Source organism: Xenopus tropicalis, chromosome 7 (genome assembly GCF_000004195.4).
Source record: "Xenopus tropicalis strain Nigerian chromosome 7, UCB_Xtro_10.0, whole genome shotgun sequence".
Classification (NCBI taxonomy): Eukaryota; Metazoa; Chordata; class Amphibia; order Anura; family Pipidae; genus Xenopus; species Xenopus tropicalis.
Window position 1 is genome coordinate 131,743,988 of NC_030683.2, and position 61,697 is coordinate 131,805,684.

Here is a 61,697-nt window from a genome sequence, read left to right on the forward strand (position 1 = left end):
AGCTCACTGGGGCAGGGACTGATGGGAATGGGATAGGGACCTTAGATTGTAAGCTCACTGGGGCAGGGACCGATGGGAATGGGATAGGGACCTTAGATTGTAAGCTCACTGGGGCAGGGACTGATGGGAATGGGATAGGGACCTTAGATTGTAAGCTCACTGGGGCAGGGGCTGATGGGAATGTGATAGGGACCTTAGATTGTAAGCTCACTGGGGCAGGGACTGATGGGAATGGGATAGGGACCTTAGATTGTAAGCTCACTGGGGCAGGGACTGATGGGAATGGGATAGGGGCTCACTGGGTAACTATACTACTTTTAAACTACTCCCAGCTGCTTGGTTTCTCACAGGCTTCTGGGAGTTGTAGTTCAGCAGCAGTGAGTGGGGCTGGCTGAAGTACCCCAGTGGCTGCAGAGGGAAGGGAGGCTCAGTGCTGCCTCAGGTCAGTTTGGGGCAGTTACTGAACTTTCTCTCACCTTCGCTTGTTACCCCAGGATTTGCCCCTATGACATTTGTATTTCCTGCCCATCTGCCTCTGTCCCTACTTACCCCCTGCTGCTCAGCATTGACTCAGCAATTTGCCACTGACCCTTAACCCCCTTCAGTTAACAGTGGGGCAGTTTCTCTGCCCCTTGCGGCCCCCATACACCTGACCTTTAGGGCCCACAGGTAAGTCCCAGCCATTCAATTATTTTATTAGGCTATCCCCTGGCAACTGCCCCCTCCCCCTGGCAACCACCCCATTCCTATGCTGAGTGGCAGCAGCTCCATGCTAATAGGCTCAGAGGCTTAGGGATAGGTGGCCGGGGATTACTGAGCTCTGGCCGTTGCCGCCGCTGCTCCTCGCCTGGTTACCAGCAACGGGGACAAAAGGTGTTTGCTTTGCCCTGAAGGGGTGGGGGCCCCGGAGCCTTGGCTGTCACTCACTCACTGCAGTCTCGCCGAGAGGAGCACTTGGGACACAGGCAGACTGACCCCCCCACCTACCTATTCACCCCGAGGAGCCAGCAGGGATCCCACAGGCAGGTGAGTGGGGCCCCAAAAAGTTTCATAAAGGGGAAATAATCCAAACTGCAGGGAGCACTTACTGTACATTTCTAGGTGAACTTGCCCTTTAATGTCCATCACATTACTCCATGCATACCTACCTGCACTCCAGCACACCTACCTGCTGTCCTGCACACCTACCTGCCCTCCTGCACACCTACCTGCCGTCCTGCACACCTGCCTGCACTCCTGCACACCTACCTGCACTCCTGCACACCTGCCTGCTCTCCTGCACACCTACCTGCACACCTGCCTGCCCTCCTGCACACCTGCCTGCCCTCCTGCACACCTACCTGCCCTCCTGCCTGCACTCCTGCCTGCACTCCTGCACACCTGCCTGCCCTCCTGCACACCTACCTGCCCTCCTGCCTGCACTCCTGCACACCTGCCTGCCCTCCTGCACACCTACCTGCCCTCCTGCCTGCACTCCTGCACACCTGCCTGCCCTCCTGCACACCTACCTGCCCTCCTGCCTGCACTCCTGCACACCTACCTGCACTCCTACCTGCCCTCCTGCACACCAACCTGCACTCCTGCACACCTACCTGCCCTCCTGCACACCTACCTGCCCTCCTGCCTGCACTCCAGCACACCTACCTGAACACCTACCTGCCGTCCTGCACACCTACCTGCCCTCCTGCACACCTACCTGCCCTCAGGGTTCTGGGGGGGTCAGCTTGACCCAAGATCTGGTTCTGAAGTCTGTGGCCTATAGTGAATACTGGGCTGCCCTGCAGGGGATTATGGGAAGTATTATTAACCCATAAGGTGCCATTCTGCTGGCATTGGGTCTCTGCAGGCTGTTATACCGACCCGGGGCAGGAACAGGGGGTATCGGGCAGATAATTCTAATCTCTAACAGCGACGCACTGTGATTGGTTACTGACCCCACGGGTGGGCACCCATGAGTCCTTACCATACAGCCCAGTCTGATTGGTCCCCTGGCACTGAAGGTGTCTTGGGGGGGAGAAACTAAACCTGCTTAATCAGTATTGGGCCCCCCATGCAAGGGCCACACAGTCGCCGGGCCCCTATAGGGCAGGAGATTTACCCCAAGTGGGGCATGGAAATACATAGGGCAGCACTGCCAGCAAAATGTCTCTTGATAAAATATGGGGGGGGCAAGGGGGTAGGTTTTGTCCATAGAATGGAAAGTTTGGGGACCAGTAGGAATTTATTGGGGTTCAGGCTCAATCCTAACCCTAATACACTGGCTGTACCATTGCGACCTTGGAAGGAAATGTGGGCCCCCCAGGTCTTTGGAAATTCATTGTCCCATGAACAATTGGTCTCTATGGCGACGTCTCGGAATAATGGTATCTATACACATTGTAGGGAGCAACCGGCATTAGAGGGTTCAGGGGCCCCGGGGGCCGTCACAAAAGCTGCAATGAAACAATCGTCCCTACATCTCCGTGGGATCCTCCCCACATAGGGGCCATTGGATTCTTCCACTAGGTTTTCCGCATTCTGGTGGAAGAGTCCAATGACCATGGGGGGGGGGCTTAGGTGCCCTAGGGCAAGTGCCTGGCACAATGCATGGTTTCCATGGGGCAGTCTCATAGCAAAACTAGTGGGGGGGGGGGGGGGGGCAATTGGCCAGTAAAAATGATGCTTGATGTCAATGTTAATAGGGCAAAAACATAAACTTCCCCGAGCCCCATTTATCCCCCATTGACTTATTACCCCAGAGCCCATTTTAGCTGCTCTACTGGGACTGGGGGGGCATGAACCCCCGACTGGTTAATCCAGGTCTGATCCCCAACAGTGCAGGCCTCACTAGGGAGGGGGTCCCCCTGCTTTTGGCCACGTGATACAGGTACCCCATATTTCCCCCCCCCCCCCCCCCCCCCCCCGAGAAGCTGAAAGTCTCCCTAGGTCTCACCTTGTCCAAAACTGCCCCTCCCTGTTCCCTCCAGACAAACAGTCACACAGGGGGGGCAATTTATTTCCAGTTTTGCCCTTAGGACGTCCCTGTTACAATACTGTACCTGCATCAGGTGTATTGTCATTGCCATGGCGACGTGTAGTTTGTTAGAGTCGGTACTAACTGCTCCTTTATCTGATCAGTGTCCCGCCCCCTCCCCATGGATATCCTGAGTATCACTCGTGTGATAATGTACCCCCTACTGTAAATGATAAGGATATTAGCAGTCACTGAGGGGTTCTGTGCCCCCCATATAAAGGCACAAGGCTGCAGGCTGAGTTATACAGGGAACTCTGAGTATCACTCATGTATTATAAGGGATAATGTACCCCCTACTGTAAATGATAAGGATATTAGCAGTCACTGAGGGGTTCTGTGCCCCCCATATAAAGGCACAAGGCTGCAGGCTGAGTTATACAGGGAACTCTGAGTATCACTCATGTATTATAAGGGATAATGTACCCCCTACTGTAAATGATAAGGATATTAGCAGTCACTGAGGGGTTCTGTGCCCCCCATATAAAGGCACAAGGCTGCAGGCTGAGTTATACAGGGAACTCTGAGTATCACTCATGTATTATAAGGGATAATGTACCCCCTACTGTAAATGATAAGGATATTAGCAGTCACTGAGGGGTTCTGTGCCCCCCATATAAAGGCACAAGGCTGCAGGCTGAGTTATACAGGGAACTCTGAGTATCACTCATGTATTATAAGGGATAATGTACCCCCTACTGTAAATGATAAGGATATTAGCAGTCACTGAGGGGTTCTGTGCCCCCCATATAAAGGCACAAGGCTGCAGGCTGAGTTATACAGGGAACTCTGAGTATCACTCATGTATTATAAGGGATAATGTACCCCCTACTGTAAATGATAAGGATATTAGCAGTCACTGAGGGGTTCTGTGCCCCCCATATAAAGGCACAAGGCTGCAGGCTGAGTTATACAGGGAACTCTGAGTATCACTCATGTATTATAAGGGATAATGTACCCCCTACTGTAAATGATAAGGATATTAGCAGTACCCCAGCCGCTCTAATCCCCCCATTACTCGCCCCCCCCCCCCAAGATTTCCCTCTCCCACCAAATGGTACGGCCCGGCTTGGGCAGCGGATTTCCTGTCACATTTACACCCTCCGGCCGCTGGGGCCGAGTTTACCCGATCCCGGGGATTGCGCTCCTCCCAGGCCGCACCCCCGGCTCCTTCCCCCTCCCCAGGCCGCCGGATCCCCGGGTTCAGAGCGCCTTTCGCGCCGGAGATGGGAGGCCTTGGGCCGGGAGTGTGAGAGCGGGAAAGTCCGGTCATGGGGGAAGCGGAGCCCCCGGGTAGGTGCGGTTATATGGGGGGGGGGGGTATTTGTCTCTGTTATTCATGTGTGGGTATTGGGAGGGGCCTAGTGTCTGTTTTATTGCCCCCCCCCCCAGTCCTGTAATCTGTATTATATATATCTGTACCCCCCCCTTATATACAGGGAATGGGCCCCTTAGTTTAACTACCCCCCAAATATAAAGTACCTTATAGCATTGGTGTAACCCCCCCAGCACCCCCCATATACTGTATATACTGCCCCCCCATATACTGTATATACTGCCCCCATATACTGTATATACTGCCCCCCCATATACTGTATATACTGCCCCCCCCATATACTGTATATACTGCCCCCCCCATATACTGTATATACTGCCCCCCATATACTGTATATACTGCCCCCCCATATACTGTATATACTGCCCCCCCATATACTGTATATACTGCCCCCCATATACTGTATATACTGCCCCCCATATACTGTATATACTGCCCCCCATATACTGTATATACTGCCCCCCCCATATACTGTATATACTGCCCCCCCATATACTGTATATACTGCCCCCCCCATATACTGTATATACTGCCCCCCCATATACTGTATATACTGCCCCCCATATACTGTATATACTGCCCCCATATACTGTATATACTGCCCCCCATATACTGTATATACTGCCCCCCCATATACTGTATATACTGCCCCCCCATATACTGTATATACTGCCCCCATATACTGTATATACTGCCCCCCCATATACTGTATATACTGCCCCCCCATATACTGTATATACTGCCCCCCATATACTGTATATACTGCCCCCCCATATACTGTATATACTGCCCCCCCATATACTGTATATACTGCCCCCCATATACTGTATATACTGCCCCCCCATATACTGTATATACTGCCCCCCCATATACTGTATATACTGCCCCCCATATACTGTATATACTGCCCCCCCATATACTGTATATACTGCCCCCCCATATACTGTATATACTGCCCCCATATACTGTATATACTGCCCCCCATATACTGTATATACTGCCCCCCATATACTGTATATACTGCCCCCCATATACTGTATATACTGCCCCCCCATATACTGTATATACTGCCCCCCCATATACTGTATATACTGCCCCCCCATATACTGTATATACTGCCCCCCCATATACTGTATATACTGCCCCCCCATATACTGTATATACTGCCCCCCATATACTGTATATACTGCCCCCCATATACTGTATATACTGCCCCCCATATACTGTATATACTGCCCCCCCCATATACTGTATATACTGCCCCCCATATACTGTATATACTGCCCCCCCATATACTGTATATACTGCCCCCCCCATATACTGTATATACTGCCCCCCATATACTGTATATACTGCCCCCCCATATACTGTATATACTGCCCCCCCATATACTGTATATACTGCCCCCCCATATACTGTATATACTGCCCCCCATATACTGTATATACTGCCCCCCCATATACTGTATATACTGCCCCCCCATATACTGTATATACTGCCCCCCCCATATACTGTATATACTGCCCCCCCATATACTGTATATACTGCCCCCCCATATACTGTATATACTGCCCCCCCATATACTGTATATACTGCCCCCCATATACTGTATATACTGCCCCCCCATATACTGTATATACTGCCCCCCCATATACTGTATATACTGCCCCCCATATACTGTATATACTGCCCCCCCATATACTGTATATACTGCCCCCCATATACTGTATATACTGCCCCCCCATATACTGTATATACTGCCCCCCATATACTGTATATACTGCCCCCCCATATACTGTATATACTGCCCCCCATATACTGTATATACTGCCCCCCCATATACTGTATATACTGCCCCCCCATATACTGTATATACTGCCCCCCATATTACTGTATATACTGCCCCCCATATACTGTATATACTGCCCCCCATATACTGTATATACTGCCCCCCCATATACTGTATATACTGCCCCCCCATATACTGTATATACTGCCCCCCATATACTGTATATACTGCCCCCCATATACGTATATACTGCCCCCCCATATACTGTATATACTGCCCCCCCATATACTGTATATACTGCCCCCCATATACTGTATATACTGCCCCCCCCATATACTGTTATATACTGCCCCCCATATACTGTATATGACTGCCCCCCCCATATACTGTATATACTGCCCCCCCCATATACTGTATATACTGCCCCCATATACTGTATATACTGCCCCCCATATACTGTATATACTGCCCCCCATATTACTGTATATACTGCCCCCCCATATACTGTATATATGCCCCCCATATACTGTATATTACTGCCCCCCATATACTGTATATACTGCCCCCCATACTGTATATACTGCCCCCATATATGTATTACTGCCCCCCATATACTGTATATACTGCCCCCCCATATACTGTATATACTGCCCCCCATATACTGTATATACTGCCCCCCCATATACTGTATATACTGCCCCCCATATACTGTATATACTGCCCCCCCCATATACTGTATATACTGCCCCCCCATATACTGTATATACTGCCCCCCCATATACTGTATATAACTTGCCCCCCCATATTACTGTATATACTGCCCCCCCATATACTGTATATACTGCCCCCCATATACTGTATATACTGCCCCCATATACTGTATATACTGCCCCCCATATACTGTATATACTGCCCCCCCATATACTGTATATACTGCCCCCCCATATACTGTATATACTGCCCCCCCATATACTGTATATACTGCCCCCCATATACTGTATATACTGCCCCCCATATACTGTATATACTGCCCCCATATACTGTATATACTGCCCCCCATATACTGTATATACTGCCCCCATATACTGTATATACTGCCCCCCCATATACTGTATATACTGCCCCCCATATACTGTATATACTGCCCCCCCATATACTGTATATACTGCCCCCCCATATACTGTATATACTGCCCCCATATACTGTATATACTGCCCCCATATACTGTATATACTGCCCCCCATATACTGTATATACTGCCCCCCATATACTGTATATACTGCCCCCCATATACTGTATATACTGCCCCCCCATATACTGTATATACTGCCCCCCCCCATATACTGTATATACTGCCCCCCCATATACTGTATATACTGCCCCCCATATACTGTATATACTGCCCCCCCCATATACTGTATATACTGCCCCCCATATACTGTATATACTGCCCCCCATATACTGTATATACTGCCCCCCATATACTGTATATACTGCCCCCCATATACTGTATATACTGCCCCCCATATACTGTATATACTGCCCCCCAAGCAGATCTGGGGTTCTGTGGGGTAAGTGGTACCTAGTGGGGGTAATACACAGCTCTGCTGTCCAGGCCCCCCATTCTAACATGTCCATCCCCAACATAACTAGCTCTCCTGGGGTTATATATAATAATAATATGGTCCCTCACTGACCACTCTTTGGTTCTGACTCCTTCATTACCAGCCCTTGAGTATAACTGACCTGCTACATTGTATCAGGAGTCAGAACCAGCAGTGCAGGGAAGGGAAAGGGACAGACACAGTGACAGTTACACATAACTATAAACCCAGTGAGAATGAGGGATGAATGGGTATTGGGGAGTTGTATCAGGAGTCAGAACCAGCAGTGCAGGGAAGGGAAAGGGACAGACACAGTGACAGTTACACATAACTATAAACCCAGTGAGAATGAGGAATGAATGGATATTGGGGAGTTGTATCAGGAGTCAGAACCAGCAGTGCAGGGAAGGGAAAGGGACAGACACAGTGACAGTTACACATAACTATAAACCCAGTGAGAATGAGGGATGAATGGATATTGGGGAGTTGTATCAGGAGTCAGAACCAGCAGTGCAGGGAAGGGAAAGGGACAGACACAGTGACAGTTACACATAACTATAAACCCAGTGAGAATGAGGAATGAATGGGTATTGGGGAGTTGTATCAGGAGTCAGAACCAGCAGTGCAGGGAAGGGAAAGGGACAGACACAGTGACAGTTACACATAACTATAAACCCAGTGAGAATGAGGAATGAATGGATATTGGGGAGTTGTATCAGGAGTCAGAACCAGCAGTGCAGAGAAAGGAAAGGGACAGACACAGTGACAGTTACACATAACTATAAACCCAGTGAGAATGAGGGATGAATGGATATTGGGGAGTTGTATCAGGAGTCAGAACCAGCAGTGCAGAGAAAGGAAAGGGACAGACACAGTGACAGTTACACATAACTATAAACCCAGTGAGAATGAGGGATGAATGGATATTGGGGAGTTGTATCAGGAGTCAGAACCAGCAGTGCAGGGAAGGGAAAGGGACAGACACAGTGACAGTTACACATAACTATAAACCCAGTGAGAATGAGGAATGAATGGATATTGGGGAGTTGTATCAGGAGTCAGAACCAGCAGTGCAGGGAAGGGAAAGGGACAGACACAGTGACAGTTACACATAACTATAAACCCAGTGAGAATGAGGAATGAATGGATATTGGGGAGTTGTATCAGGAGTCAGAACCAGCAGTGCAGGGAAGGGAAAGGGACAGACACAGTGACAGTTACACATAACTATAAACCCAGTGAGAATGAGGAATGAATGGATATTGGGGAGTTGTATCAGGAGTCAGAACCAGCAGTGCAGGGAAGGGAAAGGGACAGACACAGTGACAGTTACACATAACTATAAACCCAGTGAGAATGAGGAATGAATGGGTATTGGGGAGTTGTATCAGGAGTCAGAACCAGCAGTGCAGGGAAGGGAAAGGGACAGACACAGTGACAGTTACACATAACTATAAACCCAGTGAGAATGAGGGATGAATGGATATTGGGGAGTTGTATCAGGAGTCAGAACCAGCAGTGCAGGGAAGGGAAAGGGACAGACACAGTGACAGTTACACATAACTATAAACCCAGTGAGAATGAGGAATGAATGGGTATTGGGGAGTTGTATCAGGAGTCAGAACCAGCAGTGCAGGGAAGGGAAAGGGACAGACACAGTGACAGTTACACATAACTATAAACCCAGTGAGAATGAGGGATGAATGGATATTGGGGAGTTGTATCAGGAGTCAGAACCAGCAGTGCAGGGAAGGGAAAGGGACAGACACAGTGACAGTTACACATAACTATAAACCCAGTGAGAATGAGGGATGAATGGATATTGGGGAGTTGTATCAGGAGTCAGAACCAGCAGTGCAGAGAAGGGAAAGGGACAGACACAGTGACAGTTACACATAACTATAAACCCAGTGAGAATGAGGGATGAATGGATATTGGGGAGTTGTATCAGGAGTCAGAACCAGCAGTGCAGGGAAGGGAAAGGGACAGACACAGTGACAGTTACACATAACTATAAACCCAGTGAGAATGAGGGATGAATGGATATTGGGGAGTTGTATCAGGAGTCAGAACCAGCAGTGCAGGGAAGGGAAAGGGACAGACACAGTGACAGTTACACATAACTATAAACCCAGTGAGAATGAGGAATGAATGGGTATTGGGGAGTTGTATCAGGAGTCAGAACCAGCAGTGCAGGGAAGGGAAAGGGACAGACACAGTGACAGTTACACATAACTATAAACCCAGTGAGAATGAGGAATGAATGGATATTGGGGAGTTGTATCAGGAGTCAGAACCAGCAGTGCAGAGAAAGGAAAGGGACAGACACAGTGACAGTTACACATAACTATAAACCCAGTGAGAATGAGGGATGAATGGATATTGGGGAGTTGTATCAGGAGTCAGAACCAGCAGTGCAGAGAAAGGAAAGGGACAGACACAGTGACAGTTACACATAACTATAAACCCAGTGAGAATGAGGGATGAATGGATATTGGGGAGTTGTATCAGGAGTCAGAACCAGCAGTGCAGGGAAGGGAAAGGGACAGACACAGTGACAGTTACACATAACTATAAACCCAGTGAGAATGAGGAATGAATGGATATTGGGGAGTTGTATCAGGAGTCAGAACCAGCAGTGCAGGGAAGGGAAAGGGACAGACACAGTGACAGTTACACATAACTATAAACCCAGTGAGAATGAGGAATGAATGGATATTGGGGAGTTGTATCAGGAGTCAGAACCAGCAGTGCAGGGAAGGGAAAGGGACAGACACAGTGACAGTTACACATAACTATAAACCCAGTGAGAATGAGGAATGAATGGATATTGGGGAGTTGTATCAGGAGTCAGAACCAGCAGTGCAGGGAAGGGAAAGGGACAGACACAGTGACAGTTACACATAACTATAAACCCAGTGAGAATGAGGAATGAATGGGTATTGGGGAGTTGTATCAGGAGTCAGAACCAGCAGTGCAGGGAAGGGAAAGGGACAGACACAGTGACAGTTACACATAACTATAAACCCAGTGAGAATGAGGGATGAATGGATATTGGGGAGTTGTATCAGGAGTCAGAACCAGCAGTGCAGGGAAGGGAAAGGGACAGACACAGTGACAGTTACACATAACTATAAACCCAGTGAGAATGAGGAATGAATGGGTATTGGGGAGTTGTATCAGGAGTCAGAACCAGCAGTGCAGGGAAGGGAAAGGGACAGACACAGTGACAGTTACACATAACTATAAACCCAGTGAGAATGAGGGATGAATGGATATTGGGGAGTTGTATCAGGAGTCAGAACCAGCAGTGCAGGGAAGGGAAAGGGACAGACACAGTGACAGTTACACATAACTATAAACCCAGTGAGAATGAGGGATGAATGGATATTGGGGAGTTGTATCAGGAGTCAGAACCAGCAGTGCAGGGAAGGGAAAGGGACAGACACAGTGACAGTTACACATAACTATAAACCCAGTGAGAATGAGGGATGAATGGATATTGGGGAGTTGTATCAGGAGTCAGAACCAGCAGTGCAGGGAAGGGAAAGGGACAGACACAGTGACAGTTACACATAACTATAAACCCAGTGAGAATGAGGAATGAATGGATATTGGGGAGTTGTATCAGGAGTCAGAACCAGCAGTGCAGGGAAGGGAAAGGGACAGACACAGTGACAGTTACACATAACTATAAACCCAGTGAGAATGAGGAATGAATGGATATTGGGGAGTTGTATCAGGAGTCAGAACCAGCAGTGCAGGGAAGGGAAAGGGACAGACACAGTGACAGTTACACATAACTATAAACCCAGTGAGAATGAGGAATGAATGGATATTGGGGAGTTGTATCAGGAGTCAGAACCAGCAGTGCAGGGAAGGGAAAGGGACAGACACAGTGACAGTTACACATAACTATAAACCCAGTGAGAATGAGGAATGAATGGATATTGGGGAGTTGTATCAGGAGTCAGAACCAGCAGTGCAGGGAAGGGAAAGGGACAGACACAGTGACAGTTACACATAACTATAAACCCAGTGAGAATGAGGAATGAATGGATATTGGGGAGTTGTATCAGGAGTCAGAACCAGCAGTGCAGGGAAGGGAAAGGGACAGACACAGTGACAGTTACACATAACTATAAACCCAGTGAGAATGAGGAATGAATGGATATTGGGGAGTTGTATCAGGAGTCAGAACCAGCAGTGCAGGGAAGGGAAAGGGACAGGGACAGACACAGTGACAGTTACACATAACTATAAACCCAGTGAGAATGAGGAATGAATGGATATTGGGGAGTTGTATCAGGAGTCAGAACCAGCAGTGCAGGGAAGGGAAAGGGACAGACACAGTGACAGTTACACATAACTATAAACCCAGTGAGAATGAGGGATGAATGGATATTGGGGAGTTGTATCAGGAGTCAGAACCAGCAGTGCAGGGAAGGGAAAGGGACAGACACAGTGACAGTTACACATAACTATAAACCCAGTGAGAATGAGGAATGAATGGATATTGGGGAGTTGTATCAGGAGTCAGAACCAGCAGTGCAGGGAAGGGAAAGGGACAGACACAGTGACAGTTACACATAACTATAAACCCAGTGAGAATGAGGGATGAATGGATATTGGGGAGTTGTATCAGGAGTCAGAACCAGCAGTGCAGAGAAGGGAAAGGGACAGACACAGTGACAGTTACACATAACTATAAACCCAGTGAGAATGAGGGATGAATGGATATTGGGGAGTTGTATCAGGAGTCAGAACCAGCAGTGCAGGGAAGGGAAAGGGACAGACACAGTGACAGTTACACATAACTATAAACCCAGTGAGAATGAGGAATGAATGGATATTGGGGAGTTGTATCAGGAGTCAGAACCAGCAGTGCAGGGAAGGGAAAGGGACAGACACAGTGACAGTTACACATAACTATAAACCCAGTGAGAATGAGGAATGAATGGATATTGGGGAGTTGTATCAGGAGTCAGAACCAGCAGTGCAGGGAAGGGAAAGGGACAGACACAGTGACAGTTACACATAACTATAAACCCAGTGAGAATGAGGAATGAATGGATATTGGGGAGTTGTATCAGGAGTCAGAACCAGCAGTGCAGGGAAGGGAAAGGGACAGACACAGTGACAGTTACACATAACTATAAACCCAGTGAGAATGAGGGATGAATGGATATTGGGGAGTTGTATCAGGAGTCAGAACCAGCAGTGCAGGGAAGGGAAAGGGACAGACACAGTGACAGTTACACATAACTATAAACCCAGTGAGAATGAGGGATGAATGGATATTGGGGAGTTGTATCAGGAGTCAGAACCAGCAGTGCAGGGAAGGGAAAGGGACAGACACAGTGACAGTTACACATAACTATAAACCCAGTGAGAATGAGGAATGAATGGATATTGGGGAGTTGTATCAGGAGTCAGAACCAGCAGTGCAGGGAAGGGAAAGGGACAGACACAGTGACAGTTACACATAACTATAAACCCAGTGAGAATGAGGAATGAATGGATATTGGGGAGTTGTATCAGGAGTCAGAACCAGCAGTGCAGGGAAGGGAAAGGGACAGACACAGTGACAGTTACACATAACTATAAACCCAGTGAGAATGAGGGATGAATGGATATTGGGGAGTTGTATCAGGAGTCAGAACCAGCAGTGCAGGGAAGGGAAAGGGACAGACACAGTGACAGTTACACATAACTATAAACCCAGTGAGAATGAGGGATGAATGGATATTGGGGAGTTGTATCAGGAGTCAGAACCAGCAGTGCAGAGAAGGGAAAGGGACAGACACAGTGACAGTTACACATAACTATAAACCCAGTGAGAATGAGGGATGAATGGATATTGGGGAGTTGTATCAGGAGTCAGAACCAGCAGTGCAGGGAAGGGAAAGGGACAGACACAGTGACAGTTACACATAACTATAAACCCAGTGAGAATGAGGAATGAATGGATATTGGGGAGTTGTATCAGGAGTCAGAACCAGCAGTGCAGGGAAGGGAATGAGGAATGAATGGATGTTGGATATTTGGTAAAAAACAGTTTACGGGTTAAGTTTGCCTTTAATGTTAGAAGCAAGAGATTTATGTATTTTGGGAATATAAGGGTTAATTCTGGTCACATGACACCTGTATTATAGGGGGCTGGGGTGTAAAGTCCTGAAAGTTTTAGTGTTTCTATGGTTACGGTGAGAGGGACTGGCCTAAGCTGCTTGCCCCCTGCTGTGAGAGTTTAGTTCTACTGGGTCCTAGTGCCCTTTGTTTGTCACTCATTGGAAACAGGCAGTGCAGCTCCAGCAGTAACAGTGGTACCAGCACCAAATGCTGCCTGCTCATTGGCCGAGTGCAGGGCGCCCTATAGGGCTTCTAGCCATTAAGCAACCCCCCAAGAAACATTTGGTTATGCCCCCCACAGCCCCCAGAGACATTTACTGATGTTTGCCTGCACACACACACATATATATATATATATATATATATAAAGAGATCTGCAGAGTTTCATCACTAATAAACAGATGCTTGGACTACACTTCCCATCATCCTCTGCTATTGGGGAGCCTTGTGTGCCATTTTACCTACCTATAATTGCCCCCCAGATTTGGTGATGGGGTGGGTGCCCCTAGGTTGTTGCCGTGACTCCCAGCTTTGAGCAGGGCCGGGCCGTCCCCGGACAGAATCCTGTGCTGGGGGGCTATGTACTGGAGTGACCAGTTGGCCCAGACCCTTACGGTGCCCATACACAGGTTGGCCTACCTGGCCAATGTCTGGCTGAAAATGTCTTAGTCCCCCCCGGCGGGGTCTCGGTAACGGAAGAGCAGTGATTGGCTGCTGGGGGCAGGTTGGAAGGAACCCTTGGCACCACAGCTGGTGGTATGGGAAGGCGCCATGCCATAGGGTGGCACGTGCCTCTTGGCATTGGGCTCAGTGTTGGGCCAATAGAAGTCAGTTGAGGGCATTGTGAATTGGAGAGAAACTGCTTTTCAGTGGCAGCAGGGCACCTACTCAGGGGGGCGGCAGGTGAGCATGCTGGGAGTTGTAGTTCTAATCAGGGGCCCCACTGCTCTCCCTCCCTGTGCCCCCCTTTCCCCCCCAGTCATGCCCAGACTGGCCCCAGGCAGTAAATGGAAGGAGCAGGCTGGGACCTGCCCGGGGTTAATATATGCCCAGTGACTGACAGAGATGGATTGCGGGGAGTTGCTGTGTGTGTGGGGAGATTGGCGCTCAGTGTACTGACTATTGTCCCTCGGCTTGGCCCCCCCCCCGGGCAGCATGAATTGGGCCTGCCCAGACCTGCCCCAGCCATTATAATGGGATAGGGAATCTCCTCATCCCATGCTCCCACTGCCCCCGGGGCATAGCAATATTCCTCTGGCACTGCCCCCGGGGCATATCAGTATCCCTCTGGCACTGCCCCCGGGGCATAGCAATATCCCTCTGTCACTGCCCCCGGGGCATAGCAATATCCCTCTGGCACTGCCCCCGGGGCATATCAGTATCCCTCTGTCTCACTGGCACTGGGGCAGATACCCACCTATCATTTGTTCTGCATTTGGCGGTTTAACCCTTTCAATTTCTGCAGCTGTTAACTATTTATATATTCTGTATATACTGTATATGGCTAATGGGAGGGGCCTGTTACTGTATATACTGTATATGGCTAATGGGAGGAGCCTGTTACTGTATATACTGTATATGGCTGATTGGAGGAGCCTGTTACTGTATATACTGTATATATGGCTGAGGGGAGGGGCCTGTTACTGTATATACTGTATATATGGCTAATGGGAGGAGCCTGTTACCGTATATACTGTATATGGCTGATGGGAGGAGCCTGTTACTGTATATACTGTATATGGCTAATGGGAGGAGCCTGTTACTGTATATACTGTATATGGCTGATTGGAGGAGCCTGTTACTGTATATACTGTATATATGGCTGAGGGGAGGGGCCTGTTACTGTATATACTGTATATGGCTAATGGGAGGAGCCTGTTACTGTATATACTGTATATGGCTGAGGGGAGGGGCCTGTTACTGTATATACTGTATATGGCTGATGGGAGGAGCCTGTTACTGTATATACTGTATATGGCTAATGGGAGGAGCCTGTTACTGTATATACTGTATATGGCTGATTGGAGGAGCCTGTTACTGTATATACTGTATATATGGCTGAGGGGAGGGGCCTGTTACTGTATATACTGTATATGGCTAATGGGAGGAGCCTGTTACTGTATATACTGTATATGGCTGAGGGGAGGGGCCTGTTACTGTATATACTGTATATGGCTGATGGGAGGAGCCTGTTACTGTATATACTGTATATGGCTAATGGGAGGAGCCTGTTACTGTATATACTGTATATGGCTGATTGGAGGAGCCTGTTACTGTATATACTGTATATATGGCTGAGGGGAGGGGCCTGTTACTGTATATACTGTATATATGGCTAATGGGAGGAGCCTGTTACTGTATATACTGTATATGGCTGAGGGGAGGGGCCTGTTACTGTATATACTGTATATATGGCTGAGGGGAGGGGCCTGTTACTGTATATACTGTATATATGGCTATGGGGAGGGGCCTGTTACTGTATATACTGTATATATGGCTAATGGGAGGGGCCTGTTACTGTATATACTGTATATATGGCTGATGGGAGGGGCCTGTTACTGTATATACTGTATATATGGCTGATGGGTGGGGCCTGTTACTGTATATAAGGCTGAGGGGAGGGGCCTGTTACTGTATATATGGCTATATGGAGGGGCCTGTTACTGTATATACTGTATATATGGCTGAGGGGAGGGGCCTGTTACTGTATATACTGTATCTATGGCTGAGGGGAGGGGCCTGTTACTGTATCTATGGCTGAGGGGAGGGGCCTGTTACTGTATATACTGTATCTATGGCTGAGGGGAGGGGCCTGTTACTGTATATATGGCTGATGGGAGGGGCCTGTTACTGTATATACTGTATATATGGCTGAGGGGAGGGGCCTGTTACTGTATATACTGTATCTATGGCTGAGGGGAGGGGCCTGTTACTGTATCTATGGCTGAGGGGAGGGGCCTGTTACTGTATATACTGTATCTATGGCTGAGGGGAGGGGCCTGTTACTGTATATACTGTATCTATGGCTGAGGGGAGGGGCCTGTTACTGTATATATGGCTGAGGGGAGGGGCCTGTTACTGTATATACTGTATCTATGGCTGAGGGGAGGGGCCTGTTACTGTATATATGGCTGAGGGGAGGGGCCTGTTACTGTATATACTGTATCTATGGCTGAGGGGAGGGGCCTGTTACTGTATATATGGCTGAGGGGAGGGGCCTGTTACTGTATATACTCTATATATGGCTGGGGGGCTGTATCCTGTTGCTCCATTCAGCAAATACATTTGAATTGATGGTTACCTTGGAGATGATAAATGTTGCCGTTTGGTCTAATTAGTGAATGAAGATAATTACTGAATTAACTGGATCCCAGTGGCTGGTTCTGTAGGGGAATTAGGGGAAGAGCATTAGAGATGAACAGTAATCAGTGGAACACTAGATTGCAAGCTCTTAGGGCACAGTTGTGTTACAGGGGCTCGTTAGGCAGAGCTGCTACAGTTAATTAATGATAACGAGTCTCATACAGGCTAATGATCCCATGTGATGCGGCAGCTCCGTGGCCCCCACAGCCTCACTCCGCACATTGGAGGAGGGTTACAGTTTAACCCCTTCTGTGCCAGCACTGCCTGAGTAGCGGCCTGTTCCCGCCTCCAGCACAGATGGGGGATTATGCAGGTGCTGATGGCGAGAGAATGAAGCCGGCGCTGCCCGAGGAGGGGGCCGGGCTCTATGTCAGGAGGAGAGTGGATCGGGCAAGTAGCCAAGGGCTCGGGGGGGTCAGACTGGGGCAGGGAGAGTGACAGGGATCCGACAGAGCTTCCCAATCCGCTTGTGGCTTTATCTGTGGCCCCCCTGCTGCTGGTGGGGCATTCTGCTGTGCCTTGGGGGGGCCCCGGGGGGCACTGCAGCTTCCCTTGTAACTCCCTGTTACCCATGTTCCCTGGGGCAGAATCAGGCCAGTGTCGTTCCCTATGTTTATTACAGGGGGATGTGACAATACCGTATGGGTGGGATTCCTGTACAGGGGGGCACAGCTGTGAGGTAAAGCCCAGAGGCACCCCCAGCTAGATACCCCGCTGGCCTGATGCAGGGGACCCCTAAACCGACCTCTGGGCTGTAATTGGGAATAAGAAGCTGAGCAATATCATCCATCCCCTTAAATGTGATCCTTGTGTCAGCCGCAAGGAATTGTGGGTAGGAATATGCAGATCAATGCAAATGTCTCTTCTCATTGGCTCTCTCTCCGTGTGTATGTGCTGCAGCTGGAGGCGAGTCTGCTCCTCAGGGGACAGGATCCCGTCACCAATGCAGATGTGGGTACCGGCCTGGCTGGGTGCTGGGGTGGGTATAGGGTGGCACCGGGGGGTACAGGTATTGATCCCCCTTCTCATGGCTGGGGGGTTATATAATACAATCTCATTTGGGTTCAGTAGAGTTGGGACATTGCTGCCCCAGTACAACCAGTGTAGCTGCCGTTGGATAACTGGTCCCAGTACTCAGGGTTGGTGCCGAGCCCATTGGGTTTCCCTGTTACGGTGCTGGCGCTTGTATAGAGTGCGTTGTACTTGGTGTTGGTGCTTCCCTATCAGTCACCTACATTTCTTGCTGTGTAAGTTGGACCAGAACCTGTGCTGGAACTGGATGGGCCCAGAGAGCTGCCGCCTGGAGCCGGTTGGCTGGACAGAAGAGAGGGAGGTGTGTACTTCTCTGTCCTACTGGGTCCATTATCTTAGCTTTGTGTTACACTCATACGGGCTGAAATGTTCATGCGCTGATCCATTTGCCATTGGCCCAGCTACCCCCAGTACTTACCCAGGTACAGAGCTCTGATTCTCTGTACTTCCTGCTCCTGGGCTGCTCTCTTTCCCATGGTCAGGCAGGAACCCCCCCCTGGGTAAGTGAATCCAATCTCCCCCCAGTACTTACCCAGGTACAGAGCTCTGATTCTCTGTACTTCCTGCTCCTGGGCTGCTCTCTTTCCCATGGTCAGACAGGAACCTCCCCCTGGGTAAGTAAATCCAATCTCCCCCCAGTACTTACCCAGGTACAGAGCTCTGATTCTCTGTACTTCCTGCTCCTGGGCTGCTCTCTTTCCAATGGTCAGACAGGAACCTCCCCCTGGGTAAGTAAATCCAATCTCCCCCCAGTACTTACCCAGGTACAGAGCTCTGATTCTCTGTACTTCCTGCTCCTGGGCTGCTCTCTTTCCCATGGTCAGGCAGGAACCCCCCCCTGGGTAAGTGAATCCAATCTCCCCCCAGTACTTACCCAGGTACAGAGCTCTGATTCTCTGTACTTCCTGCTCCTGGGCTGCTCTCTTTCCCATGGTCAGACAGGAACCCCCCCGGGTAAGTGAATCCAATCTCCCCCCAGTACTTACCCAGGTACAGAGCTCTGATTCTCTGTACTTCCTGCTCCTGGGCTGCTCTCTTTCCCATGGTCAGGCAGGAACCCCCCCCCGGGTAAGTGAATCCAATCTCCCCCCAGTACTTACCCAGGTACAGAGCTCTGATTCTCTGTACTTCCTGCTCCTGGGCTGCTCTCTTTCCCATGGTCAGACAGGAACCCCCCCCTGGGTAAGTTAATCCAATCTCCCCCCAGTACTTACCCAGGTACAGAGCTCTGATTCTCTGTACTTCCTGCTCCTGGGCTGCTCTCTTTCCCATGGTCAGACAGGAACCCCCCCTGGGTAAGTGAATCCAATCTCCCCCCAGTACTTACCCAGGTACAGAGCTCTGATTCTCTGTACTTCCTGCTCCTGGGCTGCTCTCTTTCCCATGGTAAGGCAGGAACCTCCCCCTGGGTAAGCGAATCCAATCTCCCCCCAGTACTTACCCAGGTACAGAGCTCTAATTCTCTGTACTTCCTGCTCCTGGGCTGCTCTCTTTCCCATGGTCAGACAGGAACCTCCCCCTGGGTAAGTGAATCCAATCTCCCCCCAGTACTTACCCAGGTACAGAGCTCTGATTCTCTGTACTTCCTGCTCCTGGGCTGCTCTCTTTCCCATGGTCAGGCAGGAACCTCCCCCTGGGTAAGCGAATCCAATCTCCCCCCAGTACTTACCCAGGTACAGAGCTCTAATTCTCTGTACTTCCTGCTCCTGGGCTGCTCTCTTTCCCATGGTCAGGCAGGAACCTCCCCCTGGGTAAGTGAATCCAATCTCCCCCCAGTACTTACCCAGGTACAGAGCTCTGATTCTCTGTACTTCCTGCTCCTGGGCTGCTCTCTTTCCCATGGTCAGGCAGGAACCTCCCCCTGGGTAAGTGAATCCAATCTCCCCCCAGTACTTACCCAGGTACAGAGCTCTGATTCTCTGTACTTCCTGCTCCTGGGCTGCTCTCTTTCCCATGGTCAGGCAGGAACCTCCCCCTGGGTAAGTGAATCCAATCTCCCCCCAGTACTTACCCAGGTACAGAGCTCTGATTCTCTGTACTTCCTGCTCCTGGGCTGCTCTCTTTCCCATGGTCAGACAGGAATGCTGCTTATGAAGTTGTTGCTTTCCTTGTGTAGCTGGAGCAGACCCTGCGGCTGGAGGCCGGGGAGCGGGAGAAGGACTCCCTGGAGACGAGGAGTCTGGCTCAGCAGAACGTGGAGCTCCGGCGGAGGCTGGAGGAGGAACAAGCCGCATACAAGCGCAAGCTCCAGGCCTATCAGGAAGGGCAGCAGCGACAGGCGCAACTAGTGCAGAAATTACAAGCAAAGGTGAGAAACCTGTGAGACCCCAGCTGTAGGTAAACTACATCTCCCAGCATGCTCAGCCAAAGCATTTTGGTTCTCTTCCTGCTACAGGTGATGCAGTACAAGAAGAAGTGTGGGGAGGCGGAGCAACAGCTTCTGGAACGATCCACAGAGTTGGAACAGGAGCGCCTGACAGTAAGAGCTGCAGATGGAGCAGATATAGGGAGGGAAGGGGCGCAAATTAAATCTGGGGCAGTCTGACAGTGATCTACTAGTGATCTACTGCTAACTTGCAGTGTGGCCTTCAGACTGGGATTGAGTTTATTTGGTCACTGACCAATGAAACCAGCCAATGGTATGTAATGGCCCCCCCAACATGTCAGTGCCAGTGCCAGTGAGGCCCCCAACTATGAGCTGAGCAAAATCTCTTATTTATTATTTTGGGCAGATTTATAGATTTACTGTCCTTTTTGAAATATTGATAAGGAAATGTGCTCAGCCAATCTCTTTGCTAGGCTTGTTATTAGGGGTAGGGTGGTTATTAGGGGTAGGATGGTTATTAGGGGTAGGGTGGTTATTAGGGGTAGGGTGGTTATTAGGGGTAGGGTGGTTATTAGGGGTAGGGTGGTTATTAGGGGTAGGGTGGTTATTAGGGGTAGGGTTATTATTAGGGGTAGGGTGGTTATTAGGGGTAGGGTGGTTATTAGGGGTAGGGTGGTTATTAGGGGTAGGGTGGTTATTAGGGGCAGGGTTATTATTAGGGGTAGGGTGGTTATTAGGGGTAGGGTGGTTATTAGGGGTAGGGCAGGGTTATTATTAGGGGTAGGGTGGTATTAGGGGTAGGGTGGTTATTAGGGGTCAGGGTGGGGGTTATTAGGGGTAGGGTGGTTATGGGTAGGGGGTAGGGTAGGGGGTATTAGGGGCAGGGTTATATTAGGGGGTAGGGTGGTTATTAGGGGCAGGGTGGTTATTAGGGGTAGGGTGGTTATTAGGGGCAGGGTTATTATTAGGGGTAGGGTGGTTATTAGGGGTAGGGTGGTTATTAGGGGCAGGGTGGTTATTAGGGATAGGGTGGTTATTAGGGGTAGGGTGGTTATTAGGGTTAGTGTGGTTATTAGGGGCAGGGTTATTATAAAGGGGCAAGGTTATTATTGGGGGTAGGGTTAGTATTAGGGGTAGGGTTAGTATTAGGGGTAGGGTTATTATTGGGGGCAGGGTTATTATTAGGGGTAGGTATATTAGGGGTATGGATATTATTAGGGGTAGGGTGGTTATTAGGGGTAGGTATATTAGGGGTATGGATATTATTAGGGGTATGGATATTATTAGGGGTAGAGTGGTTATTAGGGGTAGGGTTATTATTAGGGGTAGGGTTATTATTAGGGGTAGGGTAGTTATTAGGGGTAGGAATATTAGGGGTAGGGTTATTATTAGGGGCAGGGTTATTATTAGGGGTAGGGTAGTTATTAGGGGTAGGGTAGTTATTAGGGGTAGGAATATTAGGGGCAGGGTTATTATTAGGGACAGGGTTATTATTAGGGGTAGGGTAGTTATTAGGAGTAGGGTTATTATTAGGGACAGGGTTATTATTAGGGGTAGGGTAGTTATTAGGGGTAGAAATATTAGGGGCAGGGTTATTATTAGGGACAGGGTTATTATTAGGGGTAGGGTTATTATTAGGGGTAGGAATATTAGGGGCAGGGTTATTATTAGGGGTAGGGTAGTTATTAGGGGTAGGGTTTATTATTAGGGGCAGGGTTATTATTAGGGGTAGGGTTATTATTAGGGGTAGGAATATTAGGGGCAGGGTTATTATTAGGGGTAGGGTAGTTATTAGGGGTAGGGTTTATTATTAGGGGCAGGGTTATTATTAGGGGTAGGGTAGTTATTAGGGGTAGGAATATTAGGGATAGGGTTATTATTAGGGGTAGGAATATTAGGGGCAGGGTTATTATTAGGGGTAGGGTAGTTATTAGGGGTAGGAATATTAGGGACAGGGTTATTATTAGGGGTAGGGTAGTTATTAGGGGTTGGAATATTAGGGGTAGGGTTATTATTAGGGGTAGGAATATTAGGGGCAGGGTTATTATTAGGGGTAGGAATATTAGGGACAGGGTTATTATTAGGGGTAGGAATATTAGGGGCAGGGTTATTATTAGGGGTAGGGTAGTTATTAGGGGTAGGAATATTAGGGATAGGGTTATTATTAGGGGTAGGAATATTAGGGGCAGGGTTATTATTAGGGGTAGGGTAGTTATTAGGGGTAGGAATATTAGGGACAGGGTTATTATTAGGGGTAGGGTAGTTATTAGGGGTTGGAATATTAGGGGTAGGGTTATTATTAGGGGTAGGAATATTAGGGGCAGGGTTATTATTAGGGGTAGGAATATTAGGGGCAGGGTTATTATTAGGGGTAGGGTAGTTATTAGGGGTAGGAATATTAGGGACAGGGTTATTATTAGGGGTAGGGTAGTTATTAGGGGTAGGAATAGTAGGGGTAGGGTTATTATTAGGGGTAGGAATATTAGGGGCAGGGTTATTATTAGGGGCAGGGTTATTATTAGGGGTAGGGTAGTTATTAGGGGTAGGGTTATTATTAGGGGTAGGAATATTAGGGGCAGGGTTATTATTAGGGGCAGGGTTATTATTAGGGGTAGGGTAGTTATTAGGGGTAGGAATATTAGGGGTAGGGTTATTATTAGGGGTAGGAATATTAGGGGCAGGGTTATTATTAGGGGCAGGGTTATTATTAGGGGTAGGGTGGTTATTAGGGGTAGGAATATTAGGGGTAGGGTTATTATTAGGGGTAGGAATATTAGGGGCAGGGTTATTATTAGGGACAGGGTTATTATTAGGGGTAGGGTAGTTATTAGGGGTAGGAATATTAGGGGTAGGGTTATTATTAGGGGTAGGAATATTAGGGGCAGGGTTATTATTAGGGGCAGGGTTATTATTAGGGGTAGGGTAGTTATTAGGGGCAGGGTTATTATTAGGGGTAGGAATATTAGGGGCAGGGTTATTATTAGGGACAGGGTTATTATTAGGGGTAGGGTAGTTATTAGGGGTAGGAATATTAAGGACAGGGTTATTATTAGGGGTAGGGTAGTTATTAGGGGTAGGAATATTAGGGGTAGGGTTATTATTAGGGGTAGGAATATTAGGGGCAGGGTTATTATTAGGGGTAGGGTAGTTATTAGGGGTAGGAATATTAGGGGTAGGGTTATTATTAGGGGTAGGAATATTAAGGACAGGGTTATTATTATGGGTAGGGTAGTTATTAGGGGTAGGAATATTAGGGGTAGGGTAGTTATTAGGGGCAGGGTTATTATCAGGGGCAGGGTTATTATTAGGGGTAGGAATATTAGGGGTAGGGTTATTATTAGGGGTAGGAATATTAGGGGTAGGGTTATTATTAGGGGCAGGGTTATTATTAGGGGTAGGGTAGTTATTAGGGGTAGGGTTATTATTAGGGGTAGGGTAGTTATTAGGGGTAGGGTTATTATTAGGGGTAGGAATATTAGGGGTAGGGTTATTATTAGGGGTAGGAATATTAGGGGTAGGGTTATTATTAGGGGCAGGGTTATTATTAGGGGTAGGGTAGTTATTAGGGGTAGGGTTATTATTAGGGGTAGGAATATTAGGGGCAGGGTTATTATTAGCGGTAGGGTTAGTATTAGGGGTAGGGTAGTTATTAGGGGTAGGGTTATTATTAGGGGTAGGAATATTAGGGGCAGAGTTATTATTAGCGGTAGGGTTAGTATTAGGGTTAGTGTTGTTATAAGGGGTAGGGGAGCCTAAGGTTGAGCTCTGCGGGGCAGAACCAGTAAATGTCCTGCGGGTGTCGCTACAGAGTCGCCTGGAGCTGACAGATACCCGGTTGCGGCAGGAGGAGGCGGCCAATAACGATCTGGAGGATGCGCTTATCCGATTGGAGGAGGAACAGCAGAGGTGAGTGAGAGGGACTCTCTGTGTCTTCTTTATCCTCATGTGATTGGACCCCTCCCCCCCGTGTAGCCCCCCCCACTTAGTAATGACATTGCCCCATTGGCCGCCATTTCCCTTGTACCATTGCAGAAGTACCAGTCTGGCCCAGGTTAATGCCATGCTAAGGGAGCAGCTCGACCAGGCCAACTCAGCCAATCAGGCCCTGAGCGAGGACCTCCGCAAGCTGACAGCCGATTGGACGAAAGCCCGCGAAGAGTTGGAGCAGCGAGAAAGTGAGTGGCGACGTGAGGAGGAGGTACGTGTGGCCCTTGGCCAGGACTCCATTTTATTTCCTTCCTTTCTTCTTCCTTCCTCCCTTATCTCATTTATCTCTTCATTAATTCCCTTATTTTTTTCATTCTCCCCTTTATTTTCTTACCGCTCCCCCACAGTCCTTTAACAGTTACTTCAGTAACGAGCACAGTCGGCTGCTCTCACTCTGGCGCCAAGTGGTCAGTCTGCGGCGACTCTTCAGCGAAATGAAAAGCATGACAGAGCGGTGAGTAGCCTCCCCCAGTACTTACCCAGGTACTGAGCTCTGATTCTCTGTACTTCCTGCTCCTGGGCTGCTCTCTTTCCCATGGTCAGGCAGGAACCTCCCCCTGGGTAAGTGAATCCAATCTCCCCCCAGTACTTACCCAGGTACAGAGCTCTGATTCTCTGTACTTCCTGCTCCTGGGCTGCTCTCTTTCCCATGGTCAGGCAGGAACCTCCCCCTGGGTAAGTGAATCCAATCTCCCCCCAGTACTTACCCAGGTACAGAGCTCTGACTCCCAGTACTTCCTGCTCCTGGGCTGCTCTCTTTCCCATGGTCAGGCAGGAACCTCCCCCTGGGTAAGTGAATCCAATCTCCCCCCAATACTTACCCAGGTACAGAGCTCTGATTCTCTGTACTTCCTGCTCCTGGGCTGCTCTCTTTCCCATGGTCAGACAGGAACCCCCCCCTGGGTAAGTGAATCCAATCTCCCCCCAGTACTTACCCAGGTACTGAGCTCTGATTCTCTGTACTTCCTGCTCCTGGGCTGCTCTCTTTCCCATGGTCAGGCAGGAACCTCCCCCTGGGTAAGTGAATCCAATCTCCCCCCAGTACTTACCCAGGTACAGAGCTCTGATTCTCTGTACTTCCTGCTCCTGGGCTGCTCTCTTTCCCATGGACAGACAGGAACCCCCCCCTGGGTAAGTGAATCCAATCTCCCCCCAGTACTTACCCAGGTACTGAGCTCTGATTCTCTGTACTTCCCTGCTCCTGGGCTGCTCTCTTTCCCATGGTCAGGCAGGAACCTCCCCCTGGGTAAGTGAATCCAATCTCCCCCCAATACTTACCCAGGTACAGAGCTCTGATTCTCTGTACTTCCTGCTCCTGGGCTGCTCTCTTTCCCATGGTCAGACAGGAACCCCCCCCCTGGGTAAGTGAATCCAATCTCCCCCCAGTACTTACCCAGGTACTGAGCTCTGATTCTCTGTACTTCCTGCTCCTGGGCTGCTCTCTTTCCCATGGTCAGGCAGGAACCTCCCCCTGGGTAAGTGAATCCAATCTCCCCCCAGTACTTACCCAGGTACAGAGCTCTGATTCTCTGTACTTCCTGCTCCTGGGCTGCTCTCTTTCCCATGGTCAGACAGGAACCCCCCCCTGGGTAAGTGAATCCAATCTCCCCCCAGTACTTACCCAGGTACTGAGCTCTGATTCTCTGTACTTCCTGCTCCTGGGCTGCTCTCTTTCCCATGGTCAGGCAGGAACCTCCCCCTGGGTAAGTGAATCCAATCTCCCCCAGTACTTACCCAGGTACAGAGCTCTGATTCTCTGTACTTCCTGCTCCTGGGCTGCTCTCTTTCCCATGGTCAGGCAGGAACCTCCCCTGGGTAAGTGAATCCAATCTCCCCCAGTACTTACCCAGGTACAGAGCTCTGATTCTCTGTACTTCCTGCTCCTGGGCTGCTCTCTTTCCCATGGTCAGGCAGGAACCCCCCCTGGGTAAGTGAATCCAATGTCCCCCCAGTACTTACCCAGGTACAGAGCTCTGATTCTCTGTACTTCCTGCTCCTGGGCTGCTCTCTTTCCCATGGTCAGGCAGGAACCTCCCCCTGGGTAAGTGAATCCAATCTCCCCCCAGTACTTACCCAGGTACAGAGCTCTGATTCTCTGTACTTCCTGCTCCTGGGCTGCTCTCTTTCCCATGGTCAGGCAGGAACCTCCCCTTGGGTAAGTGAATCCAATCTCCCCCCAGTACTTACCCAGGTACTGAGCTCTGATTCTCTGTACTTCCTGCTCCTGGGCTGCTCTCTTTCCCATGGTCAGGCAGGAACCTCCCCCTGGGTAAGTGAATCCAATCTCCCCCCAGTACTTACCCAGGTACAGAGCTCTGATTCTCTGTACTTCCTGCTCCTGGGCTGCTCTCTTTCCCATGGTCAGGCAGGAACCTCCCCCTGGGTAAGTGAATCCAATCTCTCCCCAGTACTTACCCAGGTACTGAGCTCTGATTCTCTGTACTTCCTGCTCCTGGGCTGCTCTCTTTCCCATGGTCAGGCAGGAACCTCCCCCTGGGTAAGTGAATCCAATCTCCCCCCAGTACTTACCCAGGTACAGAGCTCTGATTCTCTGTACTTCTTCTCCTGGGCTGCTCTCTTTCCCATGGTCAGGCAGGAACCTCCCCCTGGGTAAGTGAATCCAATCTCTCCCCAGTACTTACCCAGGTACTGAGCTCTTATTCTCTGTACTTCCTGCTCCTGGGCTGCTCTCTTTCCCATGGTCAGACAGGAACCTCCCCCTGGGTAAGTGAATCCAATCTCCCCCCAGTACTTACCCAGGTACAGAGCTCTGATTCTCTGTACTTCCTGCTCCTGGGCTGCTCTCTTTCCCATGGTCAGGCAGGAACCTCCCCCTGGGTAAGTGAATCCAATCTCCCCCCAGTACTTACCCAGGTACAGAGCTCTGATTCTCTGTACTTCCTGCTCCTGGGCTGCTCTCTTTCCCATGGTCAGGCAGGAACCTCCCCCTGGGTAAGTGAATCCAATCTCTCCCCAGTACTTACCCAGGTACTGAGCTCTTATTCTCTGTACTTCCTGCTCCTGGGCTGCTCTCTTTCCCATGGTCAGACAGGAACCTCCCCCTGGGTAAGTGAATCCAATCTCCCCCCAGTACTTACCCAGGTACAGAACTCTGATTCTCTGTACTTCCTAGGCTGCTCTCTTTCCCATGGTCAGGCAGGAACCTCCCCCCGGGAAAGTGAATCCAATCTCCCCCCAGTACTTACCCAGGTACAGAGCTCTGATTCTCTGTACTTCTTCTCCTGGGCTGCTCTCTTTCCCATGGTCAGGCAGGAACCTCCCCCTGGGTAAGTGAATCCAATCTCTCCCCAGTACTTACCCAGGTACTGAGCTCTTATTCTCTGTACTTCCTGCTCCTGGGCTGCTCTCTTTCCCATGGTCAGACAGGAACCTCCCCCTGGGTAAGTGAATCCAATCTCCCCCCAGTACTTACCCAGGTACAGAGCTCTGATTCTCTGTACTTCCTGCTCCTGGGCTGCTCTCTTTCCCATGGTCAGACAGGAACCTCCCCCTGGGTAAGTGAATCCAATCTCCCCCCAGTACTTACCCAGGTACAGAGCTCTGATTCTCTGTACTTCCTGCTCCTGGGCTGCTCTCTTTCCCATGGTCAGACAGGAACCCCCCCCTGGGTAAGTGAATCCAATCTCCCCCCAGTACTTACCCAGGTACAGAGCTCTGATTCTCTGTACTTCCTGCTCCTGGGCTGCTCTCTTTCCCATGGTCAGACAGGAACCCCCCCCTGGGTAAGTGAATCCAATCTCCCCCCAGTACTTACCCAGGTACAGAGCTCTGATTCTCTGTACTTCCTGCTCCTGGGCTGCTCTCTTTCCCATGGTCAGACAGGAACCTCCCCCTGGGTAAGTGAATCCGATCTCCCCCCAGTACTTACCCAGGTACAGAGCTCTGATTCTCTGTACTTCCTGCTCCTGGGCTGCTCTCTTTCCCATGGTCAGACAGGAACCTCCCCCTGGGTAAGTGAATCCAATCTCCCCCCAGTACTTACCCAGGTACAGAGCTCTGATTCTCTGTACTTCCTGCTCCTGGGCTGCTCTCTTTCCCATGGTCAGACAGGAACCTCCCCCTGGGTAAGTGAATCCAATCTCCCCCAGTACTTACCCAGGTACAGAGCTCTGATTCTCTGTACTACCTGCTCCTGGGCTGCTCTCTTTCCCATGGTCAGACAGGAACACCCCCCTGGGTAAGTGAATCCAATGTCCCCCCAGTACTTACCCAGGTACAGAGCTCTGATTCTCTGTACTTCCTGCTCCTGGGCTGCTCTCTTTCCCATGGTCAGACAGGAACCTCCCCCTGGGTAAGTGAATCCAATCTCCCCCCAGTACTTACCCAGGTACAGAGCTCTGATTCTCTGTACTTCCTGCTCCTGGGCTGCTCTCTTTCCCATGGTCAGGCAGGAACCTCCCCCTGGGTAAGTGAATCCAATCTCCCCCCAGTACTTACCCAGGTACAGAGCTCTGATTCTCTGTACTTCCTGCTCCTGGGCTGCTCTCTTTCCCATGGTCAGGCAGGAACCTCCCCCTGGGTAAGTGAATCCAATCTCCCCCCAGTACTTACCCAGGTACAGAGCTCTGATTCTCTGTACTTCCTGCTCCTGGGCTGCTCTCTTTCCCATGGTCAGACAGGAACCTCCCCCTGGGTAAGTGAATCCAATCTCCCCCCAGTACTTACCCAGGTACAGAGCTCTGATTCTCTGTACTTCCTGCTCCTGGGCTGCTCTCTTTCCCATGGTCAGGCAGGAACCCCCCCCCCCTGGGTAAGTGAATCCAATCTCCCCCCAGTACTTACCCAGGTACAGAGCTCTGATTCTCTGTACTTCCTGCTCCTGGGCTGCTCTCTTTCCCATGGTCAGACAGTGTATCAGGGCTCTATACCTGTAACTGACTCTCATTCCCTCTATCCCAGTGACCTCTCCCAGCTGCATAAGGAGCTGTCTCAGTCCTGCCGGTCCCTACACGCTTCCTGCCTGAATGTGAGTGGCTCCCAGCGCATGGCCGAGAGTACCGGGGTGGTTCAGGCGGAGAGACAAGCGCTGCAACTGGCGCAGCTGGAGGAGCAGCTGAAGGACAAAGTGCGCCAGATGATTCAGTTGCAGGCAGCGTATGATGCAGAGAAGGCGGAGCTAAATGCCAAGTAGGTACCAACTGTGCCCCCACAATGATTCTTCCCCTACCCACGTCTGTGCCTCTAGCGGTTCCAGTGATACCCCCGGTTCTGTCTCACAGGGTCACTGAGCTCAATAAGACTGCGGAGAGACTGCAGGATGAGAGCAGAGAGAGCGAGAGGCAGAGACTGCAGGAGCAGGTAACATGGGAGGCAAAGGGGCAAAGGGGCAGTTAGAGAGTGAGGGTCCGGGAGTGAGTTTGAGTGAAGCTGAGAGCGTTAGAGAGAGAGACAAAGAGACAGACAGAGATTACCATGGAGCTCTCTGGTGCTTTCAGGAGCAGAGCCGCTCGGAGGAACAGGCCGCCCTATTGGGCGAGGAGGTGGATGCGCTGAAGTGTGAGAAGGAGGTGCTGCAGGAGGCACTCCGAGAGCTCACTCAGGTGAGTTTCACAGTTGCCCCAGTGTGGGAGGAGCTATCATTACTGTGGGCATCGGGATTGGCCCCAGAGAAAAGCTCATGGCTCCTCCTTGTTCCCTCCTCAGGCCGTGCTGAGTGACAGTGACAGTGGCCTCCAGCTCTCCGGCAGCGACCGCACCTCCGACCCTACAGAGAGTGAGGGGCTAGGGTTCAGCCTACGGGGGGGGCTCTCCAGCAGCCTGCGCACTTCCTCCCCCCTCCGCCGCTCCTCACCCCACCGCAGCAGCTCCCCCAGGCGCAGCTTGTCCCCCGCCTTCCGAGAATCCGCCGTGTCCGCCGTGCACTCGGCATTGCAAAGGAGACAGCTGCAACTGCAGGTAGGGCTCTCTGTCTGACTAATGGCAGGTATGTGCCAGGTCTCCATCTTGCCCTACTGTCTCCATCTTGCCCTACTGTCTCCATCTTGTCCTACTGTCTCCATCTTGCCCTACTGTCTCCATCTTGTCCTACTGTCCCCATCTTGCCCTACTGTCTCCATCTTGCCCTACTGTCTCCATCTTGCCCTACTGTCCCCATCTTGCCCTACTGTCTCCATCTTGCCCTACTGTCTCCATCTTTCCCTACTGTCTCCATCTTGCCCTACTGTCCCCATCTTGTCCTACTGTCTCCATCTTGTCCTACTGTCTCCATCTTGCCCTACTGTCTCCATCTCGTCCTACTGTCCCCATCTCGCCCTACTGTCCCCATCTTGCCCTACTGTCTCCATCTTGCCCTACTGTCTCCATCTTGCCCTACTGTCCCCATCTTGCCCTACTGTCTCCATCTTGCCCTACTGTCCCCATCTTGCCCTACTGTCTCCATCTTGCCCTACTGTCTCCATCTTGCCCTACTGTCTCCATCTTGTCCTACTGTCTCCATCTTGCCCTACTGTCCCCATCTTGCCCTACTGTCTCCATCTTGCCCTACTGTCTCCATCTTGCCCTACTGTCTCCATCTCGCCCTACTGTCTCCATCTTGCCCTACTGTCTCCATCTTGCCCTACTGTCTCCATCTTGCCCTACTGTCTCCATCTTGCCCTACTGTCCCCATCTTGTCCTACTGTCTCCATCTTGTCCTACTGTCTCCATCTTGCCCTACTGTCTCCATCTCGTCCTACTGTCCCCATCTCGCCCTACTGTCCCCATCTTGCCCTACTGTCTCCATCTTGCCCTACTGTCTCCATCTTGCCCTACTGTCCCCATCTTGCCCTACTGTCTCCATCTTGCCCTACTGTCCCTATCTTGCCCTACTGTCTCCATCTTGCCCTACTGTCTCCATCTTGCCCTACTGTCTCCATCTTGTCTCCTACTACTTTACTTCAGCCATGTTCCCTGCTAATTTATGACCCTCTGTGCAGCTGTTCTATAAATACCCCCTCTATGTGGTGCGGAGGGCAGTTTGCGTGGCACTTGAGCCTTTTCCCATGATGCCATGGTGCTGATTCTGTGGGTTTGCACTACAGGAGCTGAGAGGACGGCTGGACGCCGGGCAGGAGACAGTCGGTTCCCTACGGAAGCAGCTGAGCGATAATGAGAATGAGCGCAGGGCCCTCGAGCAGAAGATCCAGCAGCTCCAGCAGGAGCGAGATGTTATGGGCGGAGCCAAGGAGGATGCAGAGCGTGATGTCACCCGACTGCGCAATCACATAGAGCAACTCAACGGGTAATTACTGGCTATGTTAGCGCAACGTGTCCCTATGTTCTGTGTGCAACTGTCACTGGGCCACATGTTGGGATATTTGCCCCCAGAGGCGGGCAGATATAGGAATATTGCCCCAGAGAAGGTCAAATGTAGCGGTATGTGCCCCAGAAGAAGTCAGATGTAGGGGTATGTGCCCCAGAAGAAGTCAGATGTAGCGGTATTTGCCCCAGAAGAAGTCAGATGTAGGGGTATTTGCCCCAGAAGAAGTCAGATGTAGGGGTATTTGCCCCACTGGAGGTCAGATGTAGGGATATTTGCCCCACAGTAGGTCAGATGTAGGGGTATGTGCCCCAGAAGAGGTCAGATCTAGGGATATTTGCCCCACAGGAGGTCAGATGTAGGGATATTTGCCTGCAGGAGGCCAGATGTAGGGGTATTTGCCCCGCAGGAGGTCAGATGTAGGGATATTTGCCCCACAGGAGGTCAGATGTAGGGGTATATGCCCCAGAAGAGGTCAGATGTAGGGATATTTGCCCCACAGGACATCTTGATTTAGGGGTATTTGCCCCACAGGAGGTCAGATGTAGGGATATTTGTCCTGCAGGAGGCCAGATGTAGGGGTATTTGCCCCACAGGTGGTCAGATGTAAGGATATTTGCCCCACAGGAGGTCAGATGTAGGGGTATATGCCCCAGAAGAGGTCAGATGTAGGGATATTTGCCCCACAGGACATCTTGATTTAGGGGTATTTGCCCCACAGGAGGTCAGATGTAGGGGTATTTGCCCCAGAAGAGGGCAGTTCTAGGGTTATTTGCCCCAAGTGTAGAAGAGCATGAGGAGAAACCCAGTGTCATTAGGGCAAATAACAAGAGAGGTTTCTGGGCTAAGCTTTCTGGGCTGACTGAGGGGCAATTGGTGTTGCAGAGAGAAGGGGGCGCTAGAGAAGAGTTTGCAGAACCTGCAGGAAGAGCTGAATGGGCAGCGCCAAGAAAATGAGAAGCTCCAATTGGCCAACAGTGACCTCCAGCGCCAGAGAGACCTCCTGCAGGAGGAGAAGGAAGATGTCTGCCGAGACCGAGAGAGAGCCTTGCAGAATGTGGACAGGGGGTAAATCCTGGGGTACAGGGGTTGGGGCATGTCTCACAGGGGATTGGGGGGGGGGGCTCCTCGGTGCTGGGGGCGGGGCCTAGTGTTTCATTCTGACCCCTTTCCCTGGGCAGGCACAAGGCGCAGGAGCAGCTGGAGGTGAAGCTGTCGGCCCTCAGGAAGGAGCTGGTGGTGGTGAAGGAGTCGCTGCACAAGTGCTCCCTGGAGAGGGAGGTCTCTGAGGCCGAGAGAGTCGATGTCTCCCAGGCTCTGTCCAAGGTGAGCGCCGCCCTGCTGTCCTACAGGCCCCACCCACTTACATTTGTGTCACATAGAATAACTAAATCAGTGCCAGTGGCAAAGCTATAGAGGAGGCAGGCAGTCTCGGGGGGAGGTGCCAGGGAATGGGGGGCGGGGACTGCTGTGCACTGGGCCACTCCAAAGAGTGTTTTGCGGGGGGGGTGGCCCGGTGCAGACTAGTTACACCACTCTATGCCCCATATCCCCAATAACCAATGAGCACGTCCTTCCCATGATGCCCTTGGGTTCAGCTGTGTTTCTATGGCAGGCGGAGACCCGGCTGGCAGAACTGGAGCTGACGCTGAACAGACAGAGGACGGAAGAAGCGTCGCTGCGAGACGCACTGTCTAAAATGAGCGCCCTGAATGAGAGTCTGGCGCAGGACAAGACCGAGCTGAGCCGCATCATTGCCCAGGTACCGTTTGTGCCCCTCGCCCCCTGCACAATGTGCCCCTCGCCCATAGCCCTGCCCCTAAGCACTGTGGGCACCACTGCTCCCCAACTCCCCTTCCTTCCTCTAATGACATCACAAATGGGCAGGGTTAGCACAGTGACATCACCGGGGGGGTGTGATGCAATACAAATATGGATTGGGTGTGATTGGCCACCTACACAGAACCACACCCCCCCAAACCTGCTGGAGGATTTGGTATATTCTTACCTGTGGGCACCTTAGCATTATACAGTACCCAGTGGGTGGAGCCAGCAGAGGTGGGAGGTGCTTCCCCCAAACTGGCAGCAGCCAATGAAATGCACTGCGGTGGGATTGTTTCAGCTGGAGGAGGAGCGGGCCCACCTGCAGGGGCAGAAGCATGAGGTGGAGCAGGAGAAGGCCTCCATCCGGGATGAGCTGGTCCGATTGGAGCAGGAGAAACTGGAGCTGGACACGGAGCGCTTTGGGCTCGACAACTCCCTGCAGGCCATGGAGCAGAACCGCGAGAAGCTGCTGCAGGAGGTGCAAGCTCTGCGCAAGGAGAGGGGGCAACTACAGGAGCAGCTGGGGCAGGTAAGGCAGGGATCGTGGGTATCAGCATGGCATCTCTATGGTGCCCCCAGAACACAGGGTACTGTATGTTGGTAGTGCAGACACAGCTGCCATGGTAGATAGGGAGGGGCCCCCCAGCCATTAGGATATCACAAGCCCAGGTCCCACAGAGTCTAGAGGACGTGGGGGGGGGCTGATCTGAAGAGCTTACTATCGAAAAGAGATGTAGGTCGGTAGTACAATGCCAGGGAGTTACTGCTCCCAGTTAGGGCCTGGCACAGCTCAGGGGGCAGTAGTGTGGGGGCATCAGAGAAACATCTCACCCTTTGCCCCCCCCGCAGGTCTCCCGGCAACGGAACATGCTGAGCGAGGATCTAGTGCAGAGCCGCCGGGATGTGGAACTGCAGAGCGAGTGTCTGCTCCGCGCGTCCCGGGAGAAAGAGGAGCTGATGAAAGACAAGGGCAGTCTGGTGGTGCAGCTCACTGCCTCCGAGAGGGAGAGCCGGGCCCTGGCCGAGGAAATAGCTGTGCTCAGGTAGGTGCCCATTGGGCTGAACCATGCAGTGCCAGTCTGGGGGGGTCTGGTCGCTGGACTTCACTGGTAAAGGGTAAATCCACTTGGGATGAGGGCTGGCACATTTGCATTGGCCTCACTGGGACCCCCCCCCCGGGTAAGCAAATCCAATCTCCCCCCAGTACTTACCCAGGTACAGAGCTCTGATTCTCTGTACTTCCTGCTCCTGGGCTGCTCTCTTTCCCATGGTCAGGCAGGAACCCCCCCCCTGGGTAAGTGAATCCAATCTCCCCCAGTACTTACCCAGGTACAGAGCTCTGATTCTCTGTACTTCCTGCTCCTGGGCTGCTCTCTTTCCCATGGTCAGGCAGGAACCTCCCCTGGGTAAGTGAATCCAATCTCCCCCCAGTACTTACCCAGGTACAGAGCTCTGATTCTCTGTACTTCCTGCTCCTGGGCTGCTCTCTTTCCCATGGTCAGGCAGGAACCTCCCCCTGGATAAGTGAATCCAATAACCCCAATCCAGTTTCAAGCACATTCAGTCTTGTTATTCATTGGCTGAGCATGATGGGAGTTGTAGTTACTAGAGAGCTGGATGCTGGGGGAAGTGGGATGGATTGTAGGAGTTAATGAAACGGTAAATCTGTTTGCGGTGCCAGGCCTGGGTGGCAACAGTCGGACGCTTGGGCTGGTTACTAAGCAGCACGGAGGGTAAATAGAGGTTCCTCCCAGTTACTATTAGAAGCTTCCTAGGGAGGATCAGGGAGTGGGAGCAGCAGGGTTGGGAGGTGCTGGGAGTTGCAGGTGGATCTCTGAAGGTTCCCAGAGGGGGCACAGGTGTGGGCATTAGAGATGGGTGCAACTTACCCCCTGTACCCGTAGGACAGAGAAGGAAGCGCTGGAGACGGCCCTGTTTGAGGCGCAGCAGCAGCTGATCCATGTGACCTCCCGCAAGGAGCAACTGGAAGTCGAGAGTCAGAACCTGCGGCTGAACAAGGAGTCTCTGCAAGGTACGGGGAGTTTCTCTTGTTATGGGCCTGGGGGTAATCTACCTGCTCCTCTGGCCAATCCCTATACCTACCCTGAAATTACTCAGTACCTACCCTTTAATTACCCAGTACCTACCCTGAAATTACTCAGTAACTACCCTGAAATTACTCAGTACCTACCCTGAAATTACCCAGTACCTACCCTGAAATTACCCAGTACCTACCCTGAAATTACCCAGTACCTACCCTGAAATTACTCAGTACCTACCCTGAAATTACCCAGTACCTACCCTGAAATTACCCAGTACCTACCCTGAAATTACTCAGTACCTACCCTGAAATTACCCAGTACCTACCCTGAAATTACCCAGTACCTACCCTGAAATTACCCAGTACCTACCCTGAAATTACCCAGTACCTACCCTGAAATTACCCAGTACCTACCCTGAAATTACTCAGTACCTACCCTGAAATTACCCAGTACCTACCCTGAAATTACCCAGTACCTACCCTGAAATTACCCAGTACCTACCCTGAAATTACCCAGTACCTACCCTGAAATTACTCAGTACCTACCCTGAAATTACTCAGTACCTACCCTGAAATTACTCAGTACCTACCCTGAAATTACCCAGTACCTACCCTGAAATTACTCAGTACCTACCCTGAAATTACCCAGTACCTACCCTGAAATTACCCAGTACCTACCCTGAAATTACCCAGTACCTACCCTTTAATTACCCAGTACCTACCCTGAAATTACTCAGTACCTACCCTGAAATTACTCAGTACCTACCCTGAAATTACTCAGTACCTACCCTGAAATTACCCAGTACCTACCCTGAAATTACCCAGTACCTACCCTGAAATTACCCAGTACCTACCCTTTAATTACCCAGTACCTACCCCTGAAATTACTCAGTTACCTAACCCTGAAATTACTCAGTACCTACCCTGAAATTACCCAGTACCTACCCTGAAATTACCCAGTACCTACCCTGAAATTACCCAGTACCTACCCTTTAATTACCCAGTACCTACCCTGAAATTACTCAGTACCTACCCTGAAATTACTCAGTACCTACCCTGAAATTACTCAGTACCTACCCTGAAATTACCCAGTACCTACCCTGAAATTAGCCAGTACCTACCCTGAAATTACTCAGTACCTACCCTGAAATTACTCAGTACCTACCCTGAAATTACTCAGTACCTACCCTGAAATTACTCAGTACCTACCCTGAAATTACTCAGTACCTACCCTGAATTAACTTACCCTGAAACTCAGTACCTACCCTGAAATTACTCAGTACCTACCTCTGAAATTACTCAGTACCTACCCTGAAATTACCCAGTACCTACCCTGAAATTACTCAGTACCCTACCCTGAAATTAGCCAGTACCTACCCTGAAATTACCAGTACCTACCCTGAAATTAGCCAGTACCTCCCTGAAATTACTCAGTACCTACCCTGAAATTAGCTCAGTACCTACCCTGAAATTAGCCAGTACCTACCCTGAAATTACTCAGTACCTACCCTGGAAATTACTCAGTACCTACCCTGAAATTACTCAGTACCTACCCTGAAATTACTCAGTACCTACCCTTGAAATTACTCAGTACCTACCCTTAATTACCCAGTACCTACCCTGAAATTACTCAGTACCTACCTGAAATTACCCAGTACCTACCCTGAATTCTCAGTACCTACCCTGAAATTACCAGTAACCTACCCTGAAATTAGCCAGTACCTACCCTGAAATTAGCCAGTACCTACCCTGAAATTACTCAGTACCTACCCTGAAATTACTCAGTACCTACCCTGAAATTACCCAGTACCTACCCTGAAATTACCAGTACCTACCCTGAAATTACCTCAGTACCTACCCTGAAATTACTCAGTACCTACCCTGAAATTACCCAGTACCTACCCTGAAATTACCCAGTACCTACCCTGAAATTACTCAGTACCTACCCTGAAATTACTCAGTACCTACCCTGAAATTACTCAGTACCTACCCTGAAATTACTCAGTACCTACCCTGAAATTACTCAGTACCTACCCTGAAATTACTCAGTACCTACCCTGAAATTACTCAGTACCTACCCTGAAATTACTCAGTACCTACCCTGAAATTACTCAGTACCTACCCTGAAATTACTCAGTACCTACCCTGAAATTACTCAGTACCTACCCTGAAATTACTCAGTACCTACCCTGAAATTACCCAGTACCTACCCTGAAATTACTCAGTACCTACCCTGAAATTACTCAGTACCTACCCTGAAATTACTCAGTACCTACCCTGAAATTACTCAGTACCTACCCTGAAATTACTCAGTACCTACCCTGAAATTACTCAGTACCTACCCTGAAATTACTCAGTACCTACCCTGAAATTACTCAGTACCTACCCTGAAATTACTCAGTACCTACCCTGAAATTACCCAGTACCTACCCTGAAATTACTCAGTACCTACCCTGAAATTACTCAGTACCTACCCTGAAATTACCCAGTACCTACCCTGAAATTACCCAGTACCTACCCTGAAATTACCCAGTACCTACCCTGAAATTACTCAGTACCTACCCTGAAATTACTCAGTACCTACCCTGAAATTACTCAGTACCTACCCTGAAATTACTCAGTACCTACCCTGAAATTACTCAGTACCTACCCTGAAATTACTCAGTACCTACCCTGAAATTACCCAGTACCTACCCTGAAATTACCCAGTACCTACCCTGAAATTACTCAGTACCTACCCTGAAATTACCCAGTACCTACCCTGAAATTACTCAGTACCTACCCTGAAATTACTCAGTACCTACCCTGAAATTACCCAGTACCTACCCTGAAATTACCCAGTACCTACCCTGAAATTACTCAGTACCTACCCTGAAATTACTCAGTACCTACCCAGTACTTACCCCATACCTACCCTGAAATTACCCCGTACCTACCCTGGACTTACCCCGTACCTACCCAGTACTTACCCCATACCTACCCTGGACTTACCCCATACCTACCTTGGACTTACCCCGTACCTACCCTGGACTTACCTTGTACCTACCCTGGACTTACCCCGTACCTACCCAGTACTTACCCCATACCTACCTTGGACTTACCCCGTACCTACCCTGGACTTACCCCGTACCTACCCAGTACTTACCCCATACCTACCTTGGACTTACCCCGTACCTACCCTGGACTTACCCCTTACCTACCTAGGACTTACCCCTTACATACCTAGGACTTACCCCGTACCTACCTAGGACTTACTCCATATCAACCTTGGACTTACCCCATACCTATCCTGGACTTACCCCGTACCTACCCTGGACTTACCCCATACCTAATTTGGACTTACCCCGTACCTACCCTATACCCTCTGGACCAGCCCCGGACTTACTGGTACCACTGTAGCCCAACAGTTCTAGACTGGTGTCATTGTGGGGATGATGTGAGCCAGACTGGGTCATAGTTCAGAACTGGGTCTGGGGAAGGAGGAGGGAACCACAAGCGCAGGCAGGGAATGGGGCCCGTGTGTAGGTTTCCCAGCAGCCATGGTGTAACTAGAGGAAGCAGAGCCTGTGACTGCGGGGGGCCCAGGAGGTACAGGGGGGCCCAGTGTGGCACTCACTGATAACAGTTCAGTATATTTATTATGAAAGTTTAATGGGCCCAGTAAGTTCCAGTTACCCCATTATCCAGCAGAGCCCAGTGACATTGTTCCCCAGTGAGAGATGGCGCCACCTAGTGGCTGAGTGGGTCATGCCGAAGGGGCTGTTGATTTCTACACATAGCCTGGGGGGGCTGTGTGCGCCTTGGTACCCCTATGTGTTCTGTGTGCAAATGCCCCCCCTAACCCAGCTGCTATAGGGGGCTCAGATAGACTGTAATGATCCGGCAGCAATGAGAGGGGTTGTTGGGATCTCATCGGATTTATTGTGTATCGGTGCAGGGGAGATCGGCTCTGTGAGGCGCCAGATGGAGGCCGAGATCAGTAAATTAGAGCGGGATAAAGAGGCGCTGAGTCAGCAGCTGAACCAGATGGAGCAGGAAGCCCAAGTCACTCTCAGGAACGAGCAGCGAGCCCACGGGGAGGATGTGGAGCGGCTCAGCCAGGAGAAGGTTCCTACATTCCCCTCTTTCTTATATTCACTGTATTATGGCTCTGCTTGTCATTCAACCTACTACTAGTAACCCCCCCCCCGCCCGGGTAAGTTACCCCTTCCAGCACCCCCCCCAGTACTTACCCTGGTACAGAGCTCTGATTCTCTGTACTTCCTGCTCCTGGGCTGCTCTCTTTCCCATGGTCAGGCAGGAACCTCCCCCTGGGTAAGTGAATCCAATCTCCCCCCAGTACTTACCCAGGTACAGAGCTCTGATTCTCTGTACTTCCTGCTCCTGGGCTGCTCTCTTTCCCATGGTCAGGCAGGAACCTCCCCCTGGGTAAGTGAATCCAATCTCCCCCCAGTACTTACCCAGGTACAGAGCTCTGATTCTCTGTACTTCCTGCTCCTGGGCTGCTCTCTTTCCCATGGTCAGGCAGGAACCTTCCCCTGGGTAAGTGAATCCAATCTCCCCCCAGTACTTACCCAGGTACAGAGCTCTGATTCTCTGTACTTCCTGCTCCTGGGCTGCTCTCTTTCCCATGGTCAGGCAGGAACCTCCCCCTGGGTAAGTGAATCCAATCTCCCCCCAGTACTTACCCAGGTACAGAGCTCTGATTCTCTGTACTTCCTGCTCCTGGGCTGCTCTCTTTCCCATGGTCAGGCAGGAACCTCCCCTGGGTAAGTGAATCCAATCTCCCCCCAGTACTTACCCAGGTACAGAGCTCTGATTCTCTGTACTTCCTGCTCCTGGGCTGCTCTCTTTCCCATGGTCAGACAGGAACCTCCCCCCCTGGGTAAGTGAATCCAATCTCCCCCCAATACTTACCCAGGTACAGAGCTCTGATTCTCTGTACTTCCTGCTCCTGGGCTGCTCTCTTTCCCATGGTCAGACAGGAACCCCCCCCCCGGGTAAGTGAATCCAATCTCCCCCCAGTACTTACCCAGGTACAGAGCTCTGATTCTCTGTACTTCCTGCTCCTGGGCTGCTCTCTTTCCCATGGTCAGGCAGGAACCTCCCCCTGGGTAAGTGAATCCAATCTCCCCCCAGTACTTACCCAGGTACAGAGCTCTGATTCTCTGTACTTCCTGCTCCTGGGCTGCTCTCTTTCCCATGGTCAGGCAGGAACCTCCCCCTGGGTAAGTGAATCCAATCTCCCCCCAGTACTTACCCAGGTACAGAGCTCTGATTCTCTGAACCTGCAGCCATACCTTGTGCCACCTGACCCTCCGTAGATTTCAAGCTCTTGTGACCATGAGAATGGTCAGAGAAATGACAATACTTTGTTTGCGCAGAATGAGTTGCGCCTGGAGCTGGAATCAGAGAAGGAGGAGCTGGTGCATCGGCTGACGCAGGAGAGGGAGGAGCTAGTGGCGCGGCACGAGATGGAGCGGGAAGAGATGAGCGAGGAGATTGCGGCGCTGCAGCAGGAGAGAGATGAGAGCCTCCTACAGGCAGAATTTGAGAAGCAGCAGGTAGAATGCACCGGGGCCCTGGGGGGGGCCACACACCCACATTACTGTCTGCCATTGGATGTTACAGCATAAATCCTAATATTGTATGGTCATATACTGGGGACTAATATACAAAGGATGCTGGGAGTTGTGGTTCAGTAACACTGTGGGCGAATGGGCCAGTCTGTGCCACTCACCCTCTCACCCCATTCTGCCCCAGGCGCTGTCTGTCAAGGAGTCCGAGAAGGCGTCTCTGAGCGAGAGACTGACCCAGGCCCAGCACGGCCTGTCTGGCCTCAGCCTGGAACTGGAACGGCACAAGCGCGACAGCCAGATCCGCCAGGAGCAGGACCGGGTAAGTACTGTGCCCCAGGTCTGAAGGGGTTAATGCCCTTCGGGGTACAATGATATCCTTACAGTAGGGCAGCTGGGGCACTTCCACTGTGTGCTGCCAACTGGGTGTCCTTATAGATGTCTCCCTGGGGGTTATACTTATATTTATTGTCCCTCTGCCAGGGCACCATCCTGGCTCTCAACTCCGAGCTGAAGGGCCTGCGGGGGCAGTTGGAGGAGGCACTGGTGCTGCACGACAGGGAGCTAAAGGGTCTGAACGAGAAGAGCAGGGAGGTGTCCAAACACCGAGAGTCTGCCCAGCGGGAGGTGAGAGTCCCAGCATTTCTCTTGTCTCTTTATACAGATTCTCTGCACTGCTGGTTCTGACTTCTGAAACAACATAGCAGAAACCAGGTCGGCTACAGAATTCTGCAACATTGTTTCATTTACACATAACTATAAACCCAGTGAGAATGAGGAATGAATGGATATTGGGGAGTTGTATCAGGAGTCAGAACCAGCAGTGCAGAGAAGGGAAAGGGACAGACACAGTGACAGTTACACATAACTATAAACCCAGTGAGAATGAGGAATGAATGGGTATTGGGGAGTTGTATCAGGAGTCAGAACCAGCAGTGCAGGGAAGGGAAAGGGACAGACACAGTGACAGTTACACATAACTATAAACCCAGTGAGAATGAGGGATGAATGGGTATTGGGGAGTTGTATCAGGAGTCAGAACCAGCAGTGCAGGGAAGGGAAAGGGACAGACACAGTGACAGTTACACATAACTATAAACCCAGTGAGAATGAGGAATGAATGGATATTGGGGAGTTGTATCAGGAGTCAGAACCAGCAGTGCAGGGAAGGGAAAGGGACAGACACAGTGACAGTTACACATAACTATAAACCCAGTGAGAATGAGGGATGAATGGATATTGGGGAGTTGTATCAGGAGTCAGAACCAGCAGTGCAGGGAAGGGAAAGGGACAGACACAGTGACAGTTACACATAACTATAAACCCAGTGAGAATGAGGAATGAATGGGTATTGGGGAGTTGTATCAGGAGTCAGAACCAGCAGTGCAGGGAAGGGAAAGGGACAGACACAGTGACAGTTACACATAACTATAAACCCAGTGAGAATGAGGAATGAATGGGTATTGGGGAGTTGTATCAGGAGTCAGAACCAGCAGTGCAGGGAAGGGAAAGGGACAGTGACAGTTACACATAACTATAAACCCAGTGAGAATGAGGAATGAATGGATATTGGGGAGTTGTATCAGGAGTCAGAACCAGCAGTGCAGGGAAGGGAAAGGGACAGACACAGTGACAGTTACACATAACTATAAACCCAGTGAGAATGAGGAATGAATGGATATTGGGGAGTTGTATCAGGAGTCAGAACCAGCAGTGCAGGGAAGGGAAAGGGACAGACACAGTGACAGTTACACATAACTATAAACCCAGTGAGAATGAGGGATGAATGGATATTGGGGAGTTGTATCAGGAGTCAGAACCAGCAGTGCAGGGAAGGGAAAGGGACAGGCACAGTGACAGTTACACATAACTATAAACCCAGTGAGAATGAGGAATGAATGGGTATTGGGGAGTTGTATCAGGAGTCAGAACCAGCAGTGCAGGGAAGGGAAAGGGACAGACACAGTGACAGTTACACATAACTATAAACCCAGTGAGAATGAGGGATGAATGGGTATTGGGGAGTTGTATCAGGAGTCAGAACCAGCAGTGCAGGGAAGGGAAAGGGACAGACACAGTGACAGTTACACATAACTATAAACCCAGTGAGAATGAGGAATGAATGGATATTGGGGAGTTGTATCAGGAGTCAGAACCAGCAGTGCAGGGAAGGGAAAGGGACAGACACAGTGACAGTTACACATAACTATAAACCCAGTGAGAATGAGGGATGAATGGGTATTGGGGAGTTGTATCAGGAGTCAGAACCAGCAGTGCAGGGAAGGGAAAGGGACAGACACAGTGACAGTTACACATAACTATAAACCCAGTGAGAATGAGGGATGAATGGGTATTGGGGAGTTGTATCAGGAGTCAGAACCAGCAGTGCAGGGAAGGGAAAGGGACAGACACAGTGACAGTTACACATAACTATAAACCCAGTGAGAATGAGGAATGAATGGGTATTGGGGAGTTGTATCAGGAGTCAGAACCAGCAGTGCAGGGAAGGGAAAGGGACAGTGACAGTTACACATAACTATAAACCCAGTGAGAATGAGGAATGAATGGATATTGGGGAGTTGTATCAGGAGTCAGAACCAGCAGTGCAGGGAAGGGAAAGGGACAGACACAGTGACAGTTACACATAACTATAAACCCAGTGAGAATGAGGAATGAATGGATATTGGGGAGTTGTATCAGGAGTCAGAACCAGCAGTGCAGGGAAGGGAAAGGGACAGACACAGTGACAGTTACACATAACTATAAACCCAGTGAGAATGAGGAATGAATGGGTATTGGGGAGTTGTATCAGGAGTCAGAACCAGCAGTGCAGGGAAGGGAAAGGGACAGGCACAGTGACAGTTACACATAACTATAAACCCAGTGAGAATGAGGAATGAATGGGTATTGGGGAGTTGTATCAGGAGTCAGAACCAGCAGTGCAGGGAAGGGAAAGGGACAGACACAGTGACAGTTACACATAACTATAAACCCAGTGAGAATGAGGGATGAATGGGTATTGGGGAGTTGTATCAGGAGTCAGAACCAGCAGTGCAGGGAAGGGAAAGGGACAGACACAGTGACAGTTACACATAACTATAAACCCAGTGAGAATGAGGAATGAATGGATATTGGGGAGTTGTATCAGGAGTCAGAACCAGCAGTGCAGGGAAGGGAAAGGGACAGACACAGTGACAGTTACACATAACTATAAACCCAGTGAGAATGAGGAATGAATGGATATTGGGGAGTTGTATCAGGAGTCAGAACCAGCAGTGCAGGGAAGGGAAAGGGACAGACACAGTGACAGTTACACATAACTATAAACCCAGTGAGAATGAGGAATGAATGGGTATTGGGGAGTTGTATCAGGAGTCAGAACCAGCAGTGCAGGGAAGGGAAAGGGACAGACACAGTGACAGTTACACATAACTATAAACCCAGTGAGAATGAGGGATGAATGGATATTGGGGAGTTGTATCAGGAGTCAGAACCAGCAGTGCAGGGAAGGGAAAGGGACAGACACAGTGACAGTTACACATAACTATAAACCCAGTGAGAATGAGGAATGAATGGATATTGGGGAGTTGTATCAGGAGTCAGAACCAGCAGTGCAGAGAAGAATGAATGGATATTGGGGAGTTTATTTCATTATTGGGCGGAGCCATTGGGTTTGGATTTGATTGGTTGTTGCCCGGAGGTGGAGGAGCTGAAGACCCAGCTGTGTGTGGTGGAAGACGCCAGGGACGCGGTGCGGCGGGAGCTGATTGAGGCTCACAGGCGAGTGCGGGAGGGCCAGGAGCTGCTGGAGGGCCACAAGAAGGAGAACATGGAGCTGAGACGGGCGCTGGGGGACGAAGCCAAAGAGAAGGAGGCGGTACAGAAGTCTAACGAGGAGCTGCGAGGGGCCGTGCGCAGGGCGGAGAGTGAGAGGATCAGGTGGGGCAAATCTCTGGGCTATTGATGATTAGAAGATCCCACACATTGGGGATACAGGTGTCACTTTCTGTACTTCCTGCTCCTGGGCTGCTCTCTTTCCCATGGTCGAGTGAATCCCATCTCCCCCCAGCTGTAATTCTCAGCACTTGGGAAGCACTGATGGAGCAAAGGGAGGAGAGCAGCCTAGAAGCAGTACAGCAGTACAGAGAATCCGCAGCCAATGAGTGGCACAAGAGCTGACACTCAGTACGGGTTAATATTATGTCTCTGCCAGTCTGAAGCGCAGTAACGAGGAGAAGGAGCAGCGGCTCAGTGTGTTAGAGGAAGCGCGCGGCGCCTCGGAGAAGGAGGTAAATGACCTGCGCAGCAGCCTACGGGATGTGGAACGCTCGCGCCTAGAGGCTCGCCGGGAGTTGCAGGATCTGCGCAGGCAGGTGAGCCTTCAGCTGGGGGCAGTATGGGCTGGGGTATAGTGATAGTAATTACCCCCGCACTAACCTGCCGACCCCCCCACAGCTCAAACTTCTCGATGACGAGAGCATCAAGCGCAGCCGGGACATGGCCGAGGTGCAGGCGCGACTGTCTACCTACGAGCAGCGCGAGGAAGAGAGTCGCCGAGACAACTTCAACCTCAAACAGAAACTCATGGAGACGGAGGCCGGCAGGGAGGCAGCGAGGAAGGAGGTGAGTCTCCCCCAGTACTTACCCAAGCCCATATGTCTGATTGTCTGTACTTCCTGCTCCTGGGCTGCTCTCTTTCCCATGGTCAGACAGGAACCTCCCCCTGGGTAAGTGAATCCAGTCTCCCCCCAGTACTTACCCAGGTACAGAGCTCTGATTCTCTGTACTTCCTGCTCCTGGGCTGCTCTCTTTCCCATGGTCAGGCAGGAACCTCCCCCTGGGTAAGTGAATCCAATCTCCCCCCAGTACTTACCCAGGTACAGAGCTCTGATTCTCTGTACTTCCTGCTCCTGGGCTGCTCTCTTTCCCATGGTCAGGCAGGAACCCCCCCCCGGGTAAGTGAATCCAATCTCCCCCCAGTACTTACCCAGGTACAGAGCTCTGATTCTCTGTACTTCCTGCTCCTGGGCTGCTCTCTTTCCCATGGTCAGGCAGGAACCCCCCCTGGGTAAGTGAATCCAATCTCCCCCCAGTACTTACCCAGGTACAGAGCTCTGATTCTCTGTACTTCCTGCTCCTGGGCTGCTCTCTTTCCCATGGTCAGGCAGGAACCTCCCCCTGGGTAAGTGAATCCAATCTCCCCCCAGTACTTACCCAGGTACAGAGCTCTGATTCTCTGTACTTCCTGCTCCTGGGCTGCTCTCTTTCCCATGGTCAGGCAGGAACCTCCCCCTGGGTAAGTGAATCCAATCTCCCCCCAGTACTTACCCAGGTACAGAGCTCTGATTCTCTGTACTTCCTGCTCCTGGGCTGCTCTCTTTCCCATGGTCAGGCAGGAACCCCCCCCCTGGGTAAGTGAATCCAATCTCCCCCCAGTACTTACCCAGGTACAGAGCTCTGATTCTCTGTACTTCCTGCTCCTGGGCTGCTCTCTTTCCCATGGTCAGGCAGGAACCTCCCCCTGGGTAAGTGACTCCAATCTCCCCCCAGTACTTACCCAGGTACAGAGCTCTGATTCTCTGTACTTCCTGCTCCTGGGCTGCTCTCTTTCCCATGGTCAGGCAGGAACCTCCCCCTGGGTAAGTGAATCCAATCTCCCCCCAGTACTTACCCAGGTACAGAGCTCTGATTCTCTGTACTTCCTGCTCCTGGGCTGCTCTCTTTCCCATGGTCAGGCAGGAACCCCCCCCCCCCTGGGTAAGTGAATCCAATCTCCCCCCAGTACTTACCCAGGTACAGAGCTCTGATTCTCTGTACTTCCTGCTCCTGGGCTGCTCTCTTTCCCCTGGTCAGACAGGAACCTCCCCAAATTTTTATCCCAGGTGGAATTATCCTTTAGTATTCAGTGGATCAGTACCAGAATTAAATGGGAATTCAATCCCTTGTTGCCCCTTTACCCCACAGCTAAGTGCCCTGCAGAGGAAAGTGGCGGAGGTGGAGGGCGAGTTTGGGGTGCGGGAGCGGGAGCTGCAGGGGAGCCTGGATGAGGCCCGGGGGAATGAGAAGAAGCTTCTGGACAACACTCGGAACCTTGAGATCAAGCTCCAGGCGGCTCAGGAGGAGTCGGGGCAGCTCGGGCTGCGTCTCAGCGCCAGTGAGGGGCGGGTACATGGGCTGGAGGCAGAGCTCAGCCGATTGGAGGGGCTGAAACGGGAGGTGGAGTTTAAACTGGGCAGCCTTCACTCCGCCCTCCGCAGAACCTTGGGAATTGGACGCGCTGGTCGTACTCCAAGCCCCGCCTACAGGGGGCGCAGCGGCTCTCCCAAAAGGCGTTTCTCACCCCTCAAGGGTAAGTTTAGGGAGTTGGGGGGGTTTTGGCACAGTGGGAATTTTAGGTTCGGAGCAGGTTCCGCCAATCACATCCCTGTGTTACTGTCTCTCTCCTGCCCAGCGTTCGACAACACGTTCGCCACAACCACCGACGGGCGCGGCAGCCCCATTCCCCGCACAGGGAGCCCCGACCGGAGCAAGACCCCCGAGCGCCCCCTGTCTCCCACCCGCGGGGAGCAGTTAGTGGCGGATATCGACCCGGAGGTGGTTAGAGCCGCGCTGCGAGACTTCCTGCAGGAACTGAGGGACACGGAGAGAGAGCGGGTAGGGCCTCATTCTGCCCACGGTACCAGTAATGGGTAATGTAGCACCCCTTTAACCCTGTCCTTCCCATGCTAGGATGAACTACGCACCCAGTTGGGAACCTCAAACCGCCATTTGGCGGAGATGGAGGCCGAGCGAGATGGAGCGCTCACCCGAGTCCAACAGCTCCAGAAAGTCCTGTCTGAGTGCGAGGAAGGTGGGTACTGGGCTGAGGCCCCGGGGGCACGGTGTATGGATGTGTTTGTATGAAATGGATTAACTTCCCCTTTAAAGCACAAAACGACTTTCCCTTCAATTTCCCCTCTGTCTCTGTTAGCGAAACGCAATGTGGACGGGAAGCTCGGCGGCTTGCAGACAACTCTGATTCTGCAGGAAGAGACACTGCGCCGGTACGAGAGAGAGCGCAAGTTGGCGCAGGAGAAAGCGGCCAGTCTGGAGCGCAGCCTTCAGGCAGCAGAGGGCGAGCAGAGAGCGGCCCAGGTATCAGCCACGCGGCGCCGGTACCAACTGGCACTTCACTCACTATGCTTGGGGGAGAGATGGTTCTTACCAGTATAGCCCTCCGGCTAGTGACCCCCACTGGGGAGAGAATGGTACTTACCAGTATAGCCCTCCGGCTAGTGACCCCCACTGGGGAGAGAATGGTACTTACCAGTATAGCCCTCTAGCTAGTGACCCCCACTGGGGAGAGAATGGTTCTTACCAGTATAGCCCTCCGGCTAGTGACCCCCACTGGGGAGAGAATGGTACTTACCAGTATAGCCCTCCGGCTAGTGACCCCCACTGGGGAGAGAATGGTACTTACCAGTATAGCCCTCCGGCTAGTGACCCCCACTGGGGAGAGAATGGTACTTACCAGTATAGCCCTCCGGCTAGTGACCCCCACTGGGGAGAGAATGGTACTTACCAGTATAGCCCTCCGGCTAGTGACCCCCACTGGGGAGAGAATGGTACTTACCAGTATAGCCCTCCGGCTAGTGACCCCCACTGGGGAGCGAATGGTTCTTACCAGTATAGCCCTCAGACTAGTCACCCCCGCTGGAGAGAGAATGGTACTTACCAGTAAAGCCCTCAGGCTAGTCACCCCCACCGGGGAGAGAATGGTACTTACCAGTATAGCCCTCAGGCTAGTCACCCCCACTGGGGAGAGAATGGTCCTTACCAGTATAGCCCTCAGGCTAGTCACCCCCGCCGGAGAATGGTACTTACCAGTAAAGCCCTCAGGCTAGTCACCCCCACCGGGGAGAGAATGGTACTTACCAGTATAGCCCTCAGGCTAGTCACCCCCGCCGGAGAGAGAATGGTACTTACCAGTATAGCCCTCAGGCTAGTCACCCCCGCCGGAGAGAGAATGGTTCTTACCAGTATAGCCCTCAGGCTAGTCACCCCCACCGGGGAGAGAATGGTACTTACCAGTATAGCCCTCAGGCTAGTCACCCCCGCCGGAGAGAGAATGGTACTTACCAGTAAAGCCCTCAGGCTAGTCACCCCCGCCGGAGAGAGAATGGTACTTACCAGTATAGCCCACAGGCTAGTCACCCCCACCGGGGAGAGAATGGTACTTGCCAGTTTAGCCCTCAGGCTAGTCACCCCCACCAGGGAGAGAATGGTACTTACCAGTATAGCCCTCTGGTTAGTCACCCCCACCGGGGAGAGAATGGTACTTACCAGTAAAGCCCACAGGCTAGTGACCCCCGCCGGGGAGGGAATGGTTCTTACCACTAATCAGCCCCTATGTACCCCCCAGTGCCCCCCATCAGGTTCCTAATGTTTCCGCCCTGCGGTTTCAGGACAAAATGAACAAAATCAAAGCCAACGAGGCCAAATATGAGAATGAGCGTCGGCGCCTGAAGGAGGTACTGGACGCCTCGGAGAGCCGCAATACCAAACTGGAGCTGTCCCGCCGGGGGCTGGAGGGGGAACTGCAGCGACACAAACTGGTTCTGGCCGACCGGGAAGCAGAGATGCAGGAAATGCAGCAGCGCATGGAAGCCCTGCAGCGACAGGTACCTGTAACCCAACCCCAAAGGTGCATTATTGTGTTGGCTGGGGGATTCTGGGAGTTGTAGTCCAGTGATAACCAGACAGACACTGACCCCTCTGTGTCCCTGCAGCTGTCGGACAGTGAGGGAAGGGTGGGCACCCTGCAGCTGTGTGTGGAGCGGCTGAACAGCACCCTGGCCAAGGCTCAGGAGAGCGAGACGTCCCTGAAGGAGAAGGTGCAGAGCCTGACGGGTGCCCTGTCCGACAGTAACTGCACCTCTGCCAGCTCCCACGACAAACTCAACCAGCTGCAGAAGGTGCTGACAGGCAGCGAGCACGAGAGGCGCATCCTACAGGCGAGTATCGGGGGCGGGGATGGGAGGGGGCACAGCTCAACCATTGGTCCCTACAGAATGGGTTGGGCAGAAGGGGTTCTATAATATTCATGCCCAGTCTCTATACCCCAGGAGCGGCTGGAAGCTGCCCGGCAGGCAGTAGCGGAGGGCAAGAAGCAGAACGTGGCTCTAATGGAGCAGAACCAAGTGCTGCGAGACGAACAGGCAGAAGGGGAGCTCCAGCGGGCGGAGCTAGAGGGACAGGTGCGCCAGATGCAGGAGGTGTGTCCTTTACTTGCAGAATCTCTATGTTCCCTGCCTGTGCCCCCCCCCAAACTAACCCTTTCCCTTCCCCAGATTCTGCGCCAGCGCCAGGAGAGTGAGGGCGCCTCCCTGAGGAACGTGCAGAAGCTGCAGGAGGAGCGCGAGGTGCTGCAGGAGCGGCTGTGCGGGCTGCAGCGCGCGGTGGTTCAGCTGGAGAGCGAGAAGCGCGAGGTGGAAAGGTCCTCAATGCGCCTGGAGAAGGACAAGAACGCACTGAAGAAAACACTGGACAAGGTAAGGGGGGGCAGTGGGGGGATCCCTGCACCCCCAGAGCAGCTTGTGCCCCCCTTTGGCTAAGGGCATGTTGGCATATGACTGGCCGGGGGGCGGGTACATTCCCTGCATCCAGGATGGAATGGAACAAGCTGTTGTCTAGGCAACTGGAGAAACCCCACCCACCCAGCTTCATACATACATAGTCGGACTGTACCATTCCTCCTTCCCGGCAGGTGGAGCGGGAGAAGCTAAAGACAGCAGAGGACACCCTGCGATTATCAGCAGAGAAAGGGCGGCTCGACCGGTCTCTAACCACAGTGGAACAGGAACTGGCTGAGGCCCAGAGACAGGTGCAGCTCCTAGAGGTACGGAGACCCCCCCCCACAGAATGGACTGGCCCAACCAGCCTGGGAACCTGGGACTTGTGTGTAGGGAGTCAGAGCTCTGTGGCTGAAGGGGAATCAGTTGGCACAGGGGCATTGTGGGAAATGGTCAGAGGCATTGTGGGAAATGATCAGGGGAACAGTTGCATTGTGGGAAATGATCAGGGACATTGTGGGAAAGGATCAGGGGAACAGGTGCATTGTGGGAAGTGATCAGGCGCATTGTGGGAAAGGATCAGGGGAACAGGTGCATTGTGGGAACTGATCAGGCGCATTGTGGGAAATTGTCAGGTGCATTGTGGGAAATGATCAGGGGAACAGGTGCATTGTGGGAATTGATCAGGGGCACAGGTGCATTGTGGGAAATGATCAGGGGCACCGGTGCATTGTGGGAATAAGTATCTGTTACTCCCTATAGAATCTGAATTGAAAGTGTAAAGTGGGTTTCAGGTTTGGGTTGGTTGCCCAGGTACAGGGTTGGTGCCCACTGTCACCGGAACGTCTTACTCCTACTGAGATGGGCACTGCCCCTTCTGCCCAAAGTTAACTATAGCATTGCCAGGTCACATTGGCGCCTTGCTGGGAATCTGATTGGCTCCTTGCTGGGAATCTGATTGGCTCCTTGCTGGGAATCTGATTGGCTCCTTGCTGGGAATCTGATTGGCTCCTTGCTGGGAATCTGATTGGCTCCTTGCTGGGAATCTGATTGGCTCCTTGCTGGGAATCTGATTGGCTCCTTGATGGATCTCTCTCTTCCACTTTCTGTCCCAACAAGGTGCAGTTACACAGGGTTATGCGCAGGATCACACACAGCCTGGTGAGGGTAACTCTGTAGCTGTAATTGGGCTAATGTTGTAGCTAAATCTCCTGTATTTCCCTGGCACCCTCAGTACCAACCCCCAGCCCCTCACAGAAGCAACCAATCGGCTGATAAGTTAGTGCTCTCTTTCCCATGGTCAGGCAGGAACCTCCCCCTGGGTAAGTGAATCCAATCTCCCCCCAGTACTTACCCAGGTACAGAGCTCTGATTCTCTGTACTTCCTGCTCCTGGGCTGCTCTCTTTCCCATGGTCAGGCAGGAACCCCCCCTGGGTAAGTGAATCCAATCTCCCCCCAGTACTTACCCAGGTACAGAGCTCTGATTCTCTGTACTTCCTGCTCCTGGGCTGCTCTCTTTCCCATGGTCAGACAGGAACCCCCCCCGGGTAAGTGAATCCAATCTCCCCCCAGTACTTACCCAGGTACAGAGCTCTGATTCTCTGTACTTCCTGCTCCTGGGCTGCTCTCTTTCCCATGGTCAGACAGGAACCTCCCCCTGGGTAAGTGAATCCAATCTCCCCCCAGTACTTACCCAGGTACAGAGCTCTGATTCTCTGTACTTCCTGCTCCTGGGCTGCTCTCTTTCCCATGGTCAGGCAGGAACCTCCCCCTGGGTAAGTGAATCCAATCTCCCCCCAGTACTTACCCAGGTACAGAGCTCTGATTCTCTGTACTTCCTGCTCCTGGGCTGCTCTCTTTCCCATGGTCAGACAGGAACCTCCCCCTGGGTAAGTGAATCCAATCTCCCCCCAGTACTTACCCAGGTACAGAGCTCTGATTCTCTGTACTTCCTGCTCCTGGGCTGCTCTCTTTCCCATGGTCAGGCAGGAACCTCCCCCTGGGTAAGTGAATCCAATCTCCCCCCAGTACTTACCCAGGTACAGAGCTCTGATTCTCTGTACTTCCTGCTCCTGGGCTGCTCTCTTTCCCATGGTCAGGCAGGAACCTCCCCCTGGGTAAGTGAATCCAATCTCCCCCCAGTACTTACCCAGGTACAGAGCCCTGATACATTACTCGGGGTAATTACACAGAATATTAATTAATGACCTGCCCTGAGCCAATAAATGGTCAGTATCTCCTGCAGGTGGGCGGTGCCATACAAACAGGAAGTGGAATTAAGGGAAAGCTGCTGTCTCTTTAATGAGCCCAATAACAGGGATCACATGACTGCTGGGAGTGGCTAAAGGAGTAATTGCTCTGCTAATTATCTGCTCTTTGGTTGCTGAACGTGACATTTACCCCCCTCGTTCCCTGTAGCTGCGCCGCTTGCGCTGTTGGTGCCTCCGGGGCCCCCACTCAGCAGTGTTACCCCCCCAGTTAGTAATGAGTGTGGCCCCCCAGGCAGGACCCCGAGTCTCACATCCCTCTCTGACTCCTCCCCCCCAGGCGCAGATGGCAGACATGGAGCAGACGCACTCGCAGAGCCTGATGGAGACGGCGACTCGGCACCGCCAGGAGCTGCAACTGGAGATTGAGCGGCTGCGTAACGCTCAGATTCAGGCAGAGCGCACGTTGGATGCACGAGAGAGAGCCCACCGACAGCGAATCAGAGGCCTGGAGGAGCAGGTGGGGAGTGGCCCTTATGTGGCCCCTGTGTCTGTCTCTCTTTGTCTCTTGCACTCAGTGTAACACACACGGGGCCTGCCTGCTGTCTCTTGCACTCAGTGTAACACACACGGGGCCTGCCTGCTGTCTCTTGCACTCAGTGTAACACACACGGGGCCGCCTGCTGTCTCTTGCACTCAGTGTAACACACACGGGGCCTGCCTGCTGTCTCTTGCACTCAGTGTAACACACACGGGGCCTGCCTGCTGTCTCTTGCACTCAGTGTAACTCACACGGGGCCTGCCTGCTGTCTCTTGCACTCAGTGTAACACACACGGGGCCCGCCTGCTGTCTCTTGCACTCAGTGTAACACACACGGGGCCTGCCTGCTGTCTCTTGCACTCAGTGTAACACACACGGGGCCCGCCTGCTGTCTCTTGCACTCAGTGTAACACACACGGGGCCCGCCTGCTGTCTCTTGCACTCAGTGTAACACATGGGGCCTGCCTGCTGTCTCTTGCACTCAGTGTAACACACACGGGGCCTGCCTGCTGTCTCTTGCACTCAGTGTAACACACGGGGCCCGCCTGCTGTCTCTTGCACTCAGTGTAACACATGGGGCCTGCCTGCTGTCTCTTGCACTCAGTGTAACACACACGGGGCCTGCCTGCTGTCTCTTGCACTCAGTGTAACACATGGGGCCCGCCTGCTGTCTCTTGCACTCAGTGTAACACACACGGGGCCTGCCTGCTGTCTCTTGCACTCAGTGTAACACACGGGGCCCGCCTGCTGTCTCTTGCACTCAGTGTAACACACACGGGGCCCGCCTGCTGTCTCTTGCACTCAGTGTAACACACACGGGGCCTGCCTGCTGTCTCTTGCACTCAGTGTAACACACACGGGGCCCGCCTGCTGTCTCTTGCACTCAGTGTAACACACACGGGGCCCGCCTGCTGTCTCTTGCACTCAGTGTAACACATGGGGCCTGCCTGCTGTCTCTTGCACTCAGTGTAACACACACGGGGCCTGCCTGCTGTCTCTTGCACTCAGTGTAACACACGGGGCCCGCCTGCTGTCTCTTGCACTCAGTGTAACACACACGGGGCCTGTCTGCTGTCTCTTGCACTCAGTGTAACACACACGGGGCCCGCCTGCTGTGTCTTGCACTCAGTATAACACACACGGGGCCCGCCTGCTGTCTCTTGCACTCAGTGTAACACACACGGGGCCTGCCTGCTGTCTCTTGCACTCAGTGTAACACACACGGGGCCCGCCTGCTGTCTCTTGCACTCAGTGTAATATACACGGGGCCTGCCTGCTGTCTCTTGCACTCAGTGTAACTCACACGGGGCCTGCCTGCTGTCTCTTGCACTCAGTGTAACACACACGGGGCCTGCCTGCTGTCTCTTGCACTCAGTGTAACTCACACGGGGCCTGCCTGCTGTCTCTTGCACTCAGTGTAACACACACGGGCCGCCTGCTGTCTCTTGCACTCAGTGTAACTCACACGGGGCCCGCCTGCTGTCTCTTGCACTCAGTGTAACACACACGGGGCCCGCCTGCTGTCTCTTGCACTCAGTTTAACTCACACGGGGCCTGCCTGCTGTCTCTTGCACTCAGTGTAACACACACGGGGCCTGCCTGCTGTCTCTTGCACTCAGTGTAACACACACGGGCCGCCTGCTGTCTCTTGCACTCAGTGTAACACACACGGGGCCCGCCTGCTGTCTCTTGCACTCAGTGTAACACACACGGGGCCCGCCTGCTGTCTCTTGCACTCAGTGTAACACACACGGGGCCGCCTGCTGTCTCTTGCACTCAGTGTTACTCACACGGGGCCGCCTGCTGTCTCTTGCACTCAGTGTAACACATGGGGCCTGCCTGCTGTCTCTTGCACTCAGTGTAACACATGGGGCCTGCCTGCTGTCTCTTGCACTCAGTGTAACACACACGGGGCCTGCCTGCTGTCTCTTGCACTCAGTGTAACACACGGGGCCCGCCTGCTGTCTCTTGCACTCAGTGTAACACATGGGGCCTGCCTGCTGTCTCTTGCACTCAGTGTAACACACACGGGGCCTGCCTGCTGTCTCTTGCACTCAGTGTAACACATGGGGCCCGCCTGCTGTCTCTTGCACTCAGTGTAACACACACGGGGCCTGCCTGCTGTCTCTTGCACTCAGTGTAACACACGGGGCCCGCCTGCTGTCTCTTGCACTCAGTGTAACACACACGGGGCCTGCCTGCTGTCTCTTGCACTCAGTGTAACACACACGGGGCCTGCCTGCTGTCTCTTGCACTCAGTGTAACACACACGGGGCCCGCCTGCTGTCTCTTGCACTCAGTGTAACACACACGGGGCCCGCCTGCTGTCTCTTGCACTCAGTGTAACACATGGGGCCTGCCTGCTGTCTCTTGCACTCAGTGTAACACACACGGGGCCTGCCTGCTGTCTCTTGCACTCAGTGTAACACACGGGGCCCGCCTGCTGTCTCTTGCACTCAGTGTAACACACACGGGGCCTGTCTGCTGTCTCTTGCACTCAGTATAACACACACGGGGCCCGCCTGCTGTGTCTTGCACTCAGTATAACACACACGGGGCCTGCCTGCTGTCTCTTGCACTCAGTGTAACACACGGGGCCCGCCTGCTGTCTCTTGCACTCAGTGTAACACACACGGGGCCTGTCTGCTGTCTCTTGCACTCAGTATAACACACACGGGGCCCGCCTGCTGTGTCTTGCACTCAGTATAACACACACGGGGCCCGCCTGCTGTCTCTTGCACTCAGTGTAACACACACGGGGCCCGCCTGCTGTCTCTTGCACTCAGTGTAATATACACGGGGCCTGCCTGCTGTCTCTTGCACTCAGTGTAACTCACACGGGGCCTGCCTGCTGTCTCTTGCACTCAGTGTAACACACACGGGGCCTGCCTGCTGTCTCTTGCACTCAGTGTAACTCACACGGGGCCTGCCTGCTGTCTCTTGCACTCAGTGTAACACACACGGGCCGCCTGCTGTCTCTTGCACTCAGTGTAACTCACACGGGGCCACCTGCTGTCTCTTGCACTCAGTGTAACTCACACGGGGCCTGCCTGCTGTCTCTTGCACTCAGTGTAACACACACGGGGCCTGCCTGCTGTCTCTTGCACTCAGTGTAACACACACGGGCCGCCTGCTGTCTCTTGCACTCAGTGTAACACACACGGGGCCCGCCTGCTGTCTCTTGCACTCAGTGTAACACACACGGGGCCCGCCTGCTGTCTCTTGCACTCAGTGTAACACACACGGGGCCCGCCTGCTGTCTCTTGCACTCAGTGTAACACACACGGGGCCCGCCTGCTGTCTCTTGCACTCAGTGTAACACACACGGGGCCTGCCTGCTGTCTCTTGCACTCAGTGTAACACACACGGGGCCGCCTGCTGTCTCTTGCACTCAGTGTAACACACACGGGGCCGCCTGCTGTCTCTTGCATTCAGTGTAACTCACACGGGGCCGCCTGCTGTCTCTTGCACTCAGTGTAACTCACACGGGGCCTGCCTGCTGTCTCTTGCACTCAGTGTAACTCACATGGGGCCCGCCTGCTGTCTCTTGCACTCAGTGTAACACACACGGGGCCGCCTGCTGTCTCTTGCACTCAGTGTAACTCACATGGGGCCTGCCTGCTGTCTCTTGCACTCAGTGTAACTCACATGGGGCCCGCCTGCTGTCTCTTGCACTCAGTGTAACTCACATGGGGCCTGCCTGCTGTCTCTTGCACTCAGTGTAACACACACGGGGCCGCCTGCTGTCTCTTGCACTCAGTGTAACACACACGGGGCCGCCTGCTGTCTCTTGCACTCAGTGTAACTCACACGGGGCCGCCTGCTGTCTCTTGCACTCAGTGTAACTCACACGGGGCCTGCCTGCTGTCTCTTGCACTCAGTGTAACACACACGGGGCCTGCCTGCTGTCTCTTGCACTCAGTGTAATATACACGGGGCCTGCCTGCTGTCTCTTGCACTCAGTGTAACTCACACGGGGCCTGCCTGCTGTCTCTTGCACTCAGTGTAACTCACATGGGGCCCGCCTGCTGTCTCTTGCACTCAGTGTAACACACACGGGGCCTGCCTGCTGTCTCTTGCACTCAGTGTAACACACACGGGGCCTGCCTGCTGTCTCTTGCACTCAGTGTAACACACACGGGGCCTGCCTGCTGTCTCTTGCACTCAGTGTAACACACACGGGGCCTGCCTGCTGTCTCTTGCACTCAGTGTAACACACACGGGGCCCGCCTGCTGTCTCTTGCACTCAGTGTAACACACACGGGGCCTGCCTGCTGTCTCTTGCACTCAGTGTAACACACACGGGGCCTGCCTGCTGTCTCTTGCACTCAGTGTAACACACACGGGGCCCGCCTGCTGTCTCTTGCATCACTAGATATCAGCCCAACCTGCTTTCTGATTGGTTTCCCACAGATTTCCACCCTAAAGGACCAATTACAGCAGGAGCTGCGCCGGTGCCAGAAGGTTTTCAGCCAACCGTCCCTCCTCTCAGGGAAGTGACCCCAGGGTGCCAGCAGGGGGAGCCCTTACACACCCGGCGGTGCCACCTAATGACGAGCTGAAGTTTTGAAGCACAAAAATGTATTTTATTCACTTGATCGCTGCGCCGAACTAGAAGGACAAGCCACACCCTCTTCTGTGGCCCCTCCCCTTGCGACACCGCTGGGAACACAGTGAGGGTGCACTGGGGAGACATTGGGGGGCCGGAACACTAAGCACATTAGGGTGCAAACATTCCTGTAGAACATGGGGCATGGTCATGTGACTGCTCCAGGATTGGACCAAATACAAAGGGCATTACTGGACTGTACCTGCTTTTCCTCTCACCCCCTGTGGGAATTTACCCCGGGGGCATGAGTAGGGGGGATTCCTGCTCTGAAGCTGCATTACTGTTTGTAGCCTTCAGTATTTTTCAATTAGCCTCTCCTATTCCTGATCTGGGTGCTGCATTATAGGGTTAATGGCCTCCCAGTCACAATGGTACCGTCCAAACCATAGGGGTAAATATGTCTCCATCCCCCTAGAAACTGCCCCTTTCAGCCATTCCAGCACTTCATGGCCGCTCCTTAGTCTTAATCTCGTTTTTAGGTTTTTAGGTTAAAACAATGTGCAACTCACACTCCCCCCAGTACTTACCCAGGTACAGAGCTCTGATTCTCTGTACTTCCTGCTCCTGGGCTGCTCTCTTTCCCATGGTCAGGCAGGAACCCCCCCCCCCGGGTAAGTGAATCCAATCTCCCCCCAGTACTTACCCAGGTACAGAGCTCTGATTCTCTGTACTTCCTGCTCCTGGGCTGCTCTCTTTCCCATGGTCAGGCAGGAACCTCCCCCTGGGTAAGTGAATCCAATCTCCCCCCAGTACTTACCCAGGTACAGAGCTCTGATTCTCTGTACTTCCTGCTCCTGGGCTGCTCTCTTTCCCATGGTCAGACAGGAACCCCCCCCTGGGTAAGTGAATCCAATCTCCCCCCAGTACTTACCCAGGTACAGAGCTCTGATTCTCTGTACTTCCTGCTCCTGGGCTGCTCTCTTTCCCATGGTCAGGCAGGAACCTCCCCCTGGGTAAGTGAATCCAATCTCCCCCCAGTACTTACCCAGGTACAGAGCTCTGATTCTCTGTACTTCCTGCTCCTGGGCTGCTCTCTTTCCCATGGTCAGACAGGAACCTCCCCCCTGGGTAAGTGAATCCAATCTCCCCCCAGTACTTACCCAGGTACAGAGCTCTGATTCTCTGTACTTCCTGCTCCTGGGCTGCTCTCTTTCCCATGGTCAGACAGGAACCTCCCCCTGGGTAAGTGAATCCAATCTCCCCCCAGTACTTACCCAGGTACAGAGCTCTGATTCTCTGTACTTCCTGCTCCTGGGCTGCTCTCTTTCCCATGGTCAGGCAGGAACCTCCCCCTGGGTAAGTGAATCCAATCTCCCCCCAGTACTTACCCAGGTACAGAGCTCTGATTCTCTGTACTTCCTGCTCCTGGGCTGCTCTCTTTCCCATGGTCAGACAGGAACCTCCCCCTGGGTAAGTGAATCCAATCTCCCCCCAGTACTTACCCAGGTACAGAGCTCTGATTCTCTGTACTTCCTGCTCCTGGGCTGCTCTCTTTCCCATGGTCAGGCAGGAATCTCCCCCTGGGTAAGTGAATCCAATCTCCCCCCAGTACTTACCCAGGTACAGAGCTCTGATTCTCTGTACTTCCTGCTCCTGGGCTGCTCTCTTTCCCATGGTCAGGCAGGAACCTCCCCCTGGGTAAGTGAATCCAATCTCCCCCAGTACTTACCCAGGTACAGAGCTCTGATTCTCTGTACTTCCTGCTCCTGGGCTGCTCTCTTTCCCATGGTCAGACAGGAACCCCCCCCCCCTGGGTAAGTGAATCCAATCTCCCCCCAGTACTTACCCAGGTACAGAGCTCTGATTCTCTGTACTTCCTGCTCCTGGGCTGCTCTCTTTCCCATGGTCAGGCAGGAACCTCCCCCTGGGTAAGTGAATCCAATCTCCCCCCAGTACTTACCCAGGTACAGAGCTCTGATTCTCTGTACTTCCTGCTCCTGGGCTGCTCTCTTTCCCATGGTCAGGCAGGAACCTCCCCCTGGGTAAGTGAATCCAATCTCCCCCCAGTACTTACCCAGGTACAGAGCTCTGATTCTCTGTACTTCCTGCTCCTGGGCTGCTCTCTTTCCCATGGTCAGGCAGGAACCTCCCCCTGGGTAAGTGAATCCAATCTCCCCCCAGTACTTACCCAGGTACAGAGCTCTGATTCTCTGTACTTCCTGCTCCTGGGCTGCTCTCTTTCCCATGGTCAGGCAGGAACCTCCCCCTAGGTAAGTGAATCCAATCTCCCCCCAGTACTTACCCAGGTACAGAGCTCTGATTCTCTGTACTTCCTGCTCCTGGGCTGCTCTCTTCCCCATGGTCAGACAGGAACCTCCCCCCTGGGTAAGTGAATCCAATCTCCCCCCAGTACTTACCCAGGTACAGAGCTCTGATTCTCTGTACTTCCTGCTCCTGGGCTGCTCTCTTTCCCATGGTCAGGCAGGAACCTCCCCCTGGGTAAGTGAATCCAATCTCCCCCCAGTACTTACCCAGGTACAGAGCTCTGATTCTCAGATTCCTATCAGTTTAGCCTATAAGAAATTCTATTTCCTGTAGGAGTAAAACATAAAGGGCGGTTCACTATTTGGCCAATCCGAGTGCCTTAAAATTCAGTTGATATTTCAGGGGATCCATTTGTTGCAGCCGCAGGCCCCAAACCGAAATCTCCAACTCCCGCTTATAATCCATTAGCAGCCCTGAGCATATGGCCCCATGTGGGGGGGGGACTTAGCTTTGCGCCGAGGGAGTGGCTAACTGGGAAGGATTCAGCCAATGAGCAGGCAGCTTGTGTGTTGTGTGTACAGTCCCCTGTGAGATTTACTAAACTGTCAGCTGACAATGGGCTCAGCCATTATAAAGGGAAGGGGGGGGGTTATACGTTCCTCCATCTTGTTCCCCTCCGTCCGTGGTTCCGCGTGGCACATAATCTAATGATGAAAATGATATTTTTCTATTGTCACTTTTTTTGTTTTTTGTACTTTTTTTAACGAGCGTGTCCCTTGTCTCCATCATTAACCCCTTCCTCTGCCCGGGGCACAGTTACAGAAGGGTAACCCCCCCCAGTATCCCTGCGCTGAATCTACAGTGTGACCCCCAAGGGTTCGGCAGCTGGAGTGCTTGTTGGAGCATTCTGGGAGTTGTAGTTCTGTGCTGTGTCTCTGGCAGGGAAGGGCTCGTGCCAGTGTCTGTGCCAGTGTCTGTGCCACCAATAAGGGACAAATGACAATAAACACAAATGATTAATAACTTGACTTCGTGTTGCAATTTGTGACTAGAGGGGAGTCTGAGAACAAACTTCATGTTGGTTTTAAAAACATGTAAATGAAATCCGATTGGCTGTTGTTGGCTCCACCTACTTTTCCTATTTTTGAACTGCAGTCCCCCAGGGACCAACTCTGCAACGTTTGGGGACTGACAGAATTTGACATTTCTCCACTGACAGTAAATAGGTGAAATGTGATTGGCTGTTGTTGGCCCCGCCCACTTTCCCTATTTTTCAACTGCAGTCCCCCAGGGACCAACTCTGCAACA

The 61,697-nt window shown here is 52.0% G+C and overlaps 1 protein-coding gene across 1 annotated transcript; it reads left to right on the forward strand.

Annotated features, from left to right (window-relative positions):
* Nucleotides 1-17,528: 17,528 nt before the first annotated feature.
* Nucleotides 17,529-58,666, forward strand: crocc (ciliary rootlet coiled-coil, rootletin). The gene is made up of 37 exons (XM_031906589.1): nt 17,529-17,621; nt 18,042-18,182; nt 18,484-18,564; nt 20,380-20,571; nt 20,659-20,742; nt 24,398-24,495; nt 24,622-24,787; nt 24,924-25,030; nt 29,497-29,724; nt 29,817-29,895; nt 30,033-30,137; nt 30,241-30,492; nt 31,617-31,816; nt 32,720-32,902; nt 33,016-33,160; nt 33,450-33,596; nt 33,957-34,187; nt 34,508-34,701; nt 35,563-35,690; nt 39,637-39,806; nt 41,084-41,263; nt 41,463-41,597; nt 41,759-41,902; nt 44,976-45,214; nt 45,489-45,648; nt 45,731-45,898; nt 47,240-47,624; nt 47,727-47,929; nt 48,005-48,125; nt 48,246-48,409; nt 49,720-49,935; nt 50,044-50,268; nt 50,380-50,529; nt 50,605-50,805; nt 51,021-51,152; nt 53,375-53,554; nt 57,989-58,666. Exons 1-37 carry the CDS (start codon nt 17,529-17,531, stop codon nt 58,073-58,075), a joined length of 6,114 nt encoding a protein of 2,037 aa, XP_031762449.1. The 3' UTR covers nt 58,076-58,666.
* Nucleotides 58,667-61,697: the final 3,031 nt, after the last annotated feature.

What these genes read in the sequence shown, in the direction of transcription:
- crocc (XM_031906589.1), top strand. Translation starts at nt 17,529, where the DNA reads ATGGGGGATTATGCAGGTGCTGATGGCGAGAGAATGAAGCCGGCGCTG. An exon ending in ATGAAAAGCATGACAGAGCG is followed by an intron (nt 25,031 to 29,496) that starts GTGAGTAGCCTC and finishes CCTCTATCCCAG; the next exon opens with TGACCTCTCCCAGCTGCATA. An exon ending in CACTCCGAGAGCTCACTCAG is followed by an intron (nt 30,138 to 30,240) that starts GTGAGTTTCACA and finishes TTCCCTCCTCAG; the next exon opens with GCCGTGCTGAGTGACAGTGA.